Below are 72,089 nucleotides of genomic sequence, written 5' to 3' on the forward strand. Positions count from 1 at the left end.
TTGTTTTTCATGGGCTGGTGGGGGAGTGGGAAGCTAAGATCACAGAAAAGGAATCAGGGGATGCCACATTTATTTTTCAGTCCTTGAACATACAGAATAATATTTATTTTAGTTGTTAAAAATAAGGATAAGATACTAATCTAAAATGTTGATAATAGGGGAAACTGGATGCAGGGTATATAGAAACTCTATGTTCACAGCTTTTCTGTAAATCTAAAACTGTTAGAAAATAAAAAGGTTATTTGCAAAAAGTGATAAAACATAACACAGTAGATACACAAAAAACAGTTTTTAAATTGAAATTCATGTATAGTAATATTTTACGTGTGAGCAGCTTTTATGGCAAAATTTCTTTACTTATATAGTCATTTCCATGCATATCCCTGCAGAGTTAAAGCACTTCCTAAAAATGTGAGGGAGAACAGGAATTACTGTGTCCATTCAATAGATAAGAAAACAATCACACTGGAGAGATAAAGGGACCTGCAGGAGGCCACACAGTAATTAGTGACAAAGCCGAGAATAGACCTGGCCTCCCATACAGACAACTTTGCTTTTTCCTCTTTCTCCTCTTAAAATAGGAAGACTCTTTTACAAAGCTCATGGAAACAGAAAATTTTCAATTTGGTGGAAACTATTCAGACTATCTGATCACAGAGTGATAATTCAAATGCTATGAGGTGAAGAATTTTTTTTCTCTCTTAATTTTGAAAAGAACGTAACTGGAAAATCAATTCATTGAGCAAAAAACTCATTATACCAAGCACCCCCAAACACCTCAACTTTCACCAAACCTTAGCAACTTACAGTATATACACAGTATGCTTAATTTCAATGAAAAGATGACTTTATACAATTCTATTTCTTAAATAAAACTAATCATATTCATTAGAATAAATGTATAAACAATGGGCAAAATTATCATATATGTCTCTTTCAACTACTTTGCTAAATATAAAACATTCTTATTCTGAAAGCCTTATTCATTTAAATTTTTTCACATAAATTACATGATGTGATGAAGTATAAGCTGAATATTGTCCAGTGAGGTCATATGTGAATTCCTGATGGGCTGTATAAAAACTTTGCCTAGTGTCATACTGGAACACAAAGACTCCTTTGATTATTAAAAAAAAAAAAAAAAAAAAAAAGGAAAGGAAAAAAGGCAGAAGATTATATCTACCAGAAGGGTCTGAAGGAAAATTAAGGCTAGAACATTAATAACTTTACTCAACAAAAAACTAGTAGATCATACCAGAGACCATCAAGTGTTCTCCCTGCATTTTAAGGAGAGGCAGACAACTGTCGTTCTGTTGTGATAGGCAGCTGAAAGAGATCTATAGCTCCACAAAGCATATTGACAGAAGATTGATTAATGACAGTGAAGAGAGCTTTGCTCTTGACATACTTCATGGTCTGTGATTAGGCCAGTGGGCTCAAGAGTGGGGAGCATTTATCCAAGAGTATATGTAGAAAAGGTATATTGGAACCTCTATTTGCTTTTTAATCTTAAAAAATAAAAACTTAATTTTACTAATATTTAATATATTTTACTAATTTTACCAATATTTTCCAATATTTGTAAGTAAATACTAACAATTTATAAACAATTTGTAAATAAATGCACAGAGTTTAAGGGTGTGTGCACAATTTTTTCCCCTGACAGCAGTATGTGACCAATAACAGCAAGGATCTATAGGTACCATCTATGAGTGTCCACACTCACTTAATACAAATTACACACTCACTTTGACATGGCCGTCCAAATATATTGATCTGCTATGTCTTAAGTACTTCCAAGGCACATACTCACTTTTCAGATGTCTAGTCTCAACCTCGCAGTGATGTACTATTGTAGTCTAGGTACCACAATAACAGAGAGCATACTATAGTTTAAGTGTGATGTGCCATTTTGCAAATGCCTAAGTATTACATTTAGAAGATTAATATACTACACCACAGGAGAGTAAAAATAAGAAACCAACTGACTTTGTAATTATTAGATCCACTGGTCAGTAGTGCTATGGTGGCAGATACTAAAATAGGAAGACAGACTATAAATAAGCCAACCAATGAATAAGCGTGTCAATGTTAAATAGTGATAAATGCAGTGAAGAAAAGAGAATAGATGTGAGAGAGGCTGGGCACAGTGGCTCATGCCTGTAATCCCAACACATTGAGAAGCCAAGGCAGGAGGATTGCTTGAGCTCAGGAATTTGAGACCAGCCTGGACAACATGATAAGACCCTGTTTCCACAGAAAATTAAAAAAATTCACCAGGCATGGTGGCACACACCTGTGGTTTCAGCTACTTGAAAGGCTGATGTGAGAGGATCACTTGAGCCCAGGCGGGCAACAGAGCTGATCTCAAAAAAAAAAAAAAAAAAAAAAAAAAGAAAAGAAAAGAAAGAAGAAAGACAGAAAAATAAATATTGTAAGTTGAAATGCATTTTTTTTTTTTTTTGAGATGCAGTCTCACTCTGTTGCCAGACTGGAGTGCAGTGGCACAATCTTGGCTCACTGCAACCTCTGCCTCTTGGATTCAAGTGATTCTCCTGCCTCAGCCTCCCAAGTAGCTGGGACTACAGGCAGTGCCACCACACCCAGCTAATTTTTGTATTTTTAGTAGAGACGGGGTTTCACCATGTTGGCCAGGATACTCTCAATCTCTTGACCTTGTGATCCGCCCGCTTTGGCCTCCCAAAGTTCTGGGATTATGAGCCACTGTGCCCAGCCTTGAAATGCATTTTATCTACCTAACCTACTGAACAACATAGCTTAGCCTAGCCTACCTTAAACATGCTCAGAACACTTACATTAGCTGACAGTTGGGCAAAATCATCTAACACGTAGCCTATTTTATAATAAAATGTTCAGAATGGCTGTATGGATACTTGAAGTATGGTTTCTACTGAATGCCTATTGCTTCTGAATCATTGCAAAGTAAAAAAAAATCATAAGTAGAACCTTCTTAAATTGGGGATTGTCTGTATATTTTACCAAAATAAAAAAATTAGGTTTAAAGAATAAAAAGAGAGACCAGGCAAGAAATGATGGTAGCTTGGCCTAGGTTAGTAAAAGCGGATAGATATAGAATGTATTTTGGAGGTAGGACCTGGAGGACTTTTGGATAGATCAAGGGAGGCAAAGAGGAGGAAAAGTGAGAAGAAAAAAGCACTCAAGAGTGACTTCTAGGTTTTTAACTTGAGCATGTGGTTAGATGGTGGTTCCATTCACAGAGCTGAGGAAGACCTGGGGCTTGTGATGGTGGTGAAGAACAAGTGGAGGAGAAATCTAGAGTTCTGGATATAGTAAGTTTGAGATGCCTACTGCCATACAACCAAATGCAGGTGTCAAACTGATAGTCAAAGAGTAAGTCTGGAGGTCAGAGGGAAGGGGGACTGTCCTGGACATATGATCCTGGAAGTCATTCATATATAAAGACCTAAGAAGAGAATGTAGTGAAAGAAGTTGGCCTTGCCATTATACTTGGCTTGAAAGCTCAGAATATATTATATAATCCAAGAAGATAGAATATCTTTTTTTTGTTTTGTTTTGAGATGGAGTCTCGCTCTGTCGCCCAGGCTAGAGTGCAGTGGCATGATCTCGGCTCACTGCAACCTCTGCCTCCCAGATTCAAGCAATTCTCTGCCTCAGCCTCCTGAGTAGCTGGGATTACAAGCTCCCACCACCACGCCCAGCTAATTTTTGTATTTTTAGTAGAGACAGGGTTTCACCATCTTGGCCAGGCTGGTCTTGAACTCCTGACCTTGTGATCCACCTGCCTCGGCCTCCCAAAGTGCTGGGATTACAGGCGTGAACCACCACGCCCAGCCTGATAGAATATCTTTGAACATAAAATACTTAAACAATGATTTTGTGTGTGAACAAGAGAAAGTTGGGTAAGATGAGAAGAAAATAAAGTCTTCATAAAGCCCCTGAAGAATTCCCAACTTCTCCAACTCTGGTGAGTGGTTTTGTATAAATGCTTACAGTCTTTAATGTTTCTTCCACCTCTTTTGTATTTGCTTTGTAATGATAACTAACTTTGCTTATGTAGATATTGGCTTTTCAACTAATACGTCCGAAGGTGAAGAACATGTGTAGTAATAACTACACTGCTGCAATTAACACAATACCCTATACATGAAAGACACTCAGTATCTATATCCACTGATGGACTAATACCATAGGGAGACCACTAAGCTAGTTCTCCAGTAAGGACAAGAGTTTCTTGTCCTGAGGAAAATAGCAGGATAGAATGTGATCTTGTAATTATTGACAATTTTTTTCAGGGGCAGCATCTCACTGTTTGTGCCTAAATTGCCTCAGAAAAAGAAAACAGTCTAAATTATTAAAACAAAATGGCAAAATCAGGTCATTGTCACTTTTCACTGTGAACTGAATGTGTTTGAAACAATAGGAACTTGAAAGGTTACTCATTAGTAAAGATTTTATTTAATTAAAAAAGTGTCTTTGATGATCATAAAGTGATGAGCAGGAAAATCTCTGCATCAATGTCCTCTGCTGTTCCGTTTCAAGTCAAATTCAAAACATGTCAGCCATACTCATCACTCACACTCACACTCATTCACTCCACCAACGTTCACTGATTAACTACATGAACCAGGTATGCATCATTGACTTACCTTTAATTTTCAAGTAACTCATTGTTATGTTCACAGTCTGGTTTCCTTGTGTGTAATGTGAAGAGGAAAAGACATTTTCAGGATCTTAGTGCCTGTAGATAATACACAGAACAAAAGTAAGGTTTCCTCCAAATCAGAATTTATTAAGTTGGGAAACATTTAAATATTACATGATGCAAAATTATTGATTTGTAAGTAAATAAAGCATTCCAACATGACTGAAAGATTTCTCCTAGGTTAAAGATTTGGGTGATGACATATGTCAAAAGCAGATACTTTACTAATGACATTAAAACATCTAGAGAAGGAAATGGCCTTTCTGAAGAGTCATACTGAAAGTTGACTGGAAGTCACATTGAGTCAGAAGTAAAGCAGCTGGCAGTGGGTGACCAGCACAGCCAAGGGCTAGAAGGCCAAGTTCTCACAGCCAGCCCATCAGGTCCCACTGGTAGGTCTTTGCTACTGGAGGTGAATGCATCTGGTTAGCAAGGCCATTGAAATTTGAATCATATGACTAATCTCCCATGTTCTGATTCCATACATTTCAAGCCTATTTCTCATTACAATTTAGATTCTTATTTAGATTTTCCTTTGCCGGTGAGAAAGGCTTCTTATTATATATGTTATTTTAGCATTCTGATTTACATATCAGGCTCATGTGAGCTTGGTACATGTGAGTCTCAGGATGCTGAATACGTCCATTTCAGAGCCTGCAAATCTGAAAAGGCTGTACTTTAAATTCATCAAGATGAATGCCAAACTGTGAGGTTGTTTGGCAGGCAGCCAGCTAACCTCCCCAAGCAACACCTAACCATGGTGCAGTTGCAATTGCAAGCCTTAACAGAATTTTAAAGCAATCTTGGTATAAAGAATCTTACCATGTCTGTTAGTAATACTTCAACTTTGACACTTTCTTTTTTCCTCAACAGGTAATCTAACTTCTTGGGTTTTTATTGTGTTCTATTTTGGATTTTTTTAAAGGCATAAATGGAGAAAAGTAGTCATAATTTCTGTTTCACCTTGAGATTTATTTCCTACAAATCCAGGAGGCACTTCATGCCTAACATGCAGATCTTTAAGCCCAGGGTCCCAGTTGCTACATACCCTCCTGAAACTGGTGAAAATCATCATTTTCTCACCCTAAGACACCTCAGAATAAATAGCAGCAAAAGTTTGTGACATTGCCCCATGCACAAGGTTAAAAACACAAGTAGGAGATCTCAATACTGCAGCTGAGAGGTCATGTAAGTGTGATAGAGCAAAAACAAACCAGCCTATACCTTCGGATTTGCGAGTGAATTCTTCTCATGAGAGCTGTCAGATGCTTGTTACTACAAAATAAATGCCTTTTGGCTGCCTTTTTTTTTTCTCTTCCTCCTGATTAAAAAGAAAGCAAAACTGTAACACAATTCTTAAACACATTTTTAAAAGTATCATCATTGCTAATGCTTTTTTTTTTTTACAATTCAGTTCATCGCTGCAGGCAAATCCGTTTCTCATTCATAAATTCCCTGATTGTCAAAACAATGTAGATAATCGTTTATCATAATGTAATATATCCTGGAAAGCAATCATAACATAAAGAAGACTTTCTCTTATGTAAAGGACAGCCTATTTTAATATATTTTAAAGGCAAGCCCTGATTGGCTATTCACTAATTTGTTGCTATGAGCAACATAATATTTTATTTTGGAAACCTTCAGGATTTCAGTTGCTCTGCAGTTTTGTGTCTGAATTTGTGAACTATTTTCTTCTGTCTGTCTCTTTCTTAGCTTTGGTGCTTGTTGTTTTCCAGGTAGGAACATTTAATATTTTATCTAAATATATTCCTGTTTAGAATTGTAAAATAATGTATAACATCCATGAATCACATAAAGGTATGTAGATTTTTACTTAGCATGTTTGAATCCCTAGTGGCAGACAGGAAAACAAACTGGTTGACTTACTCCAGACAGAATTTATTGATAGCACATTGGTTTCCAAGGACTGCTATAACAAAATACCATGAACTAGGTTGCTTAAAACAATAGAAATTTACTATCTCACAGTCCTTCCTTGCCTCTCCCAGCTTCTGGTGTTTCCCAGCAATCCTTATCCTTCCTTGGCTTGTAGATCGATCACCCCAATCATTGCCTGTGTAGTCACGTGTCATTCTCACTGTGTATTTGTGTGTTTCTTCTCTTCTTATAGGGATTCCAGTCATATTGGATTATAAATCCACTCTAATTTAGTATAACCTTATCTTAATTTGATTATATCTGCAAAGACCTTATTTCCAAATAAGGTCACATTTACAGGTACTGAGAGCTAGGGAAGTTTGAAGATACTAAGTTGAGAAGACTAAGATCCAGGAACATGCTGGGCAGCACTTGTGGCTGAGTTGTGTGACGTCTAGTCTTTCACTCAGTCATTGGGTTGTTTATCCAAGAATCAACGTTGCAAGACTGTCATCTGAATAGCCAAGCTTGGATCACATGTGCCCAACTCTTGACAGCACTGAGGCAGGAAACGGGAAATTCTGTCTTCTTCAGCTGCTATATTTTGAGGAGACATCTGAGTTAGCTCTCAATAGGGAAGAAGCCATGCTCCAAAAGGAGCCAGCTGCTGTTAAAAAGGGGGAATGAAGTCTGGGCTGCCAAAAATGAAAGAATTCTACCTTACCACTTTTATGACTGCTTATAAATCAGATATAACAAAAAAATTAAATTCTGCAGATTCACCACAGCTTGACTGCATGACTTCAGGATACACAAGAAATCAGATATACAAGTCAAAAATCACTTGCCTAATACCTTTGGGCCCACATGCATTTCAGAATTTAGAATGTTTCAGAGTTTAGAAAGGTAATATGGTGCACATACCATTTGTAACATCCCAGCAGGGTGTGCAACAGCATCCCATAATCAAATGTATAAATATTTCTGCAGTGAATTTTAAAAATATTTATACTAAATGATAGAAAAGACCAAAAATAGCCTCATGCCAGTTTAGTTAGGTTTGGGCACTAAATGAGTTGAGGTCAGATCAAGTTTTACAACCAAATTAGTTGTTTCTAAAAATTGGAGGTTTTCAGAGCTTTTTGGATTTCAAAACTATGGATAAGGGAATTGTAGAGTATACTTTTTCCTGAAGTTCGCAAAGTCATGAAAGCTAAGCAAATCTAAGTTAGGCCAACAGTAAAACATACAGGGTAATTCTACTATAATCTACAACCTACATCTAAACTTAATCTATAATCTATAATCTGCTCTCTAAACTCTCAATCTAAGATCTCAATCTATAATCTACAACCAGTATATAAACTCAGCATACGGTCAGTATATGCAGTCTTCAGTTGTTGTCATGTGGCCTTGTGCCCATGACATAGCCAAGGAAGAAAAGTGAAAACCTGAGAAAGAGCACTTGTCTTCTAAATAGGTCATTTAAGGATATGTTCATGCCATACATCATTCAAATGGAAGTTAGATATCTTCATATTAACTAAATTCATACCTGTAATGTTAAAATTTAGAGAACTGTAGTTATGTCTTTTTGTGTGTGTGTATTGTCGTCATTTTTTCTGACTATAAAAGAAAAAGTAATCTCTGCAAGTCAATTGCATCTCCATTGTAAAATAATCCAATTTTATTCTATGAACATTATTATTACGTGGAAGAAGGAAGAGAAATTACTTATGACCAATATCAGAATGGTTTGATTTTTCTTGGTTCTGCCTTTGTTTTCAGTAGTCCATACATTGTCCTGCTCAGGGTATAACAAGACCCAAGTCACAAAAGGAAGAATTATAGTTTGTCTTTCAGAAATAAACTTTAACAAAAACTATTTTTAAATATGTTAATTCCTACTGAGAAAAACAAAGAAGTCTGAAATAAATAATATCAGATTCATGAATCCGAAGACTTAATGTTGTTAAGATGTCAGTTCTCAACAAATTGGTCAATAGACTCAATGCAATCTTAAGAAAATACCAGCAGTGTTTTTTTTTCTAGAAGTTGATGGGTTAATTCTGAAATTAATACTGAAATGCAATGGACCTAGAATAACCGAGACGATTTTGAAAAAGAAAAATGAAATTGAAGAACTAATCTACCTAACTTCAAGACTTAGTATAGAGCTTCAGGAATCAAGGCAGTGTGCTAAATAGACACATAGATCAATAGAACAGACTAGAGAGTCTGGAAATAGACCTAGACTTAAATGCCAACTGATTTTTGACAAATGTGCTGAGGCAATTCAACGCAGAAAACATAGGTATTTCAAAATATAATGCTGGAAAACTATACATTTATAAGGAGAAGGAAATCTAGACCCCCTGCCTCACACCATATGCAAAAATTAACTCAAAATGGATCAGAGCCTAAACATGAAAGATAAATTTATGAAATTATTTTTTAAATAAGACAAAAAGATTATTTGATCTTGACAAAGATTTCTTAGATAAACCACAAAAGGCATGTATCATGATAGAGAAATGATCAATTGGACTTCAATGAAATGAAAAACTTCTGTTCTTTGAAACACACCACTAATAAAAAGAAAAGGCAAACCATAGCCTAGGAGAAAATGTTTACAAAACATATTTGACAAAGATTTGTATCCAGGATATGTATTTTAAAAACACTTACAACTCAGGGGTTGTAAGAAGACAAGCTCTCTAGTTTTAGAAGCTGGGCAAATGATTTGAACAGGTACTTCACAAAAGAATATGTACAAATGGCCAATAAGTACAAGAAAAAGTGTTCAACATTATTAGTCATTAGGAAAAATGCAAATAAAAACCACAAAATATACACACCCATTAGAATAGCCAAAGTTTTAAAGACTGACAATATCGAGATTTGGGGAGAATATGGAAAAATTGAAATTTTCATACATTGTTAGTGGGGAGGTAAAACGGTGCAACACTTAGACAGTTTAAAAATTTCTTAAAATTTTAAACATACATTTACCCTATGACCCAGCAATTCCACCCTCGGATATTTATCCAAGAGAAATGAAAACATGTGTCAACACAAAGACTTGTAATGAACACTTATATGAACTTAATTCATAGTAGCCAAAAACTGGAAACAGCTCAAACATCCATCAACATGTAAATGGATAAACAAATTGTTGTACTTTTCTCTTAAAATTGATTCATTTTTATTGTATGTAAATGACACCCCCAAATAGTTGATTTTTTTCAAAAACTGTATTAACTCTGATTACTGAGACTTTAATGCTCTGGTGCCAGGTAGGGACTCTCCTTAATACTGCTCTGGTAGGACCATTTTTTTAGGTCAGCGGTGTTACTGATAAATATGACATTCACATTTGAAGTATTTATTTGAAATATTTGAGAGAAGCATTGTTTAGAAACATTGTGAACATTAACAAATTGAAGTGAATTATGCATATTATCATAATTAAATGAAGGAAAATTACATAAAAGCAATCCCCACATTTAAAAGTGAGCTTAGAGAGTGTCTTCGTTTCCAAGGACAACTATAACAAAATACCACAAACTGAGTGGCTTAAAACAACAGAAATTTATTGTCTCACAATTCCGGAGGCTAGAAGTCTAAAATCAAGGCATTGGCAAAGCCACTCTCCCTCTGAGAACTGTAAGGGAACCCTTCCTTGCCTCTTCTAGTTTCTGGTGGTTTGCTGACAATCTTTAGCATTCCTTGGCTTGCAGCTTCATTACTCCAATCTCTGCCTTTGTTATCATGCGTTATCTCCCTGTGTATCTCTATCTTCAGATGACCATTTTCTTATAAAGACATTAGTCACGTTGAATTAGTGGCCCATGCTGTTCCTTTATGACTTCATCTTAACTAATTACATCTGCAATGACCTTACTTCCAAATGTAGTCACATTTTGAGGTACTAGGAGTTATTTGGAAGGGATACAACTCAACCCATAACAACTGGTAAAAATGTGGAAATCACCCGTATTTTCAACAGGACAAGAGAATCTGGTTCTCTCTCTCATTGACCAGAGGTAAGTGATTTATTAATTCATTCCATCACTTATTCAGTAATCCATTCCTCTATTCATTAATTTAATAAACATTTATAGAACACCTACAATGTGTCAAGTCTTATGCTAGACACTGAGGATGCAAAGAAGAATAACAAGACCCTACTGTTGTAGAACTAGGGTGTCATCAAGGTAAGAGACAAGTAAACAAATACTTAAAATACCTGTTGGATATGCCATCATGAAAACTTATTCCAAGTTGCAAGGTGGCAGAGAGAAGAGAGTATTTATGCCTGGGCATTTCTGAAAGATAATAGCATTGGAGCTGAGGCCTCCACAAGAAGCAGCCTTTCCCTAGGAAATATACGGACAAGGGTTAGGGCACAGAGATTGCTTTTTCTAGGCAAAGAGAATAGCATAAAAATGACATGGAAGTGTGAAAAAAAAATACAGCATGTTCAGGACATTATTAGCAGGTCAGCATTATTGGGTGGCAGGTTGCATGGGGTTATGAGGAAGGGCAGTGAAAAAGCCTAGAAGAAAATCTGGGGTCAGATAATAAACAGCACATGACAGAAATTTAGACGTTAGTCTACAGGAAGTACAAAGCCAATTGAAGATTTTTAAGCAAGGAAGTAATAATAATATTTGTATTTGTAAGCAGAGAAATAACAACCATACTCATGGGGGTGGAATTTATTAAAATGAGAGTCTAAAAGGGAGGCCAATCAGATGGCCTACCTGAATTAAGGCAATGGCAGGAGAACAGAAGAACAAGGAGTGGCTTCAGGAGATATTTAAAAGGAAGACTGAACAGAAATGGTGACTGAAGAAAAGGGAGAATTCAGTAATTTAAAGCACTGAGTGTAAAAGAGGATATGGGGAAGAAAATGACATTTTTCAAATTTGGATTATTTATTTATGTTCCTCTTTGTTGTATAAATGGATTTGGGGGTGCCTTGCCAGGGTAGAAACATTACAAAATGTTTGTTTAAAAAATGAAATAAATGAGGAAATGAAGGTGAAGAGAAATAAGTTGAAGTCAAGATTAAAATTAGCACTCAAAATGCATGCTGTATGATGTATATGATTACTTGAAGAAAGACGGATTTGGCTTGACGTTTCTGAATGGCGAGAGCAAAGAGAGAAGTTGTCTCAGTGCAAGATCCACATTGTCCTGAGGATAAAAATAAAGACCCAGCTTTCCCTGGCACTGAGAGTGGAAAGAAATTTCTCCTGTAAGACAAGGGCCAATGTTTACTACCCATCAAGGTGAAAGAGCTACCAAGACAAGCAGACAGATGAAAATATGAATCCAGAATTCAAGAGAGAGGCTGGGCACCCCAATTCCAGACTTGGAAATCCTTGCCACTAGGTGCTTGTGTTCTTCAAAATTTTTCACTGTTACCTCTTACACCACCACAGGGATTTCATTAGCAGTAGAAAGCACATTTCCTTCTGTTAAAAGTGAGAATATTGAAGATTATCAGGTGAAAGACTACACCAAGACCACTGTCACTAGGTCGTGTTTTCCCAAAGGAACTTCAGATGATTCTAACACCTCAATTTGCATGGTGCAATTCAATGTGAGAGTCAGAGTAGTACCACTCCTAACTCTACTTTTGTACTTAAAATTGTCCAAGTCCCACCCACAGTCAGCAACAAAGGTGTGTACTTGTCCCTAGTGTGTGGAACAATGACTGAGAAGTCTGTTGTCAACAATCTCTTTAATGTTGTACGTGTGTGTCAGGTTAATTCAGTCCTGAGCTAATGATATCAGAAAAAAGAGGCAATATTTAGCCATGACCAAAACTTACTTTTAAGATAACTAATGTTCACCATATGCTCATCCATGCTTCCTTGAAAAGTAAGAAAAACTTTCAGGTTTTCCCTGTTGCTGACTTAGAGAAATAACATGTATGCAAGTGATTTAAAATCTTGACTAACTCCATTCCCCTGTTTGGACTTACAGCTATCAGCCTCACACACAAAATCAAAGTACAGACTTTGGAGAATCCATATGCATTTTAAGAGACATTTAAGGGAATTCATTACTGCTGTTTAACTTTTTAAGCACATCCTGATGGCATCTGCCTAGAATTCCCCCAGAAACCACTGGGTTGAAATCTTTATCAGTTTCATGTATAGTATCTCTGAAACCATCTGGTTCTGAACAGTTTAGAGGACAGAGTCAAGCAAGATCTTTCTAGTAGTTCTCTCCCTTTTGATTATCTAAAGTGTTTTTCTCCTCACCAAGTAGAATATGTCAAAGCTTTCATGTTATTCTATAGTGGTTCCTGACTTTATAATATGGTGCTTTGAAATATGCCTGCCCTGGCCGAGCACAGTGGTTCACACCTGTAATCCCAGCACTTTGGGAGGCCGAGGTGGGCAGATCACAAGGTCAGGAGTTCAAGACCAGCCTGGCCAGCATAGTGAAACCCCATCTCTACTAAAAATACAAAAATTAACAGGGCGTGGTGGCACACACATGTAATCCCAGCTACTCAGGAGGCTGAGGCAGGAGAATCGCTTGAACCCAGGAGGCGGAGGTTGCAGTGAGCCGAGATCATGCCACTGTACTCCAGCTTGGGCGACAGAGTGAGACTGTCTCAAAAAAAAATTTAAAAACCCCACAAACACATTGTACAGTGCAAATACGTCTGCCCTTATTTAGATGGGGTTTGCACTTACAATTAAAACACATAAAAATAATATCCCTTTGGCAGTATGTCTTTATGCTGCAATGCTACTAATTTTTTTACGTTTCCATCATGAAGAGAATAGAAATTCAGCTTCTCTATCACTAAGTAATGAGTTTCAAAGTCAACAAAAGGATAAAATATTGATACCCATTGACATCTGAGCTTACAGACCTTTGCTTCCTTTCTAAAGCAAAAATATGTTATTAATAAACAGTTATACAGGCACAGCATGGAAAATAAATTTCAAAGAACAGCAGTGTAAATGCTGTATTTTGCTTTCAGGTTCAGTGGATTTTTATCTTGAGTAATAGCTTAAAAGATTAACCAGCTATTCATTTCATAAGCTTGAACACACACCTCACAGTAGAAAACAAATTGGCATTTGGAGTTCCTGAATAAAGTGCTATTCAAAGTGGCTCCATAGTCATTAAAACATAGAGTTAGTTTTGTGAATGCCATCAGTGAAAAATCTTTCTCGTGTAAAGAAAGCAGTAGGAATAAACTTTAAGTCAAAGGCAAGTTCTTCTGGTCCCTCATCCACAATGTTTATCCCAGTGGGATATGATACAGTCTGTGCAATTGCTATGTTCCACAATAATTATAAAGAGCAATAACATGTGATATGAATAGAACATGTAACAAAGAACAGCAGTAGATGGTAAAATAACCACTGGTTATGTCAAAACTAATAACTTATTTTGCTCATGCAGAGTCAATGAGTTAAGAGGTCAAATGAGCCCTGTTGTTTAAGCCTAATAGTACACATGGCTTTTCTGGTTCATCATTTTCAAGTTCCTTCAGAACTGTTTTAAGGATTACGTGAAATTGACTGGGTTTCATCAATGGCTTAGGTAAGAACATGTGCTCATGTTTTCGAAAGTAAGGTCCAAGATATTCAATGTAAGCATTTGCCTTTTTGCAGCTTCTGGGAAGAGGTGGAGTGTTATAAGACCCCTTGTCATAAATATAGCATTCACTATCATAGAAAATAGCATCCATCTTTCTTAGGAATGGAGGTAGTTGTACAATATGACACCCAACACATCTTTAAAATGTTATGTATCATAGTGTACTTTTAAAAAGCAGTGTACTTCTCATTGATCTTCCCATTTTACTTGGATTTAAAATGCAGACCTTTTCCTCCTTTTGAAATCTTTGCATTTTTATTCATAAATGTATAGGGGGAATCCATTTCAGACATATGCAGCCTCATAAATTATGTTTGGTAGTTGAAACAGTATGTACTTATGTCATGGATTGAACATCCTCCTTTATTAGAATGCTATTTATTGCCACCAGCTGCACTGCTTAGCTAAGAAAGTTCTTGACACCAGCGATTGCTTTTCAGCACCACTGCTTCCGGCTGCTAACAGGGGCTTCTATTTCCAAATGAAGCCACCCCTCTGAAGCTCTTCCTTCTGCTACATAGATACCTCCTGTCATCGTGATGTTGGAGAATCGATGGGGGATGGGACTGCACCCACCCATGCTCTATGATCTCCCAGGCTGTAAATTTCTCACGGCTTTGAGATTTCTCACCTAATAGCACTGGCCTGAGAGCTGTCACATGCATTCAGGGAATCTACCCAACAGTAATGGATTTTTCAAAATTAAGATGTGAATTTAGCTTGTGAGCAAAGGGTGTTTCAGAGTCATTGGCGTGTATTTCAGAAGAGAAGCATGGTGCATATCAGCAGTAGACACTGGTCTCTATTTTATTACATTGTACAGCAGGGAAAACTAGACAAAGGTAATTACTCTTCTTCTGTTAAAGACTATTATTACACTTGCATGAACAGTTAACCCTGCTGTTATTTTCTCTGCTGCCTGTGTCGATGACATCCAGACCATCCAAGCAGGAAAGGTATAGAAATGGGGGTCTCAGCTCATTTCCAATTGCACAGTAAGTCCACTTTGAAAGGTAATCTTCTAAACCACAAATGTGTGCACCAACACACAAGCTCGTTCCATTATTTGTTGATGGAATCTTTGTCCGTGTCTTCTGCATGCCAGTTTGAGCACTGGCTCCTTTTTATAATGTTTCCACACATAATTGGGCTCCCAGAGCCCACAAAGCTAACAGCAGCAGTCAGTGACAGGAGGAGACCTCCCTCGGTTAACATGGAAACAGAATTTCCTTGCTCTCCTCTAGAAAGGAAATTCCCTCTAGGTCAAGGTTGAGGCTGTCTGCAGTGTGGGGAGGACGAGATTACGCAGAAGATTCCTTAACCTGTGATCCTGGAGAGCTCTCTTGAAGTGGTGTCAGGCCCTCAACCGTTCATAAGCAGCAAATTTCTCCCCTTGACTAAACAAGAGGACAAGCAGAAAATTGATTTCTAGACATTACCTTTGAGATACAGACTGAAAATTCGAACTTCAGGGCACTTCTTGCCCCAACCAAAAGCTCAGGCAAAGAAAAGCCCTACGTGTCTTCCATTTCAGGTTTGGAATTGCAGCTGTTAAACCTAAGATCTCATTTTCAGAGAGAGTCACTGTCCTCATTAGATTTTGCTTCTCATTCAACAAGGGACTGGCTTAAAGCCATGCAGTTGTGTGGCCATTATTCACAATAACTTTCACCTGAGTTTCACCAACTACTCGGCGACAGGTATTATTATCTCCATCATGACAGGACAGAAACCAGAGCACAAGATTGTCACCTCTGATTTTCCAAGTGCCATCCACTGTCTCAGAGGAGCTGACAAGGATGCTGGACACTCAACTTGATTTTTTGTTTGTTTGGTTTTGTTTGGTTTTGCTTCTGCTTGGGCCAGTCTCAATATCAGGTTGAATAGAAAGAGCAGAAAGGATAACCTGGATTCAAAGCATCACATGGAAAATGGAAAATGCTGAGTTAAAAAGGAGGCTGGATGCTGGTGTCTGTGTGTGTCCGGAAGGAGTGACCAGAGACTCTCAACTTCCTACATGTTGGCCATTTAGAAAAGAAAGAAAAGGAGAAATGGTGTTTTGGTACTATTACTAATCTCTTCTAAAAAGTAGATAATTAAAAAGAAAAAGCACTGATATTAGGTGATTTGGTAAAATGCCCCACGTGCATATGTGCTCTTTCATGAGGTTGAAAGTGGGTGATATATTTTAAACAATTAAAGAACAAAAATCAAGTTAAAAAAGAAGATTACCTAGAAAAGGCAAACAACACTAACACCAGGAATGGAAACTCAGAACGTAGTTGATTATATTGCCTGAGGAAATTAGAAGAAATGTGGTTACCATCTTCTTTCAGGATGATCTTTTAATTGAAATGTTGAGTAGCTGAATCTGACCCACTCAATTAATATTCATTGGTGATATCTACCACATATATTTTGGGTAGAAAATATGGAAGTAAAAATTGTTTTAAAAAAAGAGAAGTTTGAGCCTGTTTCCTTCTGTCTTGCGGCAGTGATTTTAATTTATTCTGTAATAACCATTCAACAAATATTCAACCTGTACCTAATAAGGACCAGGTATTCTACTACTTGCTACAGATCTTTAAATTCTGAATTTCTAAGATACTGTCCTCAATTGTAACTGTGACATATAAAAAATGTTGAATGCCTATTGAACTGATTATAGGAAAGTCTACCTACATTGCTACATGTTTTAAGGAGCTTTTCACTAGCATCTACATCCATTTGCATAACTTTTCCTAGATTTCCTCAAGCTATTGTAGTCTTCCTACTATCCATGTAAAATTTCCTCTCTTTATCATTTCCAAATGGGTTTGAGTTAGCTATTTTGTAGAAATTAAATAAATTATAATTACCTACTAGCTGTTATTTATCCTATCTTTATCAAAGAAAAAATAGTTATTAAAGAACAAAATCTAATTTTCACTTCAGGAAAATGAATACTTGTGAATAAATCAATTAATTGATACTCCAATGTTCTGCCAGAAATTCTCCATTTGTTATATCAGATCAGCAGAATAAACATCACTAGATGCCACTAGTAATTATCATTCATCTCAAATGAACCCAGTGGAATTAAGTGACTCGACCCACAAGATTTTATTTCAGTTGCAAGAAAGTAGAATAAGCAATATCAGCAGTTATACTAAACAAAATAACACAGAACAATCAAAGTCAACTTAATGCACCCGGCATCCAGAGCTGGACTGTAAGTCGAGATTCTGGCTTTGCTATTTACTACCTGTGTGACCTTTGGCAAGTTACATAACTTCTCAATGCCTCATCTGTAAAGTGGGTATAGTAGCTTAGCACATAGAATTTTCCTGAAGAATAAATGTGTTTTATACACACTAAACACACAATAAATGTTAGCTATGTTTATTATGTCAAACATATTATTTTAAATGAATGGATATAGAAGAATTTGCAACTGTCTTTTGCTTAGTAGTAGCATAAGACATAGTTTACACCTCTATACCATTATTTAATACATGAACTTGGCTTTCCTGAGTAAATGAATCTTTTTTTAAATGTTACCCTCTTGTTTCATTTCACTGCTTATTAAGACCAAATACTCACATTATCCTCACTTAAAGAGCTCCTAAAAATCCCTCTTCCCCCACCAGAACATTGCCTGACTTGTATAAGTAAGATTATAAATCTCTTTCCCCTTCAGTTTCAACAAGCTACTTATACAACACAAACACGGAGCACACCAAAGCTTGTAAGTCAATGTTTACATTACATCCTAGTGAATGCTTTTTTCAATGTGCAGTTTAAAATGTAGGCTTCTTGCCAGGGCAGGAATTTTGTCTGCTTCATGTGTTTTCTAGGTTCACACTTGACCGTGGTTTGGCATAGGAAGAATATTTCTAGACTGTTTTGTGCTGCATATCACCCAAAAAGAAGTGAGGGTTGGGGAGAAGAAAACCAGAGAGATATTTCTTTCTTAACATCTCAAGAAGTGAGCCTGACAGCAGCCACAAGAAGGAGCCAAGGAGAAAGAGCACAGCTGCAGGAGGGATGTCTCCTCTGTCAGTCTCCAAGCCCTGGCACCCTTTCAAAGAGCTGCTGTCTGCGTTCATAGTAATCAGAGTTGTAACAGGGAAGAGAAGTGGAGGCAGGTCCACCTGAGAACTGTGTATGTGAAAAAGACTTCAACCTGACCCCAGTGCTAAATTAGATAAGTGCAGCCACCAGGATGAGCACTCTGCCTCGTCATACTCCCAGGACAATTTTGAGCCTCCCCATCAGTGTCAAATTACCTGTATTGGTGCTTGCTGCAGAAAGTTATAAGGACTTCATCATGCCTTTTCTTTGGGGTAAAAGTAATTTTAAAAGAAGAAGAGAAAGTTAAAAGGAAAACTTGAGACCTCAGAGCCATAAGGAAAGTGCATAGAAATATCATCATCTACGAAGATGGTTTTCCAATTTGACTACACACTGAAATAATCAAGGGAGCTTTATATGTACTAGCACTGGTTCCCTCCCCAAGGGTTTGGTCTGGGGTGCAACCTGGTCATCAGGATTTAAAGCTCCCTGTGTGGTTGAGAAACACCGATCAATCTGGCAAATAATCTAAGTCCCAATCAACAAAAGCAGTGTGCACTGTGCCCCAGGCATTTTCATGACTTTACTCTAGAGTGAATTGACGATATGAGAAAACACTGGGTCCTAGGACTGGCTTCTTATTTGCCAATTAGCCCATCTGTGAATATTTATTGAGCATTTACCATGTACAAATCTCAAGACTGATTCTCAAAAGGGATCAGGTGATATTTTTAAAGACCTGACCCTCTTACTCTCTCCTTCTGGAACTTTCTGCCTCAATTTTTCTCCTTAAGGAGGGGCTAGCTAATTATCACTATAGCAATTTTTAACCTTCCTAAGAAGATTTAGTAAAAGTAAACCAGCCTTCATGTAATATGATTTGTTTCAAATGGTTAGGAATAAGGGTAGGGATATAAACATAAAAATGCATTTTCCATATTTCCTAAAAGAGTGAAATTGCAAAGATGTCAGCAGTTCAACAAGCATCTCAGGAGACTGACTACACGCACTCACCCTTCTGGTTTTCCGGGAGCTAGAGCCTCACCAAAGGAGATGATAGCTAGGAAAGAAGAAAATCACACAACGGCAAGGACAGAGGTAGAGAAAGCAATGAGCTAAATGGGGGATGGAGTGGAGAGTGGAGGAGAGTTGATAAAATGAAAACTTCACCTGAATTAAATTTAAATGAGTTTAATGGAGCAATGAACGATTCGCAAATCAGGCAGCCTTCTGAGCAAGGATAGGCTCAGAGACTCCAGCGCAGCCACGTGGTGGATAAGATTATGGACAGAAAAAGGAAAGTGAGGTACAGAAAACAGAAGTGAGGTACAGAAGCAGCTGGATTGGTTACAGCTCGGCATTTGCCTTATTTGAACGCAGTTAAAACAGTTGGCTACAGTTGACTGTCCAAAACTCAGTGATTGGCACAAGTGCAGGTTACAGTCTGTACATCTACTTGTTAGAGTTCATGATGTACAAAAAACCTTTAGGCCGAACTTAAAATATGTAAGGAAGCAGCTTTAGGCTAAACTTTGATTTAACACGGTGAAAGAGAAGAAGAAAATGGATCACTTCATTGCCTGAGAGGTTCTCATTGACCAGGGTTAATTGGTGTCAGCAAAAGGCATCTCCCAGTGAATCCACTTAAAATGGAACCATAATTTGATAAAAACATATTTCAAAAGGATTTGCTGAGAACAATTGTAAAAATTAAAGCAAAAATTATTGAAGCACATGCATTTTATTTTATAAGTAACAAAATATATTTTATAATTAAATGCAGTACTCAGAATCAAGAAGAGTAAATCAAGTATTGACTTTTGTGGTAATTTTCCCAAGAAAATTGTAAGGCAGTATAATACAGCCATCATTTCACATTTCACTTCTGCAACACAAGACTATCACCTGGAAAATATTTGAAGTTTTTTAAAATCAGGTTTTTCTGAGGGTCTTACTAAGACTTTGATATTCACATTCTCTATTTAGCCATCCTCCTTCTTGATTTCTCTTCTCTGATTCTTTTTTTTTTTACTTCTTTTTTTTTTTTTTTTTTGAGACAGAGTCTCGATCTGTTGCCCAGGCTGGAGTGCAGTGGCGCAATCTCGGCTCACTGCAAGCTCCGCCTCCCGGGTTCCCGCCATTCTCCTGCCTCAGCCTCCCGAGTAGCTGGGACTACAGGCGCCCGCCACCACTCCCGGCTAATTTTTGTATTTTTTAGTAGAGACGGGGTTTCACCTTGTTAGCCAGGATGGTCTCGATCTCCTGACCTCGTCATCCACCCGCCTTGGCCTCCCAAAGTGCTAGGATTACAGGTGTGAGCCACCGCGCCCGGCCTTCTCTTCTCTGATTGTTAAATTAACTCTGCCAGATCCCTATATGTCAAATAGTGGCTTAAAATGTGATTTATGCAGCTCACCAACATTACTTTCATTCTTTCATAAAATTCTACAACTTTTGAAATATGCATAATTTCTCTTTGCAGTCAATTTGTATTATATCGTATCACATTGTTGGCTTTTTATAATATTTGATAGTCAGTGAGAGACTAACCAAGACATTGGCACAATAGGCTGATATAAATGTTCTGCTAAGCCAGGAGAGCTAGTTGGATGGGGATTAGTTGTATAAGTGGTTAGTTCAGTAATGGACATTTCTGGGTAGTGACCACTTTTCCCTAGACTGCCTAATAACTTTAGAACTTATATGCAGTAATTAGATAATGAGGTCCCCATGTATAAAAGCCAGGTTTCAAAGTTAGTCCAGGTATTTTGCCTTCTTACTCCTTTTTTTCCCCACCCCAAGATTGGTTATTGGCTACCTGGGGAAGTAAGAATCTCAGGTAAAATCAGAAGTGACTCCTTTTATATTCTCTGACAGATGAATGTTGAAGTAATAAGAATAAGTCATTTCATGGGAAATTATCTAATGGATGCCCCAAAATTAATTTCTAAAGGGGCATTATTCCAAGAATTAAAAAGCTATACTCATGAGTGAGTTTAGATTATAGAAGTTATTAATAACCATATTCATAGATAACTAGGTATAAGAGTAATTGCTGGCCCTTGGATGATTAAATGATTTGAGATAGCTTTTGTTACTCAGTAGAAGTTATCTTACGGAAGATAAGAGCAGTAAGAGGTGATGGAAGCTGGACAAGAAAACATCCAAGAGATGTCTACTGCTTACATCACTGGGACTTCCTATGCCTATTCTATGTTACTTGCTGCAATAAAGGTCTGTGCTCTATACATTGTTTTCTATTATACTTAATTGGAACAGTCTTCTTAGGAAAGAGACAGAAGGAAAGGAAATACATCTTAATGCCCTCTCCTCGATTGAACCCTCCCAATAATTTAACTTTGAAGTTCACACTGTTAAATGTACACATATGAATGAGCGAGGCAAACAATTAAGATGTTTTTATTTTATTGCATTAAAGCTCAATGTGGATTCTCAGAAACTAAAGAAATTTCAATTAACTTCAAATCAATTAATATTATACAAAATGATACAGAATAAATCCCAAAATTTCAGACTAAATGGCACATGCCAACTAGGCTTTGCAAAAGGAAACTCACTTGCTTAAAGTTCTTCAGCTTAAAAAAATAAAACAAAAAACAAAGAGGCAAACTATATTAGCAAACCCATAATTCAGCAAGCGGAGAAACAAAATATCAAGAATGTAACAGGTGTGGAAGCATTAATTATCAAAGTATTGATTTAATAAAATGAATAATAAATAGTAAAGGCAATATGAGGAAGAGAAGGAAATTTCTGGCAACTTTGTTTAGATCCCTTTTCAGCTAACAGTCAAGCAAAGAAAGTCTCTTTTAAGCCAGAAGGATCACAATATTCCTTTCCATCATGGAATCCCAAATCAAGTTTCTAGCCTCAAGAACCAGAAACAAGTGGCAATATGGTCAATTTGTGTAATCAGCCAATGCAAAGACCGGTCAACGCTGAAGGAAAATCATCCTGGGACGCTTATTATGCCCAATTTAAAATAATAAGCCAAATGAACCATCAGACAGAGGAACAGAAAGCACTATTTCTTGCTGCTAGTCTAAAGGGAACTGCTCTGATTGTGCTAAGCAATTTGTCAGAAAAAGACAGAAAGAGCTCTCTAGTATTATTAGGACATTAACCAGATTTTTTATGGTTGGACACAAGGCAGGATTGGCCAGGGTGAGAATCAAGAATTCTATTAGGAAAAGTTGTTAGTCACTAACCAGATTGACTCAAGATACTGAATAATCATTGTGTTGAATCTATCCATATGCCCTGAGGACCAAAATGGCATCAGAACTCCATTTTGTGAAGCATTTTGTAAATCATCCAGCGGAAATAAAGTTACATTATTTTTGCTTTAAATCACGTATTATACACACTCTCTAAAAGACTTATTATTTAGTAATCTTCCTGATAAATCTTGGGAGGAAATATTGCCTAAAGTAAAATAAAGATAGAGGATGCCCTCAAGTATTCAGCAAAATGTGAATCAATACGTGTATAAGAAAACTAGCTGATGCCAGGAAAAGGACAATCCGAAACGATGAGAGGAAATAGTACCAGGTGCTCACATGGGGCCAGAAAGAATTTCTATGTCCAGCAACCATACTGGAAAATGCAAAATTAATCGTGCATTTTACAGACTACTTGGAAGGGTCTTTTATCATTAGTGGGAAATAATTAGCACTAAACTGAGCATTCTGCTGTTCCCACCTAACACATTTTAAAAGCAAGGCCTAGCTAAAACAACTTTTACAAAGAAGAATGAAGCAGAAGGACTAATAACTGATTTTAAGACTTAATATAAAGTTATAGTACTCAAGACTTGATGGTATTGCTACCAAGATGGACAAATCATCAGAACAGACTGGAGTCCAGAAATAGACCACGTCTGGCCAGACTTGCATATTTGTGACAAAAGTGGACTGGCAATTTATTGGAGAGAAGACAGTCTTTCAACAAATGATGCAGGAACAATTTAATATCTCTATTTAAAAAATGAAAGTTAATTTATACTCTGTACCATATGAAAAATTAACTCAAATGGATCATAAACCTAAATGTAAAATCTAAAACCATCGCATTTCTAGAGAAAAATATAAGAGAAAAACTTTGCAACCTTGGGTGAGGCAACAATTTATTCATATGTGACACCAAAAGCATGATGTATAAAAGAATAAGTTGATAAACTTAAATTTTATTTTCTTTTGAGATAGGGTCCCTCAGTTCCTAGGCTGGAGTGCATTGGTGCAATCACAGCTCACTGCAGCCTTGACTTCCCTGGCTTAGGTGATTCTCTCACCTCAGTCTCCCAAGTAGCTGAGACTACAGGCATGTGCCATCACGTGCAGCTGATTTTTTGGTATTTTTTGTAAAGATGGGGTTTTCCCATGTTGCCCAGGCTGGTCTCAAACTACTGGGCTCATGCAATCCACCCACCTCAACCTCCCAGAGTGCTAGGGTTACAGGTGTGAGCCACCATGCCCAGCAGATAGATTGGATTTCATAGGAAATATGAAATTCTTCCCTTTGGAAGACATTGCTGAAACAATAAAAAGACATGCTGCAGTTTAGAAGAAAATCTTTGCAAATCATATATCTGATTTAAAAAAAAGTGTCCATAATATATAAGGAACTCTCCAATCTCAATAATAAGAAAACAAAAAAACAAATTTTTTAAATGGGCAAAAGATTTAGATAGGTACTTCACCAAAGAAGACATATAAATTCCAAGAAAGTACATGAAAAGATGCACAATAGCACTAGACATTTAGGAAATTCACATTAAAACCACATGAGACACCGTTGCCCACTATCAAAATGGCTGAAATAAAACAGATGGACCACACCAAGTGTTGGCAAAGATGTGGAGGAACTGGAACTTTCATATACTGCTGGTAGAAAACTTGGAAGTTTCTTAAAAAGTTAAATATACAACTACCATATGATCCAGCTCAACTCCTAGGTATTTAATTTTAAAAAATTGAAAGGATATGTCCATAGAAAGACTTGAAAGCAAATGTTCATAGATTTATTTGTAATAGCCAACAGCTGAAAACAACCAAAATGTCCATCAAAAGGTAAACAGAAAAACAATTTGTGGTATATCCATACAAAGGAATACTACTCAGCAATTAAAAGCAATGAACTATTGACACATACGACATGAATTATCTCAAATAATTATGCTCACTGAAAGAAGCTAGACAAAAAATATATATGTAATATGAATTCATGTATATGAAATTCTAGAAATTGCACACTTAACTATTATGACCAAAAGCAGATCAGTGATTGTTGGTCATGGAGGTTAGGAGCCATGGGGAAGGATTAACCGAGGAAAATAAGGAATTTTGGGGGGAGTGATGGTTATATTTACTATCTTGATTGTGGTGATGGTTTCAAGAGTGTATATGTTTGTCTAAATTTGTCATGTATGTTTTATTTATGTGCAGTTTATTGCATGCCAACCATACCTAAATAAAGCACATTTTTAAAAGGATAAATAGAAAACACAAATTAATACAGTAGACATGTGGACTGGGTATCCTTGTTTGCCTTTCCAGATTCACCATCTGTATATACTTTTCTACCCTGCTGTGTGGCCTGGACAAAATCAGAGACTTCCTTGCTCTCTTGTTTCTGAAGAGTAGAAGATCAGAAAGAAGAAAAGTGAGGTTGAGTATTCACTTCCCCAGCTTTCTCACTGCAGGATTACATCAGACTGGCTGATTCCTTAATCAAAGGTCTCAGTTCTTGTCAGGTCACTCTACACATAGCCTTCTCTGACTCTAGGTCCCAGTAACAACTCCTTTCTCTCATTCCCCCAGCACTTTTGGTGGAAATGAAGCCTGCCATTATGAGCTCTGGGTTACTTTACTTTTAGTGTTCCCATACCCAGACTGTACTTTTGTAAGTGTTTTTTTTTTTTTTTTTTTTTTTTTTTTGTACAAATGATGCCATGTATTTCCTTCTGGGGTTTCAACTGACAAAAAAAAAAAAAAAAAAAATCCAAATACATCACTAATTATACTAAACTCTCCAGTTAAAAGTTTAACTTTTAAAATGGACAGATTGAAAATAGACAGATTTTTTAATGGAAGATTGTATTTTAAAACAATAATAAAATCAAAGTATATGTTGCTTACAAGTGGTGTACTTAAAACACAAGGGCACAGAAATGTTGTGAGTACAAGATGAAAAAAAATATTACTACTAGCCAAAATAAAGTGAATGTATTTGTAGTCACACCAGGCATCAAGCATTATTGGAAATAAGAAAGAAACCAAACAAGGCCGGGCATGGTGGCTCACACCTGTAATCCCTGCATTTTTGGAGGCTGAGGCAGGAGGATCATTTGAGGCCAGGAATTGAAGACCAGCCTGGCCAACATGGTGAAACCCCATCTCTACCAAAAATACAAAAAAATTAGCCAGGTGTGGTGGCGGGTGCCTGTAATCCCCGCTAATCGGGAGGCTGAGGCTGAAGGATCTCTGGAACCTGGGAGGTGGAAGTTGCAGTAAGTGGGGATTGCGCCACTGTACTCCAGCCCGGGTACAGAGAAAGGAAAGGAGAGGAGAGGAGAGGAGAAAAAAGGGGAGGGGAGGGGAGGGGAGGGACAAATAATGATAAAAAGAAAAATTCAAGACGATACTTTCAAGAATCATGATCATTCTATACAGTTCATTACTAGAAAAGTTTCTCTAAACATGTAGAGCGCTGGAAGCCATGAGGAGGAGTCTTAGTGTTGTCGCCTGAGCATGAAGCAGACTCTTGTTGCTTCACTGCAACCACCATGTACCATTGATGATGGTTCTTCTCTTCCTCCAGGAGAGTAAGAGGGAAAGAATTCAGTCTGAGTGGTTTCCCTTCTTGTTAAAAAAGAAAAAAAAATTCACCGGGAAGTTATAACTATTTAAAACACGTATGTATTTAATAAATAGCTTCAAAGTATATAAAGTAAAAAATTGACAGAATTACAAAAAGAAATTGAAAAAGCCATAAACATGATAGAAGATTTTAACACACTTTTCTCAGTAATTCAGGAAAATAAAAATTAGGTAAAATGTAGAAGATGTGAACAACCCAATAATTAGAGTATATGCTTTACAAACACACAATTGTAACCAAAAAAAGTGTCACAAAGCAAACTTCTATACATATCAAAATATAAGCATCAAAAAACTCAAAAACAAAAAAGACCCATGTTCTCTGATTATTAGTTTGAACTTGATAACAATAACAAAATCCTATACATGAAGAAACACTTCAAAAAAATGAATATTCAAATAAATCTAAGAGTACAGAAAGGTACACAACATCATTCCAAATCAGGGAAATGCAAATTAAAACCAAAGTAATATCTTAATACTAGTACATACCCCCGAGAATGACTAACATTAAAAAGAGTGACATTACAAGGGTGGGCAAGGTTGTGGAAGAATTCTTCCCCTCATGTATCGCTGGCACGAGTGTAATTGATACAATGATTTTGGAAAACTGTTTGGCAAGACCATAGTTCCCTACCCATGGTTTTGTTTTCCACAGTTTCAGCTATCTATAGTCAGCCACAGTTTGAAAATGTTAAGATATTTTGACAGAGACAGAGAGGGGCCATATTTACATAACTTTTATTACAGTATATTGTTATAATTGTTCTATTATTAGGTATTGTTGTTAATATCTTACTATGCCTAATTTATAAATTAAACTTTTTCATAGGACTGTATGGGAAGAAACATAGCATATATAGAGTTCAGTACTATCTGGGGTTCCAGGTATCTATTGGGGGTCTTGGAACATGTTCTCTATGGATAAAGGGGGACCAGTGTATTACTAAAGCTACACACATGCCTATCATTTAGCCCAACCATTCCACTCTTAAGTATTTACCTAAGAGAAATGAGTGCATATTTTCACTATAAAGCTTGTATAAGAATGTTTGTGGCAGCTTTATTTATAACAGCTCCAAACAGGAAACAATTCAAATGTCCATTAACAGGAGAATGGATGAATTTTGTTATATTTAAACAATGGAATATTATAGGGCAATAAAAAAGAATGACTTACTGGTACACAGAACAGCACTGCTGAATCTCACAAATGTTATGTTGAGCAAAAGAAGCTAAACGCTTTACACACACACTATTTGATTCCATTTATAAGAATTTTAGGAATAGACAAAACTATCTACAGAGATAGAATTCAGAATAGTAGGAGGTAAGGTACTAATTAAGAAAGGTGCAAAAAAAAAAAAAAAAACCTTAAAAATAATGCCACATTTTCTGTGGTATGAATACTTAACATGAGATCTTTCCTCTAAAATTTTCAAGAGTGCAATACAGTATTATTTTTGTTAACTATAGATACAATGTTTTACAGCAGATCTCTAGAACTTACTCATCTTGCTTAACTGAAACTCTCAGCCCATTGATTAGCAACTCCACCACCTTCTCCTCTCCCCCTACACCCTGGCAACCACCATTCTACTCTTTGATTCTATAAATTTTACTATTTTAGGTACCTCATGTAACTGGACTCACGCAGCATGTATCCTTCTGTGACTGGCTTATTTCACTTAGCATAATGTGGGAATGCAAAATGGCACAGCTGCTAAGGAAAACAGTATGGAATTTCCTCAAAAGATTAAAAATATATCTTCCATATGATCAAACAATCTCATTTCTGGGTATATATCCAAAAGAATTGAAATGAGGATCTCAAAGAGATATCTGCACTCCCTTGTTCATTGAAGCATTATTCATAATAGCTAAGATACATAAACAACCTAAATGTCCATCAGCAGAAAAATGGATAAAGAAAATGTGGTATATGCATATAATGGAATATTATCCTGCCTTTAAAAAGAAGTAAATTCTGCAACATGTGACACCATGGATAAACCTTCAGGATATTATGCTAAGGAACCTTCTGAGTAGTAGAAATGTTCTAAGTCTTTATCTGTTTGGTAGATGGCTCTCTGTATCTATGTATTTGTCTATATAATGTATTATCATAACGTATAATATATGTAAAAATGTATTGAGTTGTACACTTAAGCTTGATGCTCTTTCCTTACATATGTTATGCCTTTATTTAAAAGAATATGAAGAAGTCATAAATTTGAAAATTAAAGAAATTGAACCAGCTATTTAAAATTTGCTTATGCAGAAAAACAGGTTCAGGCAAAATTCTACCAAAGAAAAACACACTTCAATTATTATGCAAAACAGTAGTTCTTAACTTATTTTATGGGTCTAATATCATTTTAGTACCAAAGCTAGATTAGAAGAGTATGAGAAGGGAAATTATGGGCCTGTTTTATTGATTAACATAGATGGAAAATGTCTAAATACAATTTTAGCATATTAAATGCAGTGGAGGAAAAAAGACACTATAAACAACTTGAGTCTATCCCCAGAAGTGTAAGGATGATTTAACTTTTGAAAATTAATATATTTCACCATATTAACAAAATAAAGTTCCAGAAATCTGCATAAAAGTCTTCTTGAGTTTTTCGCTATATACCATTTTGTTTATCTATATAGGATGATAATTCATGAGGCTAGGCAAAGAGCAAATACAAGGAAGTTGTAAGCTGAACAATTCACAGAGCCCCCAGAAGGCTGGGAGACCACAGAGTTCTGGCTAGTCACAGTGGAGAGGACTTTTTGAACACCTAGGTCATTCAGTAGAGTCTGCAGAAAGATCATTCCTTAGCAGTAGGGCTAAGTTAGCCTCAGATCAAGGGATGCTCTAGACCTACCCTAACAAAGCTAAAAACCAAGACTCAAGAGGATCAAGCTGGTCTACAAGTAACTAATGACCTGCAAAAATAAGCACACTATTCTTTAAAGAAAAACATAAAAATTGAGATGTTCAATGGTATAACACTCACAATATCTAGCAACCAATAAAAAAAAAACTAGACACAAAAATAAACAGAAAAATATGCCACAAAGCCAAGAGAACATCAATTCAATAAAAAAACAACTCAGCAATGACAGAGATGATGGCATTAGCAAACAAGATCTTAAAAACAGCTTTATACGTATGTACAAGGATTTAAAGGAAAACATGAACATAATGAGACAATGAAAGATTTTTAAAGTAGAAATTTCTAGGGCTGAAAAATGCAATTTCTGAAATGAGAAATTCACTAGATGAACTTAATAACTGATTATACACTCTAGAAAAAAACATCGGTAAGCTTGAAAAGGTAGAAAAGAAATTATCGAAACTAAAGCACAGAGTAAAAAAAGTTGAAAAATTTAAACAGAACTTCAATAACTTGTGAGACAATTTTAAGTGGTCTAACATATGATTAATTGGAGATCCCAAAGAGGAGAATGTGGGAAAGCAGAAAAAAAAAACTCATGAACATTTTCCAAATTTGATGAAAATTGTAAACTTAGAGATAAAAAAGCCCAATAAATCCAAAGTAGAATGAAAAAAAAATTACACCAAGGCATATTATGATGATAAACTGAGACCTGTCCTACATTAATGATTGTTTTTATGATACTACTCTGGACTTAAAATTAGGGCCAGATGTCCACAAAAACTCTTGTACACAAATGTTCATAGAAGCTTTATTCTTTTTCTTTTCCCTTCCTTCCTTCTTTTCTCTTTTTTCTTTTCTTTCCTTCCTTCCTTCCATCTTTCTCCCTTCCCTTACCTTCCCTCCCGTCCCCCCTCCCCTCCCCCTCCCGTCCCCCTCCCCCCACCCCTCCCCCTCCCCCTCCCCTCCCCTCCCCTCCCCTCCCCTTCCCTTCCTTTCTTTCGTTTTTCCTTTTTTTGTTTTTAAGACAGGGTCTCATTCTGCCACTCAGGCTGGAGTACAGTGTCACATTCTCGGTTCACTGCAATGTCCACATCCCAGACTCAAAAGAACTTCCTGCCTCCGCATCCTGAGTAGTTGGGACTACAGGTGTGCACCACAACGTCCGGCTACTTTTTGCATTTTTTTTGTAGAGATAGGAGTCTTGCCATGTTTCCCAGGCTAGTCTCAAACTCCTAGACTCAAGTGATCTGCCTGCCTTGGCCTCCTAAATACTGGGATTTAAATGTGTGTGCCACCGCACCTGGCCAGAAGCTTTATTCTTAATAGCCCTAAACTAAAAACAATCAAATTTGCATCAACAATTAAATGGATAAACAAATAGCATTTTGGATACTATTCAGTAGTGAATAGTACTCAGAAATAAGAAAGAATGAACTCATTCATTGACAATGGATAAATCTAAAAAATATTTTGCTAAGCAAAGAAGCCAGAAACAAGAGAATAAACACTGTATGATTCCACTTCTATGAAATTACAGAGGAGACAAAACAAATCCAAAATGGCAAAAAGAAGACCAGTGTTTTTCTGTGGCTGGGGTGGAGGTTGGGACTGCCTACAAATAAGCATGAAAGAATTGTTCTGTATGTCTTGATTAAAGTGGTGATTATATTGGTATATACCTTTGTCAAAACTCATCAAAATGTACACTTAAAATTTTATTGTATAAAAATTATACTCCAACAATGTTCATTTAAAATTTAAAAACATTACAAATTTTATAGCAACAGAAATATAAAGAAACTGTAAATTATTCAAACATGCAAACTCCTATGGAGAAAATTATAATTTATTATTGAGGACATGTAGGAGGAAGACCTAAATAAATTTAAAAATATATTATGTTCGTAGATAAGCAGACTAAATATCAGAAAAATGTCAACTAGTTCGCAAATAAGCCAAAAATTCAAAGAGCAAAGGGCCAAATATAGCCGGTAAAATCTTCAAGAATGATAATTATCTTTGAAGGCTGTTGGGAAAGACTAGAAATGATGTGATAACTAAATGACAAAAGCTTAAAGACATTTATATACCATCACAAAAATAATCTCATGGGTATTTTTAAGATAAAAAATAATTTGATTCTGTTTATTTAAAAAGCAACACCAGGAAATTAATGTATTTGTCATGGTAAATTAGTATCCTCCCCATCAACTAATTAGGCTATTTTAACAGTAAGACCAATTACAGTGATAAGTTCTTCATAAGAAAAAAGCATAATTTTTTTAAACACTAGTCAGAGTCCTGATGTGTTAGTCTTAAAGGTTTCCCCAACCTTTTTTTTTTTTAAGACAGGGTCTCGCTCTGCTGCCCAGACTGGATTGCAGTGTTGCAATCACAGCCCACTGTATCCTCGACCTTCTCAGGGCAAAAAGTTTTTTTAATCTTACAAGGTCAAATTGTCTTTAATTGGAGCATAAATATATTATGAGAAATCCAATTCATGTTGAAAGTGTTACTGTCAGTAAGATTTTATCTATTACAAACGATATAATAAATATGAATAGGAATGGGAAAATAAAAAATAAAAAATGTTCACTTGGTAACATGAAGACATAGTATTTTTTTCCTCTTTATATTTCTGACATTCCTGTCATAATGTTGGTTCTACAACTTGTTTCAATTAGAGTCAATACAAGGCAAAGCTGATTTCATCAACTGTTGCTAACCATTTTCTAGCTTCTTAACCTAATATAATTTGATGACAGGTTCAGAGTAAATGAGGAAACTAATGCCTGCCTCTATCTTTCCTCTTTCCCAACATCTCACCACAGCCACCTGTTGCAGTCAGTGGAATTCCCACTGATAAGTACCTTAATCAGCTTTGAGCTCTCATATGCTCAGCATCAGTTATCAGTAATAGGGAATCACAGAAAATGAGATCTGCACAATAATAAGTATTATCAGGAAAAAGTAAGACATTATCCTTTCTCTGAACCACAGCATGATGTCATAATTCATCTGAACCAGGAACACTTTCTTGCAGTGCCGTCGTTGTGCCTTGGTAAGATAGATATGTTGAAGCTTGAGAAAGATTCAGTGGGGGTGTCACAGAATGATAATATGTGAAGATCTAAGAGTAGGCTCTACCTAATTTGCTATAAGGAATGTAGGTATTATGAAATAGATTAATTAATTAGGTAAGTGTATTGGAGGTAATATTCTGAAATAGTCTGCTTTTTTCTTTTACTTTTCTAAGTTCATGACCTCCTTTCTGATTGACCCAAGGAAACCCCTAGTAAGGAAGAAGTCAAGAGGTCAGGTGGTTGTAAAAGAGAATTAGGATAATTACAAAAGGATCCAAAATGTACAGATCCTGACATTTTAAATGTAGTTTTGTATCAATGAAATATCAATTTGAAAATGTCCATAAAATAGTCTTATAATGGTCATAAAAAGCCATTTTCTTGAGAGAGGAATGTCTAGATTATTCTTTTTTCTCTTATTTTTTTCAAGAACCAAGCCTAGAGCACCTGCTCAAGTTATTTTCCCTTTTTCTCCCAGAGAATATTTCTTCTCCCTGTAAGGCTTAGGTAGAAGAAAGATACGACACAGTGAAAGGGAGCAATCTACTCCTTTTAGACCCAGGGTATTATGGAAGAAATTAGGAAGATGGAAAGGGTGGAGAAGGGGAAGGAAAGTACCTCAATGGTCCCTTTCTCCATACTTCATCCCCAACTTGGAGGTGACCCTTCAGAGAAAGTTGTCTTTTGGTATATATACAGATACATTGAAGAAAATACCAGAAGGAGAATGGTCCTATGCCAACATGAGATACTTAACAAGCCAGAATGTGTAGCTGGCCACCAGATGGTTTATTTCGCCCTTCCAAGTCCCTCTAAGTTCCTAAGTGGCATGAATACAGTGGACCTTCCAAGGTCCATTCCGAACAGGATGGTGTGACTCCATGGCAAAGGCAGACCATCTGGCCTAGAGGCTGACTGGACGGAGCCTCTGGCAGTGGCAGTGCCTGAGGAGTCAGCAAGGGCTGAGAAAGGACATGCAGGTCAGAATGCACCACTGGGCGCCAATAAATCAGAGAGAACCCACCGTATGTATTATACCAGCTGTAGACTTCAGCCACCGAAAGCCAACACAGTGAGTGGCAGCCTAGATGGACAAGTGACAATGAAATAAAAAGCCTTATCCTCTACCCCTCCTACAAGAATTCAAAAGTTTCTTGAGATGTCATGTTGGAGAGGAGATGGTCAGAAGGGTGGGAGACCAAAATTTCTGAGAAATAAGCATTTTTCCTCTGGATATTAAGGACTATCTAATGACCCCTATTGGCTCAGATTAAGAGAGAAACCAGAATGGACTTCAAGTTAGCATGACAAGAGCAAAAATAAGGAAACTGTATTTTCTCTGCCCATTTGAATTTTGTTCTTTCCCATTATTAGGATAAATCTAAAAATGATTGTTTGGAGAGAGTAAATGATATTAGTTTGCAAAATCATGCAGTCTTGGTAGAGGAAACAACTTTTTAATGAAAATTGCAATTCCAGGATTAGGAGGTACCCCTTAAAGTTTGGAAAACTTAGTTTGGAGATAAATAAGAGGAAAGAGTAATTTTATATAATCATTACCTGAAGTTATGGTGAAGGCTGAAAGTACAATAATTGAAGAGAAGTTTAGATAAATTAGCAGATGCTGTAAGTCTCAAATATGTTAGTAAAAACAAAACAAATGAACAAACAAACAAAACCTAAGGCCTTTGGAAGGCATGCTGTTTAAATAAGCATTATTTGTTACTACTGCAGAGATCAACTGAGTTAGCCATTGGTGTGATCCAGAGTAAACCCAAAGCCACTAACCAGAGTAGTGGGTCTCATGTTTTGTGCATCTATATATATTATAGCATCATATATATGAATAAACATATATCAATAAAAACAACATATAAAAAAGCTCTGATATACTATTGGTATATCATGGTAGGTTAGGGCAAGTTTGAAGAGGTTGCTTGGAGAAATAAGTGAAAAAATATTGAAAGAAGTAAAGTAAGTAGTTGCATAGAGAAAAGTGAGAAGATCTGAAAAGTAGATATTTGCAAGATGTATACAAGGGACAAATAGAAGTCTTTATAAAAGTGGTGGCAAGAAGAAGCAGCTGTTAAAGGATCATTATTGCACAATAACAACAACAAAACTTTTACATAGTGCTAGGTACTAGTCTCAGCAATCTACATACATCAATTCATTTGAGCCCCTCCAAAGCCCTTCGAAGTAGCTACTATTATTCCTGGTATACCTGCTTTACAGATAAGGAAAGTGAAACATAAAGAAGTTATAAGGCCGGGTGCAGTGGCTCATCCCTGTAATCCCAGCACTTTGGGAGGCCAAGGCTGGATCACCTGAGGTCAGGAGTTTGAGACCAGCCTGGCCAACATGGTGAAACCCCATCTCTACTAAAAATACAAAAATTAGCTGGGCATGGTGGCATGCACCTGTAATCCCAGCTACTTGGGAGGCTGAGGCAGGAGAATCACTTGAACCCGGGAGGCAGAGGTTGTAGTGAGCCAAGATTGTGCCACTACACTCCAGCCTGGGCGACAAGGGTGAAAAAAAAAAAAAAGGAGGTTATAAAATTTGCCCACAGTCATGCATCAGTGCCAGGATTCCAGCACAGGCTCACTAGCTCCTGAGTACATGTTATTTTTGTAACTTCTACAATTTTATACCATTCTAAAAATCAAAAAGAATTTAGATATTCAAGCAATAAACAATTTGGATTTGGGGCAATAGCACTTACAACCAGTTTTTGAAAACTTTATGCCCAAATGTAAAAGTAATTTCATTTTTTCCTGTTGAGATAAATAAGCACTAAAATTCCATTTTGACCTAAATTAATAAGAAGGAATTCCATTTTAGGAATTTATATCAAAGATATAGAACACATATGCATGAAGACATATATACGAGCATATTTATTATAGTGTTTGTGTTCATAAAACACAAAATATCAATCTAAATGTTTAGCAATAGAAGACCAATTAAGTAAATTATGTTTTATGCACAATGAAATAGATTACCTCTTTCGAAAGAATGGATAGAAATCTATAGGTGTTGATGGATGGAAGGATCTCCAACATATATCCTTAACTGCAAAAAGCATGGAGCAGAAGCGTGTATAGCAGATGTCTTCCAGTTGCTTACCGTTTCTCTGCTCTGTTCTTTGCTGGTGGAGACCAACCTATATGGACTATACCACTGGGCTTTTAGATCCCATGGCTGCTGGTTGGATTTGGCCACTGGGAACCCCTGCATGGCACCAGAGGAGAGGAGCATGAGGTCACAGCATTCATTCCCTTTTGGCCTTAGGCTAACTGTATCACTACTCCTCTCCTACACGACTTCTTCCTTCCAAGTTCAGGTAACAATAGCCATCACATTCCTCATTTCTTTGAGCCTATAGATGTGACAGCTCCACTGATACTACCTTGGGTTACTAAACTATCTCCTTGTGGTTCCCCTATATAATAATTCATATGTTCGCTGATAATTTCTTTATTTGTAAACTGTTCTCCAATTTTCCAAGTTTGAATGTTCTTTCTGCTTCCTATTATGACCCAGTTATGCTACTATGTTAATACGAAAAAGAATGACCAAGTGTGGTGGCTCATGCTGGTAATCCTAGCATTTTGGGGGGCCAAGGTGGAGGACTGAGACCAGACTGGACAACCCTGTCTCTACAAAAAAAAAAAAATTAAAAAATTAGCTGGATGTGGTGGCCTGCCATCCCAGCTACTCCGGAGGAGTGAGGAGTGATCACTGCACTCCATCCTGGGGAACAGAGTGAGAGCCTATCCCAAAAAAGAAAAAAAAGAAAAAAAGAAAAGAAAAAAGAAAAAGAATGGTGGATATATAGAAATAGACACTCAAATATTCAGATAATACACTTAGAATGGTGTGCTGAAAATGCTAACAATAACTGTCAGGGAAAGGAAATCCACTGGGGGCTGGGAATGGAAGGCTTATCTTCATTGTATATCTTTTTGTATTGTTTGAGTTTCTTACCATGTCAATATATTAGCCATTAAGGAAAATAATAAAATAAAATGTTGTAAAAATAATCCAAACTTTACCTTCAAGACAGGAAAAAATTTAATGCAGAAACTGTGTCATAAAGCCCAAAGTCTAGTTTAGAGAATATATGTAGATGAGAATTTAGTGCCTGTAAGGTCCATGAAATTGAGTTGCACATGACTAGACATATGTTCTACTCAAATATTATTTTTCAGATATCTTATAGGATCTAATATGTATAGCACTATACATATTAACATATATTCTGTATTTTGTAATTATTTGTCATTGTTACTATTTTTATTTAGGTTTAAATTACAAATATGATTCACAGGCTAGTCACAATCTTCATTTGGACTAAATGTGACAAGTATTCAAGTTTACCTTTGGCTTTATGAAGTGAATCTCACTAGCAATAATGAGTGAATAAAGTCTTACCTTTCCATTACATCTTGAATCAACAGTTTTGCAAGCAATGAATGCAAAAATTAAGTTGTCTTTTTTTGGCAACAATTTAGCAAAGGCATATGTTCCGAAGTCAAATGACTTCGCTTCAAGTTGAAATCAAGAAATGTTTTGAAGCATATTCATTTGATAATAATTTGCTTCAAAATAAGCATCATGCTTCTTTTTAATGCGACCCACTTCCTTAACATGTGACTCAACAATATGGTAAATGAAAAAACAAAGTGCTCTCAAAAACAGCCTCCAAATACATTCCAGTTCATGGGATTTGGGTGCCTGTGTTTCTTTGTTATTTAGGTCCCCACTTTATAGCTGTCTATGCAAACCCCACCATTTTCTTCTTTGTTGCAATGATGACAAACGCTCTGAGAAAGAGGAGCTGGGCCTCTGCCAAGAACCTACTCTCCACTTCAGCATGTTTCAGCTTTCAAGACCTGATTGTTTTCTCCTTTCTCCCAGGGACTACTAGTTACCTCATTACCAGGAAGAATGACCCTTTGACAAGCACAACTGCAATCCAGAATCTCCACCAAATTGTAACCTTAGAGATGCCGATGGCATCAAAAAACGAATCAAGATCGGAAGGTCAGAAAGACAAATGCATTAGTACATCTATAGCCTACAAGTTATTTGGCAGTTTTCTTGGCTTGCAAAAACCCATTTATAAAGTTTCTTTTGACGTATTTATTGCCTTTTTGCTTACAATCTTTAGACTGCCAGGATTCTTAATGTATAGGGGATTCCAGTGTTTGAGATTACTGCCTGGATTTGCAATCCATTTCATAAAATGTTGAACGAGAAACAACAGCTTCCTCCCTCTTCAAACAATCAGTATTACTATCTTACTCAGTTTTTACTACAGCAGAATACCAGTGAGATCAGCCATTTGCTAAAAAATATTTCATAAAACAGCTCAAACTAAAAATGAAGTCAGATAAAAAGTAAACTAAAATAAATGGTGAGCTTGCTATTTAAGCTGCTTAACAACTTGAATTAATCTAACTTTAAACTTCCTCTTGCTATTATCTTAAGTTGATTGAATGTACTAGTTAGAGTTTTCTAAGATCCAGATAGACCAGTAACTAATTGCTTAATTTCTTCAAAGCAACTTGAACTTTTAATAAATAATCGTAATAAGTTACAGCAACCATTTATTCTCTGCTATATGCTAGATATTTTACTTGAATTATTTTTAATCTTTACTGTAACACATCTAGGCAAAATATTAATATACCTATTTTACAAAAAAGGAAACACACTCAGCAATTTTTAGGGACCCAGGAGCCAGAATTCCATTTCTTCCAATTTCCTTCAATGTGTTCACGATGTATCAAGTAACTCGTTCTTTTAGTCAAGCAACCATTTTAGCTGATTTAGTCACTGATTCAACTAATAACATTTACTCATTGTCTTAGATTTGGGAGGCATAGCTTGACAGCTGCAAGGATTATGTTAAATGTCAGTGAAATAATGGAATGTGGATTGGCTCATTTCATCTTAAAGATCCTGCTCACAGGGCACCAAACATTAAACTAGTTTTAATAATTAAATTGATAGACATTTCCTGGAGCAAGAAGCTGTGGCTACATTCTCTAAGTTTGTTGGGTAATACAAAACATTGTGTGGGTGTGCAAAAATCAAGCACACACTGCTAATGAAATCATTATGATCAAGGCTGAAGAGGCTTCACAAAAGAAAAACAAAGCGTCGTTGAGTTACTGATCTGTCCAAGAACAGGTTGAACCAAAGTGGGGTGACCATTCTGTGACCTTACTTACTGTACCTTTCGTTGACTACGAGTAGATAGACCAAAAAGCTACCCTGTGTTGAAGATGACATTCCTTGTCCCCATTTCCTAATGGCAAAATTTTTCACTCAAGTCATAGAACAAGAAGTCTAATGTTACCATTTAGGAATGGCATATCTCTTTAAGCACTTCTCAGTGGCTTTTATGGCAATGAAGAAACCAAACAGCATATTTTCCTTGCCATCTTATGTGCTGTTTTTAGTCTTTATCTGGCAGCATGCCTAGAGTATAAGGGTTTGTCTCTAGATAGATCTTTAAGTCTTTCTCCTTGCCATTTACCATCACTCAAATACTCTCATTATCAGTGGATATCTTAAACTCTGGGTTACACCTCCTTTTTATTCTACTTCCAGAAGTAGAGCTTCTAAAACTGGTGCTTCTATTAATTATACCACTCAGCTGATCATTTGTCTGTCCCTAAGATGGAGTTGAAAAGACAACAGTTTTGGAAAGAAAAGAAAAGGTAAATAATCCAAAGATAGTTTTTATGTACAAAACAGCATTACCTCTACTTAATATATCATAAAATTTAATGCTCTACAAAGGAGTCTAAGTTCCTAAAAGTAAAATTATTTGCACATTTCAATATTAGATTCCCTATTTTGCTTACACAATTTTACACAGGCCTCTCAGATAGTTGCAGTGTCTTTAATCTCATGTTTTCCTTCATGATACTCTCTCTAACGAACATCCCATAAGTTTCTCACTCTGCAATATTTCCATTTCTAGTTCTTCCAGTTTTTCTAAGGCATAAGTATAGAAAAAAATGCTTAAAGGAAACTTAATAAAAGTTACCATATTTCTGTTAAGTTTCCTGACATGTTAATGTATATATGGGGAAATAATTTATATAGATGAAAGGGAGAAATCATATATTTCCATTATCCTTGACAGTATCATGAAGGGCTTCAAGAAGTAAGTGGCATTTGAGTTGACTCTTAAACTTGGTTCAGTGGTGGACCAAGACATTCCTTGTTTAATAATAAGATGAGTAAAGTCACGAGAGAAGAAAAGTGAATGGGTTATCAGTGGCCTGCTGAGTTCTCCGGTGGGATTTGAGTATCAGTGTATCTGATATAACTATATCTGATATAACTCACATTTTTGCTCAAACAAGCCTTAATCAACTAATCAATGCCTTGGTAAGATGGCATAATTCATCCAGTCTCTCCATCCAGTCTCACTCTTACATGTGCTGCCTGAGCTGCTACAGCTTTACAGCCACAAATCAGTCACTATGTTGATATTCAACCACAGAACTTTCCAAAGTAAACCTAAATGAAAAGGTGAGCTGCCTCACTTTCTTCTAGTCTAGAAAGAGAGTTGGCCTTAGACACAAACACCTGGAGGCTAAGTGGCTGGCAGCCAGGAAGAGATGGCAGGAGTGGAGACAGACGTCATCTGGGATGCCCATTCTGGGATTCACCCATGACAGTTCCCACTGCTTTTTCTTTTTCTAGCTCCTCCTCCTTCTTGTTCTCTCCCTAAGAGAAGAAAAAAGATTAAAGAAGATATTTGTCCATCTGAAAATAAACTAGCTTTTTCTCTCCGCTACTGCTCCTACAGAGGTTCTGTAGGACACAGAAGCCAACTGCATCTAGTTTGATGGAATGTTATGCTGCTGAGCACACAGAGGAATATATTACAGAAAAATTCATTCTGCATGGTAAGAACTGGCCATGGGCTGTGTCCATTGAAGTGATGTGTCATAAATCTAGTGGCATGTGGCATTTCACATCATGGAATACTCCCCACATCATTGCCAGAATTTCTGGTGCAGCTAGCTTGAATATTTCCTGTCTACTCCATTCCTTCTTCTAATGCCTGGTGACTGAAATGAGGTTCTCTATCACCTCTTACTTGAAACACTGCAAGAATATCTCAACTGATGATGATGGTGATGATGATAGTTAACTTTCGTTGAGAGCTTTCGATGGGTCAGGCTTTTTTTCTTTTCTGCACATTCTTCTTTTAAGAACTTTTACTTTGAAATAATTACAAATGTACAAAAAAGTTGCAAGAAGTATGCAGAACTCCTGTACAACTTTTTTTCTCAGATTCACCAATTTTTACATAAGTTTGCAATATTTGCTTTAGTATTCTCGCTCTCTTCTTCTCCATATTTTTCCTAAGCAATTAAGAGAGTTAGTTGTATAGATAATGCTACTTTACTCATTTACCTTTCAGTGTATATTTTCTTCAGTGTATATATGTAGTACAGTCACCAATTTGAGAAAATTAACATTGATACTTTTTCTAATCTCAAGTCCATATTCGAATTTCATCTATTTCCCTGATAATGTCCTTTATAGCAAATTTGTCCACTACAGAATCCAGACTAGGATCATAAATCACAGTTTTCATGTCTCTTTGGTCTTCTTTAAGGTGGAATCTTTACTTGGCCTTTCCTTTGAAGCATACAGGCCAGATATTTTATAGACTGTCTCTCAATATGGATTTGTGTGATGTGTCACGTGACTACATTCAGGTTGTGCGTTTAGGGCTGGAGGACCAAGAAGTGAGAATGTGTTCTTTTCACAGTGTCACATTGGAGGCACATCGTCTTTATTGGTGATGTTAGTTTAGATCACTTGGATAAGGTATTGTCTGTTTTCTTCTCTGCATAGTTAATTTTTTCCTACTGTAATAAATAATCTATGATGAGATACTGCAATATCATATAAATATCCTGTTCTTCATCAACTTTGCTCCACTAAATTTAGCATCCATTGACGATTCATGCCTGAATCAATTTCTTTCTGTGATGTTGCAAAATGAGGATTTTCTTTTTTTCTTTTCTTTTCTTTTCTTTTCTTTTCTTTTCTTTTTTTGAGACAGGGTCTCGCTCTGTCACCCAGACTGGAGTGCAGTGGCACAAACATGGCTCACTGCAGCCTTGACCTCCTGGGCTCAAACTATCCTCCCTGCTCAGACTCCTGAGTAGCTGGGACTACATGTGCGCCCAGCTAATTTTTTTTTTTTTTTTTTGAGACAGAGTATCACTCTGTCAGCCAGGCTGGAGTGCACTGACAAGATCTCGGCTCACTGAAACCTCCACCTCCCAAGCTCAAGCAATTCTTTGACCTCAGCTTCCTGAGCAGCTGGGATTACAGGCATGTGCCACCACACCCAGCTAATTTTCTTGTATTTTTAGTAGAGGCAGGGGTTTCACCATGTTGGCCAGGCTGGTCTTGAACTCCTGACCTCAGGTAATCCACCCGCCTCAGCCTCCCAAAGTGCTGGGATTACAGGCATGAGCCACCGTGCCCGGCCACATCCCGCTAATTTTGTGTGTGTGTGTGTGTTTCTTGGTTTTTTTTTTTTTTTTTTTTTTTCTCGCAGAGACAGGGTTTCACCATGTTGCCCAGGCTCGGGAAATGGTGATTTTTTAAAACTTCATTATTCCCTCTATATTAGCTGGCTTACTACTGTAAAAGCAAGAGCTTTCTCTTCTTATTTATTTATCTATTTATTATTATAGACTCACGGATTCCTGTTCTTTTTTTTTTTTTTTTTTTTGGATTCCTGTTCTATTCAGTAGACAACAATCCATTACTTCCTTATTTATTTTGATGGAAGCCTCTTCAAGCTGGCTTCATGTACCTTTTGACAGGCCTTCATATTTTTGGGAGCACTTCCTCACTTTCAGGCACTGAAGATATTCCGAGCTCATAACTTTTCCTGCTCCAGCCATGAAATCTGTAGGGTATATTTTAAACATTTTATAAATAAATAATTTCCCAATAAACCTACAGGATACGTACTATTAGCATTCCCATTATACAGATGAAGGGATTAAGACACAGAAAGGTTAAATAAATACTCCTAAGTCATAGCCTTATTAAATGGTGAAGTCAAATTGTTATTGCCTCCAATCTTGTGCCCACTCTCACTCCCCAGCCCCAGCCAAATTTATTCTCCACAAAGTTAACAGAATGATGGATCTCAAATGCAAACACTGAATCTCTACCACGCAGCAATACCTTAGTACCTGGTATTCACGCATTAACTACCTGTTGAAGTGAATTGGCTTAAACTGACAAAGAACTAATGAATAAATCATATTCCCACTTTCTCCTTTGCCATCTTTCAGTTATCTGGCCCAAGGATCATAAAAGAAATTCCTAGAATGAAATGGGAAGAGAAAGTGAGGATGTTGTCATACCTTTTAGGACTGATGTAAAGATCCCTCTTTTGATATCTATCACTATGGCCAATCTGGATCTACCTATGCCCTCTGCATAGAAGAGGAAGCTTCCACCTCTCCATCTGAAATACTGATGTAACAATCTCTCATTATACTCTCCTACATTCTCCTAACTCTGAGAACCTTTAGCTTCTTTTCTCCAAGAAAATATATAGCCCTTGTGTCCCTAAATTTACACTCAGCCTGTCACCCACTTTGTGTCTTCATTTTCTTCTTTATCTAACTTAGACCCAATGGTTTATTAGCTCAAATACTCCCAAACATGTAGTCTTAACTTCCAAACTCTTGTTACCCTGCAAACTCTCAGATCTAGAAGAACCCAAGCATCTCACTCCCTCACTGAAATTGCTGAGCACTTCTGGAGAAAATTACACAATGATATGGATGGTTGGCACCACAAATCTCCCTTGGCAAGGTTCAGCAATCTTATGACCTGATCTTGATCAGCTCCCTCTCCTATTCCCCTCAACAATGATTTTAAGCTTTTGCCTCTCTCTTTATGTCCTTTCCCTACCATCCCCTTTCTCTGAGTGCCTCCTACAACTGGGAGAAAATCCAGTTTATCAAGCAGCATCCACATTATTTTCTCAGCCCCACACCACCATTTAATCCATATGTATGCCTGCCTTTACTTTCCTCTTTATGTCTCATTGAGGAGGTGACTTTTAACTTTTATAGAACTTAGCTTATGCTCTAAATCCCAGCCTCTACTACAACCCTCTAATATTCTTTCATTAATTTCTTTTCTCTTTTTCTATATCGTTAATCTCCATTAATTTATGTCTTCTATTTTATTGCTTTATCTTTAAATATATAAGCTCAGTTATTTCATCTTAGAAAGCAAAACATGCCCTGATCCTACATCTTCCCTTTATCTACTGTCATATTGCTTTTTTTCCATGACTAAGATTCTTGAAATTAGTTTACACCCACTGCCTTCACTTTCTCACCTCCCTTTTGTTCCTAACCCACTTCAATCTGCATCTACCCATGCCTTGCCACTGAAACTGCCTTCTCTGAAGTCATCCATGACCTCTTAGTTGCTAAATCCAATGGGCATTTTTCAGGCCTTATATTTTTTGACTTCTCCCTCCCTCCCTTCATCTTCTTTTACCTTCAAAAATATTGGTTAGACATTGGGGATACCATAGTGAACCCAAGATACCAGACCTTGTCACCATGGAACACATAGTCTAGCTGGGGAAACAGACATTAAACCAATCATGACATAATTAACTATTAATGAAGTATAACTGTGATAATGATGCAAAGAAAATTTAAATGTTATTATGAGAATAGAGAATGTAGCTTAATCTAGAGGGGAAATGGTCAAGAAAAATTCTCCTGCAGAAGTGGCATTTAAACTGAGATCTGAGAAATGAATAGCAGTTAGCTAAGTTACAGATGGGGGACAGTGGAGGAAAGAAGAACCTTCCAGACCGAGGAAACAGAATGTGCAAAAGCTCTGAGGTAGGACGAGGCTATACTATTTGAGCAATGTAATGGTGGACAACATGACTGGATTAAAGAGAATAAGGGGATTCCAGATGGGGCTGAAGATCGGGGGACAGAAGTGAAATCAGTCAAGGCCTTAGAACATTTTAAGAAATGTGGACTTTATCCTAAGAATGGTGGTGGGTTTCCATCAAAGGATTTTGAATAGGAATATGAAGAGATCAGATTTGGCTCCAGAACCCCCAATGGTGAAGTCCAAATAAAACTAGGGTGGTGGCAGCGGAAACAGAGAGAAACACATGGGTTAAAGATGCATTTAGGGGCATAATTATTAGGCCTTGGAAATTTATTGGATTTGATACCCCTTGTGGAGGCATTGGGGATGAAGAAAAGAAAAATAAATATCAAGGATAAAACCCAATCTCTAGCACAAGCAACTGGGTGGATGGTAATACCATTTACCAAGACAGTGAACACAGGAGAAGGTGTTTCCTCCGGGGTGAAGATCACGAGTTTAGGGTGCCTCTTGACCTATAGAGATGTCTACTGGAGAACTGAATGTATAGATCTAAAGCTCAAATGTAGGTTCTAGGCCAAAAATAGAAAACTGGGGAATCGTCAGCCAATGAAGGGTAACTGAAGCCAAAGGACTCTATAAGACTGACTGTGGAGAAATGGAAGAGTGAAGAGGGAGAAGCCACATGTCTACTCAGTCACACATACCCTCTGACCTCCAGCCGGGCTTAACTACCAGTTTTCTGTATGGCCTTATCTTTCTCTCTTTTTTGTTTGTTTGTTTGTTTCTTTACACATACTATTTCTTCCTGTCATGCCTTTCTCCTCACCTCTGCCTTAATTCTTATTTATTCCTCAAGACAGTTCAGGTGCCAATTCCTCTACAAAGCTTTTCCTTCTCTTCCCCTGGTCACGTAGTTGCCTCCCATTCATCAGATGTTGCTTCTATCAGGTCTTATAATTCCCCAAAGATATCTGTAAAATAGCAGTTATTACACTGTAATGTAATGTTAGGCACCCTGCTAGACTGTAAATGTCTTGAACACAGAACTCTACTTATATCTCATTGAGTCTCAGGGCCTAGCACAGGGCCAGGCACATAATATTTCTCAATGTGTACTTGAAAGGAAGCAAAAAGATTCTTCTAGGAAAAGTTTCCTATGTGAGTCATAGAATTCCTGACTATTAAAGCCAGAATGGACCTTGGATATTTTCTACTCCAACCTATTTTGCAGGTGAGGAAACTGAGGCCCAATTACAGAGCTAATAAATGGGAAACAATATTTAGAATCCAGTTTTCCTGGCTCTCAGCATAGTGGTCTTCCCATTACCTAATAACCAACAAACCCATTGAGTAAGCTATTTACTCAATGACTTGCCCATGAAAATGTATGCTGTGTGGATCTTTTTCAAACGTGGAATATTAAATGAAAACTATACAGATGCGAATATATAAGCAATTGAAGTGACCTACACAATATAGAACAAATGGAGAATCTAAACTAACAGAAGTGTTGAATTCTTATATGATTAATAAAAGTAGAAGATGTTAAAATTTTATGAATTGTTCACATGAGGTGCTGTCTAAGCTTAGGGGTAGGGGTGGTATAGGATGTTAACTATCCCATTAACAATAATAACTGGTATTTATTGACTGCTCACCATGAGCCAAGTACTAGGATAAATTTCATCATTCATTAATTCCTTTGGTGAGCATGTGAAAGCCCTGTGAGAAGTTTGGAAGTGTGAGTTTGCCTAGGGTCGTGTAGCTGATGAGAGGCTGAGCCAGCATTGCGATCCAGGCAGTCTGACTGTAAAGTGATGTGTGAAGCTGCTGAGCTCTCCTGCCTTCATTATTTAAACCTGTGTGTACTCCCTCCACTTAGGCAGCTCTGGTTGCCACCTTCTTCTCTTTGCCAGTCTCTTTTAAAAAGGTTAAAAGGGGAAGAGTTGTCCAAAGTCATCCCTAGTTGACAGAAAATAAGTGAAATAAACTATTCTCTCTTTCCCAACCATCTACTTGGATCTGAAAAAAAAATTTAAATGAGAAGATAAAAATGTGTTACACATTCATAAGCTAGGTTCCATTATATTTGCTTTTTTATTAAAAAAAAGAATATATCATGGTGCCCTTTCTATTTGTCTGTGTTTCCCTGTAGTTTTTGGTGTTGGTGCTCTTGGATTATAAACTCTAGATGGCAGTGATTAAGTTAAAGTTTTGTGCGGTCTCTGGACAATGGTATGTATATTGCATAATACATAATAAACACTATTTGTAATTATAATAAGGGTGAGTCTGGAAGAGGTAAACAAGGGTATAAAATTCATCTTCCGTATGGTTATTATTCCATTTATATGAGAAGTCCACTAAATTCACTGAACCATATCAGGCCACATCTGTTTGAAAACCTACCAGTTTTTACGAACATTAAATAAAACTGGTTAGACTTAATGACCATTTATCATATTCATACAAAAATCATGAAATGGAAACTTAGCAGAGAGGAGGCCGCTGATAAAGAAAAAAAGTTTTAAACACCAACAGGTTTGATATATTATTTTTTATATTTAAAAAAATCAAGTATCGGCTATTTTTGCTCCAGAACTTTCTGTAATTGGCGGGTCTTTTACTTTTGCTGTTGTTTTCTTTCTTGCCTGAGTATTAACCTAAGTAGCATAGATTCAGAAAACATGCCCAAAATATTTATACATGTATTTTCTCACGAAAGTTAGATATTTGAACCTTAAGAGAAATAGCTTGGATGAAAAATTTTACCACAGGGAGAAACAGCGAACAGCCTTAAACAGAATCAAGATAAAGCTGGGGGAGGTGTTGGTTGAGAAGAGGGGGAGGTGACAGGAAATGAAAAAAGTTCTCCCAGTTTCATTTTATAGGTGAAGTAGATTCTACTTGGATTAGACCTTCTAAGTGACTATGACAGAGGGTAAAGAGAGGTGGAAAGGAAACTTTGAGTGACGTTTCTGACAGCAGGCTACAGAAATAACAATTTGACAGAAGGGGCCATCATAAATATAAGAACATCTCAGGCATGAATAGGACTTCTTAATGTAAAAAATATGGAGCATGTGTAGGATTCAATTTGGGGTGAAGAGAAGAGCCAGGTGGGAAGGTTACCTAGAAGCCAGCTATTAGTGTTGAAGTCAAGGAACTCTGGTATCCATTTAAATATTCCTGGTGAACATTTTTTGGAGATTTTGAAGTATCTTTCTCAGTTATTCCTATTTATATCTAGTTCTAGCTTGATTGACTGAGCTGACATGTAACCAATAAATAGAGAAGTTTGGTATTTCTATAAACACAAAGTTTGTTTTTGTGCCAATACTGGCATCTATTTATCCTGCAGGTAGAGGATAGATCTCGTTTTTGCCTAATTAAAACAGACATCACAGATCAAGAACAGATCTTCATGTCAGCAAACAGACCAATCACTCTCTTCTTGTTATTTAATAAGAGTTTCATTATCAATGTGCTGGAAGGAAAAATATTAGTAAAAATTCTGCATATAGTATTATAAATACTACTGTGTTATAGAGGGCAGAAAATGGGAAAGCATCATATAATAAGAAAAATTGGCCTGAAGTTAAAAGCTTTGGGATGTTGTCAAAAACCAGAGCTAACTAGTTTTATGAATTGGACTAGTCAGTTGCCATCATTAGGCCTCCAATTCTTTGCTGGAATGATAAGAGAAGTTGTCCAAATTATTCCTAAAGTCCACCATTCAGCTCTGAAACTCATGACAAGTAAATATTCTATTTTGAATTTTCATTAGGTTAAGGATTTAACAATAAGCTGAAACAGGATGACTAACCCATAACATGTTCCAGAAAAATATGAAATGACATGTTGAAGAGCATTTAAATTGAACAAAACAGATTTGTGTGTGTGCCACTATTGATATACAAATGTTGAATGTGTTTTACTGTATCTACTGAATGTGATTGATAGGAGAGGCATCAATTTCAAGGTTTGTGAATTTAAGTAAATTGTTGTCAGTGGTATAGCTTCTTAAAAAAAATTATATCTTTACAGTGAACAGACAAATTGAGACAGGATATACATAAAGCATCAATTTAGCACAAATATCCACTTACAATTGTGAAATATATATATATATGTAGTTGGGAGTTTTTCAGAAAATTTGAGGAGCATTTTTTAAATTGCTTATGCTTTTTAGAATGCTTAGCATTTCTGTTTTGAAAACAACTTGTCTTCCTTTTCAAAATGTATGTGCGAAGCTGGCTCTGATGTCAGAATGAACCATTTTCACAGGATTGGGTCAGCTCCCACTCAACATTTCTTTTACAGAAAAGAAGCCGGTGATGAGGCAGTATTTGAGCTCGTTAAATCTCAAACCCCCAGCGTCTTTTCCAAAGCACTACAAAACTCTTACATGTATAATCACGAGGAGGAAAAGAAGAGAATATAGTTTGTCTTTAACTAAATTATTAAATCCTTGTTTTGACCCTTTCCTTTCTACCTTGATGCTTTCTGCCTCCACCTTTCATTTAAATTTCCTCACTTTGGGATGAAAAAGCATGAGTAAGTGTGGTGCATAAAAAGGAAAACAAGCAAATAAATAGAAAACTTGTCTTTTCATCTCTCCCATTGCTGCTTTCTTTTCCCTCTCATTTCTCTCTGCATCGAACTTCAATTGTGTCTATTTAAATCCTTCCTATACCCAGGATATTTTAGGTTTCCAATATTTTTAAACGGAATAAAAATAGTTTTAAAAATGTTAAATGCATGTCACAAATATTTTACAGAAAAACTTGCTTTGAAACATAAGTGAATATCAAGTCGGGAAAATAAAAATTTTCTTCACAAAATCTATAAGTGTCTTCCTTCACTTTAAAAGGTTTTTAAAGCTTATGAAGGAAGCCACTGGAAGCAAGTTCATGTTTAGCAAGACTAGCCAAAAAAAGAAAAAGAAAAGAAAAAGAAAGAAAATAAACTGATTTAATGGGAGCCCACCCTGGGTCTAATTTCAAAGTTTCCATTTATGTCATGTCAGATTTGGGGAGACTGAACCCTCATTGAATGCACTGGGCTGACTCTCTCCCATGCCTGATACCCAGGGTTCATGACTGCAGTTCCTGGCACAGTCATAAATGTTCATACCTAGACTAATAATTTGCAAGCCAAATTCATTTGGCTTTTTTCACCCCATCAATCTTATAATTAATAAGGGTGGTGCTCTTGTTTCACTTTCCTCCAAAAGAAAAGATAAATGAAATAAAGAGTCATCCTGTAAATTTAAATAGGAGTGCCTCTCACTGATTAAAAGCTGATGCTATCATATAATGGTGGAAGGGGAGGCTTCAGCTATTTCTCTCACTGGTGGCTGGGGCGAGGTGAGGAGGTGATGATGGATAATGCAAAGGAAGCATTTCCAGATGTGGCAGCATGAGCCTTAATCTGAAGAGTTTGGTTATCTATTAAATAATGCATAGGAGAATGTTGAGATATTATGTTAGAAAAGAGTTGTAGGATATATATTTACAAATTGCACTCTTACCTAGTATTTTGATAGACGGACACTGAATGTAGCTGGACATTGAATGTAGCATGCCAATATCCAGAGAATTGGATTCTGAACAGCCTGCAGCTTCTGCCTGCAGTTTAGAAATTTAGACATATTTTAGAAAATTGTTAAAATTTGCTGATCTTTGCGTCTTCAAAGTAACTGCCTTTGAATTAGTATGATAGCTGTGTTCCTAAATCTAATTGGAAAGACATGGTTTCCTCAAAAACATTAAAGGAGGTATATATATATCACAAAATAATTTTACAAATAAATCACAGTACATACGACACAATGTAAATTGTCTGCTCCTATTGGATTTTCTAAGATCTTTTATAGCAAAGCAGGAGAATCAAATTGAACATAATTTTGAAATAAAATTTTGATAATTGAGTTAAGCAGCTTGATCTTGTCAATCACCTGTGACCTTAATCTATTTACACTTCATTTAAACATTCAAAAAGTCCCAAGGCTCATGGATAAGCTTCAAAGTATGAACAACGGTCTTCACTCTGTTTTGGTGGGCAATATCAACCCTTTTGAGCAGATTATTTAATCTGTTTTAAAATTAAGAGACCTGGATAAATAAAGAAGCAGGAAAAGCTTAACTCTGCAGTTAGGTATTCACTTCTAACTTCTTTGAGGGTAACTTACTTTAAAGATGTGATTATCTGTTATTTTTGTGTATTGGTTAGTTAGCTTTAAGAACTCTTGATACTTGAGCTATTCCTGAGACCCACCTAATTTATGTAAAGGCAATGGAAGGGGATACTGGGCACTCTTCATATTCTTTATCTTTAAAGCTTGTATTTAATTGTTTCATTCTTTAAAAACCGACTGTGTTCAGGGCAGTCCCTCTTTAAACATGTCTAAGTGCATTTGCAGAAAAGATATATTTTACTTCTTAATTCTATGTGAATGCAATTACACATGTGATTTACTGCAAAAAAAAAAAAAAGAAAAGAAAAGAAAGAAAGAAAGAAAGAAGGAAAAAGAAAAACTGCTTTCCTCCGCTGACCTTTAAAAGAGGAGGGTAAATGAGAGAGAAGCAATATTGACTGACTGGGCCTCCTAGTGTTTCCCCGACCTGGTCTAGTCAGCGGCTTCCGGGATGAGAATGGTCTGAGATCCTAGAGGCCGTGGTGATCTGGGTAAGTGGCACAGGTGGGGACCCCAAGGCGCCTTTACAAGGAGTTCTCAGCTGGTGGGGGAGCTCCGTCCAGGTTTCTTGTAGAGGTGTGGAGGGGGCTAGGAGGGAACTATCTTGTCCTCACCCTCTGTCAAACCCTTCTCAACTTTGCTTGGCTGAGGGGGATCATCTTGGAAAACTCACGGTTAGGTAATAAAGTCTCTTTCCTCTCCTACTACTTTTCAAAAGCAAAATTAGACCCACTTAGAGCTTGTGGGTGTTTCTGGGTCCTTGCTATTGATCTCCCGGGTCACCAAAACAACTCAGCAGCTCCTGCAGGTGTGTCCTCCGAAGGCATGGGAAGAGAGATCTAGGAATGGCAGAGGCGCAGTGGGAGAGAAAGAGAGAGAGGGGAGAGGGGAGAGAGGAGAGAGGAGAGAGACTGGCTCTGTCACCCTTTCTCCTGCATTCTAAATCTGGCTTGAGAGAGAGGAGAGAGAGAGGACAGAGGAGAGAGACTGGCTCTGACAGTCACTCGTTCTCCTGCATTCCAAATCTGCTTTTGGAGCCAGAGGCAGCCCTCCATCCTGGTGCCACCCAAATGCTAGACTGCTAGATTGGGCTGGGCCTGAGCACTGCCGAGCGAGCTTCTCTGCGGGCTGAGCGCTTCAGGAGTTCGACGCGGCCGTCCTCGGCGCAGACTTTCTCGCCGGCGGACGTGGGCTCTGGTGCAGTCACACTGTGGCGGCTCGGAGGCGCCCGCCCTACGCTGCTTCTCCAGGTCCTGAGAGTCGTGGGGTCCTGAAGACTGGATCTCTTCCTAACTCCATTCCCAAAAGCCCGCGAAGAGCGTGGGGGAGGGGAAAAGTGAAAAGCACCCTTCACCTCACCCAACCCCCACACCCTCTGTGAGAGGTGGCGCTGCAAGGCCCACAGCCGGGAGGAGCCTTGCTCCCTGGCCTGCTGCACCCCAGCTTCCTGTCTCGGGGGAGCCAGCTGTGCTCCTCCTCAGCCGGTGGGGGCGGGGGGGAACCGAGGGGGGTTTGCAAATGGATTTTTGCTTGTTTTAACGTTCTTCCCTTTTTTGTGTGAATCCAGCTGCTGTGGGGGCGGGCGCGGGCGGCGGGGTAGGAAGGACTGGGATAGGATCGGGTCAGGGAAGAGGAGACAGCAATTACAGAGCTTTGTGGATGTTTGTGGGCATACGTGCCTAGGTCACCGCATGCGTGTGTGTGTGTGTGTGTGTGTCTGTGCGTGTGTGTGATGGGGTGGGGGAGAAAGAAAGAGAATGTACAAAGCTAAGGAACCCTAGACCAAATCAGTTTGTGGAGCTCAGAGACACGCATCAAACCCAGCTACTGTCGCCTCACCTAGGGGTCTGGAATAGACACACCTATTGCTTGGGGTTCATTTAACCCTTTTTGTGCCTCAGTCCCAAGAACTTTCTTTGTTTTCCGGCACCGGGGAGAGAGGCTGTCGGGAAGAGTGGGGCTGGAGTGGCCGGGCAGAAGTTCACACTAGAGAGCTGGGCTTAGGGGTGCCGGGCTCTAGGGTGCTGGCTCAGCTGCCAGTGCTCACTCCTCTGGCCAGGCGGCCTGCCCTGTCTCCAACTCTTTCGTCCAGGTGAGAATGAAGGGCTTTCTTTGCATCGATTTGGGTTTTCTGTAAGAAGGGAAATTATGAGTTGTGATATTTTTATTTTTTAAAATGACGCCTGCTTGAGATTCTGTTCACCTGGCAAAGTGGAGAGTTTGAAGCTGAGAAGAGTTTGAACAAATGAAGCTGAGAAGACTTTGGACAACGCCAAATAAATATTGTGAATGATAACTTGTGTTAAGGCTAAAACTTTTGCACAGTGATGGGCACTGGCTCATTACTGGGATAGAAATAGCCCTCACAATACATTGTCTATGTGTGTACACAGCGTCCTCAGTATCTTCAACATCCCAATTCTCTTGGGTTTCAAAAAGTGATTGGGCTGACACAGTCCAAGAGCCTACTTCTGTGTGTGTTTCAGAGAAATAACTTTGGATTAAATGGATCAGCATGAAATACACAAAGACAAGCAAAATAGAGGAGGGGGAGAGGAAATTAACATTAATTCTGAGAGAGGTGAGGAGAAAGGGGAACAGGGAGAAAGAGAGGGAGAGGAGGAGCAGGAGGGAGGGAGGAAGAGAGAGATTTTTCACACGTGCAGACCAAGGGCTTTGAAGCCTTCGACCCTGACCCCCAAACCCAAGTGCATCTCACAAAACAGGTTCGGCTCATATTTCAGGCGGTCTCCTGGCCAGGCGTCCGCGGTCCCCGGGGCCTTAATTCACTCCTGCCCTCTCTGCACAATGACTTTCGAACCTGGGAAAATAATTGCATTAGAGCAGATTACTTATCCGTCTTTTTCTGTTCGACAGAAGTCTATTAAACTCAACACAGCCATTACCAGCTGAGCTCTAGAGCGCGCCTTCATTAAGAAAATTAAAATCATACTTTTGAACCTAAGCAACGCCTGCTCAGGTCTCAGGAGTCCGCGTCAAATCCCTGTATTTTCGAGAACTCGATTTTTCCGCGAATCAATGTCTGCTTTTTGGATACCGTAGATCAGGGTGTAAAGATTGAGTGTGATGACAATTTCTCGGAAGATAGGGACGTCTGAGCTCTGGAAGTACCATCTCTCTTCTCTATCCCTACCCCCTCCTCCCGCCTCCTCCTTTCCTGGCGTGGCTCTTTTCCCGGGAGCTTTCCAGTTAGAGGCTGCACACCTGTCCGGGCGTGCCCCGGGATTTGGGTAGCAGGTGGGGGCGGCTGAGGCGACATGGAGGGGATGGTGGGTTCAGGGCCCGGGAACCCCGGGGGTGAACTTCCTCAGGTGACGTCTGCGGCCGGAGGCCCGCACCGAGTGCACGTGTTTCACACACGCGCGCGCGCACACACGCACCAGAGCGCGGCGAGGAGACTGTCCCCCTCCATTGCGTTTCACAGCGGCTCCGGGACCAGTGTGGCCTGTGAGCCTTTTGTCCATCCGGGCGTGGGAGCCTGGCCTGGGAACAGGGCAGGCCGTTGCGTATGCCTGGGACCGGGAGCTTCGGTCCCTTTGGCGGGGTCTTTGGCCTCTAGGGGCCTGTCTGGGTTTCCTTCTTGGTTTGCTAAGAGCAGCAGTAGCGCCAGGTACGCCTTGGAGACTGTAGGCGGAATCGCTCCAGCTCCTGCTCTCTCCCGCGCCCCAGCCTGGGGCGGAGGGAACAGGTGGGAACCGCGGGCTGGAAGGAGGGAGACGTCCCCTACCTCCACTCCGGAAGCCTCGGGGTAACGTCTCCCATTGCTCTAGCGGAGTTCAGATCTCCAATTCCAGTTTCAACTGGAACCCTCACCGGGTCTGTCTGCTCAGTTAGGAGGGGGTGCGTTTGCATTGATTTTTTGTGGCATCTGGAAATTTGCGGTGTTTCAGGAATAAATTTTAGCATGTTTTTCTTTTCTGTTAGCCACTGCTCTCCGTTTCTGCATTTTGTTTTTTAAAATATTAATGACTGTGTATGTCTCTGAAAGGTCCACCCAACTCAGGACTCTAAAGGAAACATAACGGCTTTTGCACATTTTGGGGGCGTCTTTCCTTAGGGGTCTAGGAGCAGAGAGGTGCTGCTTCCATTTTTGTCAGAATGCTCAGTCATAGAGTTCTCACCCCCTCTTTCTGTCTAATACTGCTTTGGGGTGTTTGTGAGGGGAAAATAGCACCCCCTCCTCCTCCCTATCAGCACTCAAATACAGGATTAGGTGGAGTTACCTGAAAGTGTATATATTGTTGTTCCTTGGCAAGTGTTTAATTCTCTTTCTCTCCATTTCTATCTGGTACAAATGCCTACAAAACTCCATTGACGAAACTCAACAAATAGATGTGGACAAGCGAACATCTTTTACATCTCCACAGCTTTCAACTCGCTAATTGGTGAATATTAAAAATATTTTTCCAGGAAAAAAGAAAAACAAACAAACACACCTACACTGCTGTTGTTCGTGTTTTCTTCTCATCAAAGGTAGACACATCATTGGATTTCTTTTTCCTTTGTAGCAAAAGATGAGGAAATCAGAAATGAACCGCAGCCTTTTAACAGTAGCAATTCCAAGACTTTTGAAACAGTTTTCTTTGCTTCTGTTTTCCCTTCTTTGCCCTTAAAGCAAAACAAAAACAAAGACAAAAAAGGAAGAAACATCATTCTTAGTGAAGAGTTTATTTTGTTGCCACAATAAAGGGATGGGGGCAGTTAACAGCTACTTGAGATGGTAATGCTTAGTGATCCCATTCTTTTACTCATAATCTTCAAGTGGTTTAAGATTAATGGCAAGGGGTGTTTTCCGTCCCTTCCTAAGGACCTTCACATTAATTTACTTAGGACATTGACCAGACTGTCAATGTCTCCAAATTTCATTAAGTCAAACAGAGACAATACAATGAGATGATCATATTTCCTTTATATGTGAGAGAAATATTTTTATTTGGATTCAACTGCTATGAGGGACACCCCCTTTCTTGCCTTTATTATTTTGTTGTCTTTGTACAGATATGTAGATAGCTATATATAGATATTTTGTATATATACCCACATACGTATATACATATATATTTGAATAGACTCATATGGTCTGCAGATAACTTCCCTTCCACTTCTGGGCTTAACGGGGACCTTTCAAACAGTCAACCCCAGTTGCAGGCAGTAGATTCTGCTTCCCCAGAGCAGGATTTATATTTAAAATCAGTTTGAACCCAATGGACTTCCTCAAAACAGACCCCCCAAAATGATAACAGCTTGGAGTATAAATATTTAACTTTACCTCAGTTGTCACACAATAGCCCCAGCAAATCTTCAAACACAATCAGACTGAGGCATCACTTCACTGGCCTGAAGACCGGGTTGTCTCCCACCTCTGCCTTGCCCTAGGAGCGCTGGTTCTAGGGAGTCACCGGGGTCCCTGTCCCCTCCCTGAGTGTCTCCAAAGATGGGAATGGGGGTTGGAGAAGGGGTGACACAGGGCTTCTGGGAAGAAGCGAAAGAGGAGAATGGATTTTTAAACCAGAAAGTCCTGCTACTCTGGCAAGAAATTAAAGTCCAGAGACACACCTTTCCCTTGCTGTCCTCCCTGCCCGTGTTCCTTCCCCCGCGCCTCATTTCTGAGCACTGTTTTAACAAAATCCCAAAATCCGGTACTTTGGAAAGCAAAACCAAAAACTCCCTCAGAAACAAAAGTCGTTCCGCGGTGTAGATTGACACTCGTTATGTGGGGGTCTGGTTGCGGTCAGAAGACTTATCCGAGTCAGGGCTGCATTGCCAACGCCTTTCCCAAGAGTGGAGGTTGGCGGTGCAGGCGGTGCGGCTGCCAGCCTGAGATTGTTCCGGCTCTCGTTACCTGTGCGCCCTCGCGTTACATGGTGCTCATAAATCCCGCGGCAGATTAACTGGGAAACCAAGAAAATGCCTCTATGCACCGAACCGTTGAAAAAGAACCAAAATTCTCTCAAATAGTAGCAGTCTCACACCTTGCATTGGACGTGAAACACTATAGTAAGATCAAATGTCAAAGACATCGGTTATTTTGGTGCACTTCAGCTACCTTTTCCGTTTCCAGCAAAATTGAGAAGTACGACCCCAAAAAAGAATAGACACACCCATGGAAAAGACGTGTGTGTGTGTGTGTGTGTGTGTGTGTGTGTGTAGCTATGGTGACAACTTTTAAACACTTTTTCTGCTTAAAAAAAAAAGATTCGGACAGGGTCTGGTATTGCTTTGCGTTGCAGGAAAGGGTCATTCTGGACAAGGAACCGTCTGAATTCCGAAAGCTATCCCTCAAGACTTTTCTAAACAGTGCGAGTTTCCTGGGAGTTTAATTTTGTGAGGATGCAAAATATTGCTTTGTATTGGCCTCTTTCCCCATCAGATATCCATTTTTAAAACGTCTACAGCATCTATTAAAAACATTTCCTTGGACTCGGAATCTGCAGTTCTGCAGGAAAAACAAACTGTAGCGAAAACGCAGAGAATACAGAGATGTAGAAAAAGGAAAGGTGTCCTCTGCCAAGGCTTTTGATAGTTTATTCCCCAGAGGCCAAGCGAATGTGGGGGGTTCCTTCGCATTTTATTATTATTATTATCAGTTATTCATTTAAATGTTCAGTCCTTGACAAGGTATTCCCCTGCCGCGGGGTTTTGCTGGAGAATGGACGTGGGGGCTGTGGAAGGAGTCAGTGAAAGGTGGGGTGCGCAGAAAAACAAGATTCGCTTCGCAGGGGGCTGACCCGCAGCGTTCTGCTCTACTTGCCAGCAGGGGGCGCTCTGATGTTAGCTCTGGACTAGACAGCAGAGCCACTCTGTGCTTGCAAGACAGGCTTGGCAGTTTCACGCAGCTGCAAAAGGAAAGGGAGGGGGGATTGTAGCTCCTAAATCCTCAACAGCTATTCCACTTGGGTTATTTACCCTCGGTTCGAAATGCTTCTACGTCTCACTTTACCTACCCATCCGGCTTATAGTGCCTCCCGTTCCCCATCCACCTCTTTCTTTTCATCGGCATCTACGCACCACATGTATAATCTCTCTCTCTCTCGCCTTGAAATATACATTAATGCAACTTATTAAATGCGACGATGAATAGTCAACATTTTTTTCGCCTGTTGGTTCCGCTGATCCAAGCAGGATTTATTTGCAGATCTCACGTCCAGGAGCCATAATGCATGATTTTTTTTTCCTTAAATAAAATTGGTCAAATGTTGACAACCTTTGAGCCAATCTAACACTCAAGATTAGTGATGGGAAACTAATGAGAAAATATCAGATCGCCCAGCCTGAGGGCTGCCAATTAAATCTTCGCTGATTGAAAAATAAAAGCGGACTTGGGGTGTGAGCCCAGCTCAACTTCATCTATTAATTTAACATGTTGCCGGGTTTATGCCTTCTCTTCTCTAAACAGCTTCCCGTAATACAGCTTTCTCCTCTTCATCCCTCAACCTAAAAGCCAAGTGTTATTTCTCAGAATATTTCAAGAGGTCCAAATCTGGATGATCATTTCTTACATGGTAAATATTAGGCCTTTAAGCAATATGATTTAACTAATTAGAAAATTTACATCATTAAGTCTCAGGGAGAGAAAAAAAAAGAGAAACAAATCTGCCAGTCATTTTAAAGGAGACAGGCACTATTGAAGTGTGAAGAAATCGGCTCTAATTCAAAAAGGCAATCGGGCAGAAAAAGCCCTCAACATTACCCTGCTAGTTATTAATCAGAAAGGGCTCTCTCCTCCCCACACCGCCTCCCTTCTAAGCACTGAGTTTAAGTTCGTTTTTTTGCCAGTGGCCCATGTCATATTTATATTGAGGTTTTGTCTGCTAAAGGATTAAAATTTGAAAATGTTTCAATAAGAGGAAAACAGAATCCTCAAAGGGAAAAATATCCACAGAATCACCTCTCTTCCAGACAAGTAAACTTGTAATAAACAATTCTCACGCCCCTCTTATTTTTTTTAATTCTTTCGTCTTTCTTCCCATTAAGTTCCTATTTTGAAACCTGCTTGGTGAGAACTAGATAAAGTCTTTGTGTTCTGCTCCCCTCCCCCTCCTTTCTTGCATCTCCTCCCTCCTCCAAAGCGAGAAACTTAGACTGAAAGCAGAAAAGTACAAATACATTAACAAAGCCCCACTCACTTGATAAAAAGGCCATGGTCTAGGCTTACATGTCAGGAATCTAAGGGAAGGGGGCTCCGTTGGTGGGTCTACAGACAGAAGGTGATGAACTAGAAATTTCCCCCACCTATGTGTACTATTCAATATAGTGTGTGGTTAGAGAAAAAGGAAGGCAGGTGGGTGAGAATTATTTTAAACTGTATTGTGGTGTTGTGTGGCTTTTTCTTTCTTCTCCTCTTTTCTATTCAGCTTAAAACAGCAGCCTCATTATATCTAGGTGCCCCTTCCCATCATACTCTTACTTAAGCCCTTGGTACACCACACACATCGCCTTTTCCCAAGTCTTCTCATTCCCAGCAAATTAACAGAAGAAGGAACTGCAAAAGGAACTTTGTGAGTAGTTCCATTTGGAAACCCAGGCCCTTCCTGGCATCTCTGAGGATTTGTTCTTAAACGGATATTGGCCTCAAAAAAATGTAATAGCAAGCCTTAGATATTCAATTTCCCTTCATTATTATTTCTTCTTAAATTATAAAGAGGTCCCAAAGGCTCATTCTTCTGCCTTGTCCTATTCTTCTCTTATTATGTTCCCTCCTGGCCTCATTTTCTTCTCCTCCTCTCTGCCTTACTTTCTTAAAGTTTCACTACCTTGCTTCCCATCAAGTCTCTGGGCCTTAGAATTCTCAAGTCTTTGGGCTTCTGCTGACCTTGAACAGCTCCCAGCATTAATTCAATGCCATATTCCTGGTTACCAGATTTCAACTTTGCAGGAGAGAGCAGTAGCAGACCTGGGCTATTAACACACCACAGTTAATTCTCTGCGGGAACTTTTACTAGGTGAGACTTGTGGAAGGAGAAAACGTCTGTAAACAGTGCATGCTCCTGAGGGTGGGGAATGATTTCTCATACAGAAGCCAGAACACATAAAATATGGCCATATTGGTGAAAGAGCCAGTTCCGAGTTAGCATTTGGTTAAATAAGGAGAGGGAAGAGAACAGGGGGACCCTGGGAAGAGTTTAGAATGCTCCCCAAATGCAGCTCCTTTTCTGACCATTAAAGAGCAGATGTGAGTCGAACGTGCTCCCCTTTGAGAAAGATTAGAGTAAAATGGACACCTCTGTCACTTTCAGGAGGCAGGACACAGAGAGGTGAAAATATACAAGACAATGGCCTCTGGCGCTGGTGGGCTTCCTTGGCGGGCTCCCCACCTTTTGCCCCGTCCCTCTTAGAACCCTTCTTACCTTTGTTGCTTCAATTTGACATGAAACCATGGGATGTTCCTGGGCTAGGTTCCTCGAGAGGAAAAAGACCACGAGAATCAACCCGTCTCCTGCATCTACTCCGAAGTCAAGAGCATTACAATAAAATGTACAGCGCCTTTAAAAACTCGCAAGTAAAGCATTAAAATTCGCTTTAATTGAGAAAATATTGATTTTTAAGTCTAGAAAAAGCGAAATCGTAATTTAGCTTCAAACTTTCAGGCGAGAATATAGCGTATTATGTCGCCGTATAATGGATCCACCCTTTCCGCCCATGCAACATCACATCTTTAATTGCTCTACTTTATGAAGTGATAAAGACAAAAGATAACCCGACTTAGGCAAACGCTTTTTAAAAAGAGGACCTAGAGGAATTTCTTTTACCAGATACTTGTAGAAAGAATTATCTCCTTTTTTGAAGCAGAAAAAAAAAAAAAGCCCAAAGGGGAGGAAAGAAATAAAAAAGAAAAACCACAGACTAGTCTGAAAGCAACTCACATTAGCAAATCCGTTGACATGCTCTACCAAAGGAGGGATGAAGCCAACATTTAGAGAAAATGCATTCACGGACAGAATTGCATCCTCCTTTAAACGAAACAAACCTGGGTCTATTTTCTTACTTTACTCCTCCGTCCTTTTTTTGGGGTGGGGTGGGGGGCGAGGGGAGTCAGAGGGGGCAGAATCCATTGGTGGACAGGGAAGGGAAAGAAAATCAGGCTTTCTATGTTATTTCTGTATCGGTTTTTGGTATTACAGAGGAGTAAAGAAGTTTTTGTGTGATGGTTTTTCATTGATCAGTCACTCTGAGCTAATGTAATTATCCTCATCAATAGGAGGCTGCAGAGAGAATCATTATGTGGGTGACATTGATAAATGATCGCCCAGGAACGGCCCTCTCGCGGGCAACCCCCACGTCTGACCCTCCCACACACACAATGTAGTCATAGAAACACCTAGAGAACCTCGAGCCCCGCCGCGGAAGAGGCAGGAGAGGGAAGAAAAGCCTCGGGCGGCCGAGGTGGGGGTGGGGGCGAAAGGGGACGGCCAGCCCCAGATCCAAACCAGTTCCAACGACAAAAACAGCCAGCGGCGGGGGGCGAGGGGAGAGGGACGGTCTCCCCACCCGGCGGCCAACCCTCCCGCGCACAGTTGCTCACAACAAAGTGAAAATCCGCCCTCCAGACGGACCCATTCCTCCACACCTTTTCCCATGTGTGACCTCACTACCAACAACATCTGATGTTTGACGAGACACATATTCAAAGGGGTCTCTCCAAAGGAGTTAAATAATTAGGTCACAAAACTTGTAGGCATCTAATTCTCACGCGAGTTTACCCCGCTCCCCAAACACCAAACCAACCAACCAACCAAACCCATCTGAAAGAAAACAAAGGCAGCATCTGGGCGACACCCCCCTTCCTGCGTTCCCCCCAGTTATTTACTGGGTGACCCCGTCCTTTCTCTTCACCTCCTCACCCAGCGCCTCGGATTATGAGATAATGGATTTTGCGATTGTTCTTGTCAGGGAAAAAAATCTCCACCGAACCCCCCGTTTTCATCTTTCAACTGTTTTATTTAAGCCAATGGGAAGGTATTGAGGGCAGTAATTGATACATAATGATCCATAAATCGATGTCGGAGAGCTGGGGGAGAGGGTGGAGGTGTACTAAGAGTATGGGGGGGTGGCGATGCTGTTTATTTTATTTCTAAAGCTTCAACTAAAGTAGCTTTGACACTGTTGGGGCTGGGGGGGAGGAGCTGTTGGGCTCTGCCGGATCATCCATCATTCCTGTCACCCAGAGTCTGCCCGGAGGAGCCGTAGACGCAATCTCCCTTCTGTCTCTACACCGAAACTATTAATATTAAAACCTCCCTTCAAACACTGCCCCGACGGCCTCCATTCTCATCACAATCTGACCGGCCTCCCCCATCAGACCAGCATTTCCCCCGCGCGGCACTTTCTCCCAGCCCGGGCCCCGACGGAGGGGGCTCGCCCCGGCGCGCGACGCCCTGAGTTGATGACTGCAACTGTAACTGGGACGGGCCCCCCGTGCCCCCATAGTTTGCAATACGTTGGTCTAACTCTAACACACGCGCCCAGGGAAGGTCAGGTGAGGGCCAGGGTAGCCCTCTGCACACCCCTCTGCCGAGGCCCAAGCCTCTGTCCTGCCTCCTCCCAGGCTCCAGGACGCACGTCTGCACCAGCCCCGCTGGGTGGGCGGCGGGGGCTGCGGCCGCGAAGCTGGGGTCACTCCGCGCATCCAGACACCCGGACACCGGACTTTCTAACTGAGTGGCAACTTGTAGCGGAGGTCCAGGCTCCTTATCAAATTGCTGGCCTGCTAGCTAATGGAGAACTTGTGGAGGATCCCTGTCCAGTCCCTTTGAAGGAAGGTCCCTCCTTTGACAGCTGCTAGAGATATTAGCCACATTTCCCTTCCCAAATCTGCTCCGGGTTAACAGGCCCGCGGGGGCGGGAGGGGGTGAGGAGGCAGGAGGATCCTGGTGGACTCTAACGAGGGTGAGAGCTGGGGGGCGTGAGGGGTGCTGACCTAGGGGGTGGGAGAGAGGAGGGGTGGACGGAAGACACAGACTTTCCTGGTCTTTTCTCTCTTTTTCGTTTAAAATGTGGCTTCTTGCTCAATTCCCAACCCTTAACAGATGGCGACTGCAGTTCTCTCAGAATTTCTTAAAGAAAGGGAAACCTTTGGAATTTATTTCTGCTTTTGCTTTTTCATATAAATAAAAAAGTGTTTTTATATTACTCTTGTTTTGGAGAACATAAGCAATTTTATTCAGACTACAGTATTTCCTTTAACACTATATGGTTGTCAAAACACCATTCCCAGTTTCTTTGCTTTTGACAGCTGAGTCTTTCTTAAATATACCCAAATCGGAACTCTTTACACTAAATAGTAAACCCGAGATAGGAGCAAGTGCCTTCCGGGGTGGTGTAAAAAAAGCATTATAAAAATTGGACAAATCTATCACTTCTCTGTGTTATCATGGGGTTGGGGGTGGGGGAGAGCAAGGTAATGCAAACAAATATTACAATTATCATTCATCTCCAAATATTTAAGAAGGTTAAAGTTAACATGATAGGACGTGGGTTTGACGAATAAACTAAGCATGAGATGACTTTATTCATTAAAACCAAGAGTTGAGAGCTCTGGTCTCTAAACTTCAATGAGATAACTTGATAATTGCATAAAACACATCCTAAACACCAGCCAATTGCCAAGTAAACCCTTCAGAATTTACTGAGTGGAAAGAAAAAAAAGGTTCTTTTTCCCACCTGATGTGAGAGTTGATTTATAATGGGGAATTTTCATAGTTTACATAAAAGTATTTAAAGTAAAAATAGGCAAATATTTAAAATTTACAAAAAGACTTCATGTAAAATAGAATAGCCAAAATGGGAGGGAAGCTATCTCTCTTTCCCAAGTGGCACTGAATTTCTCTATTAAGTTAGTTTGTGTCAGAAGCATTATTTCTATGTTTAAACAGCAACACACCACTTAAACTGAAATGTATTTGTAAAAATTCTACCTAACTAAATATAATACAGAACAATAGAAGTGTATTTCCTTGTTCATTTATATAGAACCTCCATAAATGCTGTCTGAAATGGAAAGATGGAAGAGCCCCAAATAATAACTATGGATTTCTTCCAAGTTTAAGTTTGCAGAGATGATGAATAATTTCCTTAGCCGGTTGACATCACATATCTAGCCAAAGTTTATGATATTATTCTTTCTAAACAAAGATTCAAAATTTAAGAGTTAAAAAATTCCAGGATAGTATATTTATTTGAAAATTGAGGGGACATGCCTCACCCTTTTTGCACACTTTAGCAGACATTGTTTGTGCAGTATCAATAAGCTAATGGTATAGATTTCCAGGAATGTTGCATAAAATTTTGAAAATGGCATTATACCGTCCATTTTGTTTTGTTTTCAGAAAAAAATTTAAGTTTAGTTATCAAATCATCACACTAGCATCCCTGCACATGGATGTGTCTGAAATAAAAATACACCACAATATAATTTATAAAATATTAATGATTAAGTAATCTTTTAAAGTCAGAATTTCAAACTCCATAGAAGTTGTTTACTTATCTATGAACACCCATATGTAAATTTTCATTTACATATCCAACAATATTGTAGTAAGACAGGCAGAGGAAAAACACAGGCAGATAAATTACCTTTGAGCACAGACATTATTTCTTATGTTGTAAAATTAACCCTGAAAAGTCCTTTATTCTGGCAGAGATGACCACGAAAAGCTTTATCTGAAAGTATATATTTTTTAACGTCATGCATCTAAAAAGGAGGTTGAGCATGTTCAAGGGGATCTTTCAACCTGGCTCATCATGTACACATAGTTTCGTACCTTTAGAAGTTTTCTGCTGCTGGAACTTATAGGTCAAATAGACATTGAAAGGCTATAGATGATTACCTTAAAAATTATTGATGAGTTTAAAATATACTCAACTGCTGGGGGGAAAAACCTACTTTTAACACTGTATAGAGTTGGCATTGTGCAGTCTTGTCCTAAAACCATTAAAAACGCAAAAGCCTAACAAAAAATCAAAAATGAAATATTTATTACCGCTTTTTGTGACTTAACACCTTTTTTTTTTTAACATAACGTCACAGTCCTCATACAAGTATTTTAATGTAAATTTGACAAAGCTTAAAGGTAACAGCATTTTCTTCTAGTGAGGAACACGTGCTGAGAAAAGAAGAATTCATGGACATACAATACCAATTCCACAGCAGATCTGATACTAGCAAAAACATTCTTTTTTTTTTCAATTGAGGTAAACACATAGAATATCTAACATGAAACAATTAATAGACCGAACTCTGTACGAAGTTTGTTACAGTATTCTCTTGCTCCTTTTTGTCCCCCAAGCTTTGAGTTTCTGATAAAGTCCTAGTTATGGTTCAATGACCATTAATAACTTTTTTTGTGTTGAGGAAAGCTGCCCAACTTAAGATTGTTTTGTCCACAACCAAGGCTCAGAACTCCTGGAAGAAGCTCCTGCTCTGTCTTTAAATCTTCATTGGCAAGCTCTTTGAAGAAGAGTCCCCCAAAAATAATAATAAGAATTGGCTTATGAAGCACGAACTATAAAGATCTGTTTGAAACTAAAGGACACATTTATGGAGGAACAAAGGCCGGGCATGAAAACACATTCTTGAAGCTGGAGTTCGAGTGATGAGGTTCAGCCAAAAGTTCATCATGATCTCCAGTGTGGTTCTTTTCTCATTGGCCCAACAGGTTTAAAATATATACCACAGTCTCTCCTGGATGGTGAATTCACTGATGAACCAAAACAGTCATTCTTTTGGGAACAACACACATAGTGTGGAAAACAAGGATATATTTTTTTTTCTCTTCTAAAACTATTTGAGGCAACATAACGGCGTGATCAACAGAAATGTACAAGTTTAACTTAGTTCCTATATTTATACTACAGTAGTTATAACTCTCGGAGTCTTTTTCCAGAGGATCTTTACATGGACAGAATTGTCTCAGTCAGCCCATGATTTCACATTTGTGTTCTTGTTGCATTGGTCCTCTGTTGCTTGATGAAAAATGACAAAAGTAAAAAATAATCACAGCTGTCTGGAATTTCATATTAAGTGTCAACATCTGGTCAAAGTTCAGAAAGTCTTAAAATAGTTTTTGCGTGTGTTTCCTTTTCCCTTGAGTTCCCTTATACTATTGGGCATGAATGTCCATAACCTGTCCGCCAACATTGGGATCTACAGAATTTAACATTGTGGGGCTCTGTGCTGACATAGTCATTCCAGGGTGGGTAGGGGGTCCTCCGTGCATCATCATGGCTGGGTGGTGGGGATGGCTTGGCAAATATGAATGCATTGGGGGTCCATGTCTTAATTGAGTAGGGTGTGGGGTCATCTGGGGAGGAGTGTAACTTGGCTGTGCCATACTCATTCCCATAGGACCACCCTGAGAAACGTAGTCCCCTGGCATGCTCTGCAAACCTGAAAATAGAGAGGGAAAAAGAAAGCGGGTCAAATTCCTGAACATTTTTATACTTTACCCATCAAAGATGAAAAGAAAAAAAAAAAAACAACAGACACTGCAAATCTTATATCTAAATTTAGCTGCAGATTCTTGCCAATGTTTGCAGACATTCAAATTGTAGTTTGCATTTAATTTCATCGCACAGCAGTATAATGCAACACAACAGAACTAAATATTTAATGCAACTAAATGTCATAAAGTGGAACTGTTTTTCAAAATGGTATTCAGTACATTTCTTTGATAAATGCAATAAGAATATAAATTTTGAGTCGAGTTTTATCAGTTAACTGTTGATAGATCATTTATTTTTCTGTGTTGCATTTGTAGACATGGACAAAAATTGTAGATAGTAAAATAAAATAAAATTGACATCTTATATCTATAATTCCTCATGAAAAATTTATTATACAAAACATTACAGCATATTCATTTTGAAGAAATGAGCTTTTACGTGTATTTAAAATGAAGCCCCCTTTTTGAATTAGAGGCATTCCTATAGCAGTACACCCAAGAGATTGTAAAGGTCAAAGGTAAGAAGTCAATGTGAGGTCATATGACATGCCCGGTAGTTTATTTCTGAAAATCCCCCCAAATAATGCCTTGATATTGGGAATAAAATGTAATAAATGTAGAAATTCTTAATTGAGATATGCAACATTCAAAGTTATGAGTTAAATGGTGGGAAGTCAGCAATTGTAAGGATTCTGATTTCTCTTACAAGTTACCTGTTTATTGAATTAAGGTTATATTTACTGTTGCACATCCCCGGATCTAAAAGGACAGCTTTATTCACCTCTATTTAACCTCCAGTGCATACAGTTGAAAAGCTGAACAGATGTTTTTGACACTGTAAGCTGGTAATCTAAAGGCTTATATGCTGCAGTCATTTTGTTAAGTGGATCCGCAGTCCATTATTAACAGAAGTGGCAAAACCATCTAAAGACAATAACACAGCCTGCATAGTCCCAGCTCTCTGTTTATTCTACCACAGCAGCCTGCTCAATGGATGATGATAATTAAGTACCAAATATACCATATTGTGTGGCTGCATAATCAAATCAAGAGAGGATAATATTCTTCTGTATTAAGCTATTAATGTAATTGGTCATGAAGCATAAAATATGTTATGTAATTAAATAGGCTAGAAATTATATGGCCTATATTAAGAACTATCCAAGCTGAGCAAATGTTTTCTCTATAGCTGTTTTAGGGAACATTGCTTTCTACATTTTTTGACTGCATTAGTAAAGGAAGGAAGGAAGGAAATTGGCTTCATCAGTGGTGTGCCGTGGTGACCCCCTGAGATCTCCTATAAAATGTTGGCCTCTATTTACATATAGAGAATGATTTAATCAAGGTACGTGTTGTTATATTCAGCCTCATTAAACAAGGAAGTTTCAATGTTATATGAATTTTTTTATGCTCTGGTGTCTTCAGCAAAGGATATATCTTGTTGGCAGACTCTGAATTTTTTTCAGATGTCAAAAACACTTGAAGCTTTAAAGTCTAATGGGTTTCTTAATCCAACTGCAGCCATTCAGCCTCAGTGAAAAATCCATTCCTTCATATTCAGTTGCTCCTAAATGTCTTTCCCTTTAAATTTATTGACTGACTTTCCTGTCTTTCTGTCTCATGTCGAAAGTCAGTAGGCACATGTAAAAAATAATCAAAACACACCGACTCCCTAGTGAAGAATCAATGGTGTCACTGCTGTCATATATCTAGACTAGGCATAATGAACTGCAGCATTTCATCTTTGCATATAAGATAATTTGGGCATCAATCGTATTCTGACAGATTTATGTCACTCAAAGGACAGTTCTACTTTTCCTTTTTTTTTTTTTATCGCTTCATTGAAGCCTGCTTAATTTCTCTCGGTCAACTGGTGCCCCCAAGACATTATTTTTATTCTTAAATGTCCAATATCTGCCTGATGTCTGTGTTTGTGCACATTGGGGCCACAGTAAACAGGCTAAAAGGCAGTCCCACCTGCTTAAAACACACGCAGGCTTGTCAGTTGGCCTTTTCAAAAGTGCACATCAGTGTCATCTGTGACTTCAGAGATGGGTGATACATATTTAAAAACAGGTCCTTAGTTTGGAAAGGCATGCAGTTATGGGCAAGGAAAAATAAAATGGGGGCAAATTATAAAAAATAAAATAAAGTCTCTGAAGTGATAGTGAAGACAGATCGCACCCGACTGTACTTACTTCCCCCTTGCTTTGCGATTGCTTTACATGATGAAGGTTACATGTAGTGCCATTGCCCATCCATGCCCATATTCATGCCCATTCCACTCATAGGTCCTAGAAAGGAGATAAAATCCAAGAAGAGGCCGGAAAATCAGCAATAATTGATGGTGAAAAAATAGAAGGAAACTCAGATTCCTTTTCACTTATTGCCTTGGTTTAAAAAGAAAAAAGAAAAAGGATGTGTATGGGGCAGAGTATAATGGTACTGTGGTAAAATCTTTACTTTTTCAAAGAGGAATTTTTTCCCCCACCCAATGTAAAGAAAGCAGGCAGAGCAGGCAGCAGGCAAATGTTAAACCCACCATGACAGTGGGATAGTAGAGTGGATGGAGAGGCTGGTGGAGCAGGTGGCACTTCCCAGGGAAGCCCAGAGGCGGGATGAGCCAACCTACCTGCAGGCCGGATCCCCATGTGTTGCTGACCATCCAACACAAAGCTCCCCATGGGCTGACCCTCTGGACTATATGCTGCTCCTTGGCTCACTGAAGGATCAAGAAGAAAACCTGATTGTGGTCATTCGAGGACACAGAGGAGAAAGAAGAAAAGATATACCAAACAATCAGCAATTGTTCCCGCTGCAGCACTGAAACGTTATAGCAACAATGTGGTTGGCACTCTACAAATGGGGGTGTGGTTTGTCTGAGTGTCTTGATGACTGAGTGAAGGTGTGTGAGTAGCTTTAAAAATGTTCTGGAAGAAAGACTTCACTGGCCAGTTTCCCAGGGGGTTCGTCCTCTGCAGCCCTTGCTTTTTTACTTATCTCTTGATTAGGGGGACGAAGGCTGGAGAAGTTAGGGGTACCCCATATATAAATATTGCAATGTACCATTTGGTTGGGATTCTCTGAGGCTGCCATCTCTGGTGGCTTAATACAAAATTTTCATATTTTACACAAACATTTTAAACCTGAATACAATTTCACAAGGTTAAATAGACTCAATTAAATGCTTGCCTTTTTATTCACACCCAAGGAAATACAAACATAGTAAATATAATATTTCCATTGTTTTATGTTCTTCTCCCTAGCCTCCAATAGTGGGAACATATTTTGGCATTATTGGGGAAATTTTGCCAAAGGATGACTAATTTTCACAAATCCTTTAAAGCGAGGCCACAGGTAAAATCTCCATCAAGTTTAACACCGTTGTTAGTGGCAGCAGTCATCACCCCAAGGAAAACTTTTTCCCTATAAGCCTTATTGCAGGAGACCACAAACCCTCAGTAAACTGAGGAAATGTCTGTTTCAAAATAAAACGACTTGGAGTATCCCAGGAGGGTTCTGATAGTACCATACAAAAACTGTTTTAGAGAAATTGAGAGAATTCTGAGAAAAGCTCACATGTATTTTAGCAGCATGGATGTGAAGCATTTTAAACAAAGGTAATATTCTTTAATAAAAAATAATGGTGGCAATGCAGCAAGTCAGGCTTTAATAGGATATTATGAATAGCCAAAGCAAATGAATGGATACAATAAGTTTAACAGCAGATGCTACAGAAGGGAAAGCCTAGCATACACCAAGGAGCTGTGGGTAACAGAAAAATGAGAGTGTGCTAATGATTGGATGCAGACAAGCAAGGGGTAATGCCAGAGCTCACAAACATGCTGCTTGTGGCATTAATACTTGTGCCCAATTACCAATTCAGAAAGAAAATAAAAAGCAGTGTCAGTAGAGTCAGGGTGGGAAATCTCCAATTAGCACCACTTACTGAAGTTGCTTCCTTGAGTGGGATTCTGGGGACATTAAAAAAAAAAAAAATCCAGAATGCCTGGTGGAAGCACTTATTTATCAGATGAGGAAACTACTGGAGTATAACTTGATGAGGATTTGTGCCTGTGGGACATAAATATAGATACTACTTGGAACTTGCCTGCTCGATTTGACTGGTCAATCATGGGCTGTACTATTCTTCTTCTGGCATTAATAAACCTGAAAGAGAACAGAGAAGTCCAGTCATCATACTCCGTTTCTGTACTCTGCGAACACCTTTGCATGAATGCTGAGGAGCACAAAATACAGTCAAATCTCTTCTGAAAATTATCTTTTCAATTTAAAGGTGATTTTCCCTTTCAGTGTTCAAAAATAGTTGACTGGGTAATCTCCGTCGTCACTGCGTAGTCAACTCCAAGACAACTTGCTAGAAGAGCTCAGAGAGGGAATAAAGTTCTCCATGAGAAAGCTTCTATTAACTTCAAATTGTGCTTATGCTTCTTGCACAAGTAGGAATCTGGTTAAAGTTCAGGCTGGAAGACTTTCCCCCTTTCCCTAGACTCCCCGTGATAGGGAGACCCAGCTTCCCCTTGCAGCTGGTCATAAATGGAGACCAGGCTCTAGCACTCGGCTTTCACAAGGTATTGTTAGGTCAGCAAAGCCATCAATTAGGCTGTCTGAAGTTTTATCACCAACACAGCAGTAATAAGTGCTGGCCAGAAAGACTTCTGCTCTTCGGCAACTCCTGCAGTTTAAGCCTGTAAAGTTAGGGGTCATTCAGAGGTCAGTGCCAGCTGGGGGCAGCCTTTCCAGCCTAAGCTGGGACACCCAGGGCAGAGGATAAGGTAACTGCCAACCATAAACCCAGCCACCTTTCAACCCACTAGAAAGACAGAGCCTCAGGTACACATGTTTGATATTAGAGCTCAAGAAACGTTTGCAAATCAGGTGGTGGCTGAATCGCAGGAATGCAAAGGAGAAGCAGTTATTTCATCTAAGAAGCCTGGATCTAATTTTGTTGGAAATCCAAAAATAAGTGCCTACTTCATGTTACTTTAATGTTTAATAATGCCCATCAAATATTCATGTACAAACAGAGTAAGATGATAAGAAATCTCCTTTATTTCTCCAAATTTAATAAAAACAAAACAATTTTCTACCATTTGTGAGTTACCCTTGTCCCTGTGCACTTAACGACGTGTATTCCCCACACATTTGAGCTCATGCACACGATTCACTGACCACGCATTTGGGAGGAGCAGGGAGCATCCAGCTAGCTTCTCCTTAAAAATATACCCATTGATAACATCTGTCAATATTTCCAGTTTCAGATCTTAAGCACAGGGGGACTTCATGATTAATGAGTCCACCTGGGGCCACAGGCAGGAACTGAAAACTCACTCTTTGAAATTAGCCAGAAAAATTCAGTGTGTGCTGGCAGCTCTGTGTTCCGAGGAAGCTGAAGTCCCTTTGGAGGAGGACAGTCAGGCCCCACTCGGTCAGGCCTCCTGTGAGCACTCTGGTGGGAATACAATTAAGCTGAGGAATAATAGCTGGGAGAAAACCAAAGGAGTCTTTTGCATATGGTGTTTGTTTGCAAAACAATGGACTTCTTTATTACTTAAGAAAGTGTAGCTCAGTTGTCAAAAAAGAAAGTGATCAGCTATGTAGAGATGAAAACAAAAGGAGAGTTGAAACTGCATCTTTCTTCCCACCTGTCACCTGAAATGTTGCTGAGGAATGAATATCTGACTAGATCACAAAGACTTCCAGAAGCATCCCTCCAATCAGAAAAAGAACTTAATTATCTACTCTTTCCCCACCACTTTTACAGCAACCAAGGAGGACTGACCTGATATTTCCACCCCAGGAACTGTTTTTATCAGCTCACCTTGAAACCAGCAGAGATGCTCAAGAGGGTCAGAGAAGGCTCTTCTCCTTGAAGTTTCTAATAGAGGACACACTTGGCAGGGGTTTTACCCCCTTTTATGTGCTACTAATCCTGGTTTTTGTGTTTTGCGTTTTTTATTTTTATTTTTTTTTCGGTATAGGCTAACTCTTTAGGTAAAACGAATTGCTATTTTTTTCCCTTTTTAATTTCACTCTTTTATTCTTTACATCTGGAGGTTGTTCCCTTATTTATGTCTTTCTCTCCAGTTCCCCCAAACACTCCCTTACTCACAGAGCTGCAAGGCATCATGGTTCTTAGTTCTCAGCAGGAGAACTCCACACTGTCTTCAAACAAATAATTACGGGGAAGGTTAGAGGTTCACTCAAAGGTCATTTCTTTGGATACTAGTCAGAATGTTTACATTAGTAAAAACGGGGTCTGCTCAAAAGGTTGTTCAATGGGGGATACACAACAATGCAGAAC

At 38.6% G+C, this 72,089-nt stretch overlaps 1 protein-coding gene, 1 long non-coding RNA gene and 1 other non-coding gene across 12 annotated transcripts in view; 1 reads left to right on the plus strand and 2 right to left on the minus strand.

The window, feature by feature from the left end:
• The first annotated feature begins 25,930 nt into the window (after positions 1–25,930).
• On the plus strand, positions 25,931–26,150 carry LOC112437328 (small nucleolar RNA U3). Its single transcript, XR_003025953.1, has one exon. It is a non-coding gene; the product is annotated as a small nucleolar RNA U3 (small nucleolar RNA).
• A 3,830-nt stretch (positions 26,151–29,980) lies between these two features.
• On the minus strand, positions 29,981–60,269 carry LOC100986771 (uncharacterized). Of its 2 annotated transcripts, XR_008621133.2 has the most exons (7): positions 59,672–60,269; positions 55,594–55,796; positions 54,761–54,932; positions 49,638–53,124; positions 44,931–45,075; positions 42,027–42,122; positions 29,981–39,907 (listed from the first exon to the last, which is right to left on the minus strand). It is a non-coding gene; the product is annotated as an uncharacterized LOC100986771 (long non-coding RNA). The 2 variants fall into 2 exon arrangements; XR_008621132.2 differs by lacking the exon at positions 29,981–39,907 and having other exon boundaries at positions 40,085–42,122.
• A 4,012-nt stretch (positions 60,270–64,281) lies between these two features.
• MEIS2 (Meis homeobox 2) overlaps positions 64,282–72,089 on the minus strand; it is a 210,657-nt gene continuing 202,849 nt past the window's right edge. For 3 of the 9 annotated variants that reach the window (XM_003816708.6, XM_008969808.4, XM_034938502.3), the window contains 3 exons: positions 69,876–69,934; positions 68,397–68,507; positions 64,282–65,709 (listed from right to left, as the gene is read on the minus strand). In XM_003816708.6, the coding sequence (XP_003816756.1) occupies positions 65,423–65,709; positions 68,397–68,507; positions 69,876–69,934 (457 nt within the window). In that variant the 3' untranslated portion in view covers positions 64,282–65,422. Of the gene's footprint in view, positions 65,710–67,962; positions 68,059–68,396; positions 68,508–69,875; positions 69,935–72,089 lie in introns of all 9 variants that reach the window. The other 6 variants (XM_003816706.6, XM_008969811.4, XM_003816705.5 and 3 more) reach the window with 3 other exon arrangements.

The sequence above is a fragment of the Pan paniscus genome, chromosome 16 (assembly GCF_029289425.2).
Source record: "Pan paniscus chromosome 16, NHGRI_mPanPan1-v2.0_pri, whole genome shotgun sequence".
NCBI lineage: Eukaryota > Metazoa > Chordata > Mammalia > Primates > Hominidae > Pan > Pan paniscus.